At 38.9% G+C, this 71,915-nt stretch overlaps 2 protein-coding genes across 3 annotated transcripts; one reads left to right on the top strand and one right to left on the bottom strand.

The window, feature by feature from the left end:
* Nucleotides 1-17,543: 17,543 nt before the first annotated feature.
* On the bottom strand, nucleotides 17,544-34,921 carry LOC139737191 (uncharacterized). 2 transcript variants are annotated; one of them, XM_071647866.1, is made up of 2 exons: nucleotides 34,676-34,921; nucleotides 17,544-18,375 (listed from the first exon to the last, which is right to left on the bottom strand). In XM_071647866.1, exon 2 carries the CDS (start codon nucleotides 18,351-18,353, stop codon nucleotides 17,862-17,864), a length of 492 nt encoding a protein of 163 aa, XP_071503967.1. In that variant the 5' UTR covers nucleotides 18,354-18,375; nucleotides 34,676-34,921; the 3' UTR covers nucleotides 17,544-17,861. The 2 variants fall into 2 exon arrangements, with proteins under 2 accessions (XP_071503967.1, XP_071503969.1); XM_071647868.1 differs by lacking the exon at nucleotides 34,676-34,921 and adding an exon at nucleotides 23,120-23,683.
* A 10,113-nt stretch (nucleotides 34,922-45,034) lies between these two features.
* LOC139737168 (uncharacterized) lies at nucleotides 45,035-61,213 on the top strand. The gene is made up of 10 exons (XM_071647845.1): nucleotides 45,035-45,170; nucleotides 46,805-47,041; nucleotides 47,872-47,919; nucleotides 49,271-49,488; nucleotides 50,554-50,643; nucleotides 51,403-51,588; nucleotides 57,074-57,227; nucleotides 58,420-58,518; nucleotides 59,830-60,027; nucleotides 60,849-61,213. The coding sequence occupies exons 1-10, from the start codon at nucleotides 45,035-45,037 to the stop codon at nucleotides 61,211-61,213; spliced, it is 1,731 nt and encodes a 576-aa protein (XP_071503946.1).
* The last annotated feature ends 10,702 nt before the right edge of the window (nucleotides 61,214-71,915 follow it).

Raw genomic sequence — 71,915 nt, 5'->3', positions numbered from 1 at the left:
TGAGGTAAGACCGCGTGCAGTCAGAAGTTACTGCTCTTCTAAGACCCCGTTTACAGTGCAGGGCCGGGCCGAGCCCGGCCTCATTGCGGTACTCGGCCCCATAATCTTGTTCGTTTACAGTGCCGGGCTCGGCCCGGGCTTTTCATTCAAACCTTGTAATATTTTGACGTAGGCTATCATAGTGAGCGCGCCGGTCGCAATTTGGTATCGCATTTGCCCCAGTTTGCGTTTACGCTGAGTAAAGGCCGGGCTCGGCCCAGCCCTGCACTGTAACAGGATCTAAAGCCCCTTTTACACTTTCACGGATTGCTTCACGGATGACCACGGATCGTCATCCGTGATGTTCCGGCATGCAAAATATTGATTTTCCTCTCCATACCGGTGTGAATACGATCCCAACTGGATGTCTAGACGGACAGGTACGGAGGCTACACGGACAAGTACGGTGCCGAAGCGGACAGACAAGGAACGAACGCGGACCACAGCGGAAACGATACGGAGCCAACACGGATATCAAGGAAGAGCACGAATGCAACTGGGTCCCTTCGCGATCTTTACACGGATGTCCCTAAAATGTTGACATATGACATTTACTTTTGCTTTTGATACTTTATCATTCTCGGGCAACATGCCTCCAGAGCTAATAACAAGCACACCAGAAAATCTACAGCAGCCTACTTAAGCCTGGGCTTGTCGACATCAGGCAAATCTCTTCTTGCAAATTCTCATTTTGCGGGAACATCATGACATAAACAAAGCAAAGCACACACACACACACACACACACACACACACACAACAACAACACAAACAACAACAACAACAAAAAACTATCAAGGAAATGTGTGTGGGTCACTGAAGCTTCTCAGGCTACAATTGTTCGAACAGTATGACGTGTTGCTGGCTGTACTGATGGGGGAGGATGTGAGTAAATTTCATGGACTTTATGAGCTTGAATTTGGCAAAATACACGAATTTCTCATCCCGGATGGAGCCGATGCTAATACGGACGTCCCGATGTCTTCATGGATGTACCGGAATGAGTACGGAGGCAACACGGAGTAGCCGGTGCATACAAGGAAGGAATACGGCGGCAACACGGAGTAGACGGTGCCAACAAGGAAGAGCTCGTATTGATTTTCATCCGTGATGTCCGGGATGAAAAATTAAGCAAGCTTAATTTTTCCCGCGGACATGCCGGTAGGTCAAGGATAATGCCGGATGACTTCACGGAGTCAACACGGTCATGCCGGAAACAGTACGGATGATCCCGGATCGACGATCCGTGGTCATCCGTGATGGTATCCGTGAAAGTGTAAAAGGGACTTTAGCAAGTCGTCATTTTGGTCAGTGGAAAATTCAGTGGCGGATCCAAGGGGAGCGCACCGGGCGCCCCCTCCCCTTTATTTTTGGTAAAAACAAAAGGAATGAAAAGAAAAAATGGGGAGAGGTCCAGCCCCTTTAATTTTGTAAAGGCACCCCCTCTTTACGGAACTCCTGGATCCGCCCCTGAAATGCTCATTCTATAGGTCTCGATAGACAATAGTCATTACCCGGGGTATACTGACAATATCAACAATATCAACAGCTCTAACCACACTAACAACAACAAAAACTATAATAAAGCCTACTACTACTACCACTACTACCTACTTTACTACTTCTATTAAAAAATTAATGATACGTGTACCATTCTCGTTCCTGTATTATTATCATTATGTAAGTTGCCTGATGTCATCTTATTACGTATAAATGATGGAGACGTAATAACCCATATGTCACAAGTAGTTTTTCCAACAGCAATATTCTGAAATTTGGAAAATAAGTATCAAAAATAATGTAGTATCAGAAATTTGAAAAAGAAAGTCCTCTCATTTGTTTATGTATATTTTTGACGGGAAGATGTTGCCAAGAGAAAATGCTTTTGCTATAATTGTGTTTGTGAAGGAAAAAAATAAGTAGCTTAGTGGAAATGTATTGACTCCACTCAGAGAGGGAGACAGGTAGTATTACGTAATCGCCTCCAGGCAAGGGCGAATGTCAGGGATACTTTGAATGCCAAGACCCGCCCGAAGCTACAGGTTGCATTGCCACAGTGTGGGAGAGAGTCACTCTTCATTTTGGCAGCAGAGAGTCAAGTTGTGTTCGGAGGAGCCAACAGGCTAGGGCCCTCGAGTTTGTGTTTTGAGGAGCCAACAGGCTATGGCCCTCGAGTTCGAGTACCGTTAATTTTGGGAGGAGTTGTGAGCCCACAATGGTGGTGAGTTGAATAGTTTTTCTATCAGTTTTACAGTCAGCGCTTAAGCAAGTGATAGCATTATTTTGCATTTTGAGAATATTATCTGAATGTCAGAAAATCTGAGGAAGTTGAGATAGATGTGTGGCAGAAATTGAAGAATAAGTGAATTTGATTTTTAATAACTATGGTTGTGATAGAATCTGAAGAAAGTCTATCAGTAAATGTTATTTTACAGAGATATTTGACAATTATGATATATGTATGTTGACGCGGAACGGATAATTGAAATGGGGATTTGTGTCAGGGTAAGTGATAACTTATCCAGCGGTAAATTGACTTTGTCATAGGTTAATTTATGGCAAATGTATATGAGATTTATGAAGCATGGATTGAAAATGTGGAGTTATTATATATATGGAATTTGGGTACGATTTTCAGCTAGTGGAAATTTGTTCCAATTTCTTAAGGGTTTTATCCTGAGTTCATACTCCTACCCCGAGTCCCTGTGCCGCACCTACTCCGAGCCGAGTTCGTGCTTCACTTCGAGTCGCACTACATAATATTGAGTTCGTACTCCACATCGCAGAGAAGGAGGGGTCAACATGTTTTAATGCCATGGTGCCGTCAACGCAGCGTGGATAAGCCGAGCACCACAGTATCTACCCACACTGGGGATGCAGCATGCATGCTGCCTCCTGAACGCCGGATGTTCCTGTTGGGCCGCCGTCAACGCACGAGCTGCCATCCTACGAGCCGCTTCCATGATGTTATAACGCAGTCAATTATAATCGCTGAATGGACTAGACTTCAGTCGTCGATTAACACAGGGAAGTGCATTTATATTCGTTGGAACTCATGAGATAATTTAATTTTCGGAAATTGATGTCAATGTGATGATAATGCAGTTGCAATGGCAACCATTTAATTGTGATACAGAATTTAGTTATAATAAATGTAATTTTGTGATAATTCAACTGGCTATGTCATAGCTCTCTTCCATTGGTCGTGACAAATGGGGGCACGTCCGGGAGAGGAGTCTGTTTTGTCAACCAGTGAAGTGTAGAAAGTGATTAGCCAGAAGTACAATCTTCACAAAGGTATTTGTACTGCAGTGATCTCAGGAGTGGTATAGAAAATTTCTAACTGTTGAAGGTTGAGTTAGAGTTTAACAGTGAGGTCACTTCAGGTTTATAAGTTGTTCCACATTGTTACTTTAACGCAAGTATGGATTTGTCTGAATACATTGAGTTAGGAGAGAAGTATGGGCTTCAGGGTGAGAAGTTACTTACCTTTGCTCGTGAAGAAAGGGATAAGGAAGTTAGTCGGCGTGAAGCTAATGCAGCTAGGGATGAGCGCCAGAAGCAAAGGGAAGAACAGTTGAAGCTTGCAGAAGAGGCTACTAAGCAAAAGCAATTAGAGTTGGAGATTGCTGAGTGTAACAAGGATAGGCATAGTTCAAGTTCGGATTCTGACTCTCAAGGGTTTCAGAGTGCGCTACCACGCATGCAAGCGTTACGAGAACTCTGACGATTTGGATGCATACATATTGCGTTTTGAAAGGCATGCTACCTTGAGCAAGTGGCCCAAGGGAGCATGGGCTCCTGCCCTAGGAAACTTGTTGACAGGCCGTGCGCTAGAGTGCTATACGCGCCTGCCCACCAGTGAAGCTGAGCATTACGATAGCCTTAAGCATGCACTGCTGCAGCACTTTGCACTAAATGCAGAAGGCTTCCGGAAGCGATTTCGGGAAGCGAAGCAAAAGGATGGCGAATCTTTTGCACAATTTGCTGCGCGCGTGTCTGGGTACGCAAAAAGCTGGGTTGAGCGTTCGGAATGTAGTGACTCTGCAGAAGCACTATTAGACTTGTGCGTACAAGAGCAATTGTTCGCAAGCTGCACACGCGAGCTGGCGATATTCATTCGTGAGCGCACTCCAGGTAGTGTGCAGGACCTCGTTAAACACGCTGAGCTGTACTTTGAAGCGCGTGGTCTTAGCGATCAAAAGTGCCAGGCGGCATTTAGGGCTAACCAGCCTAAAGGTCCTAGGTGTCATTCATGTGGTAGATGGGGTCATATTGCGCCTAAGTGCCCTACAAAAGGGGAGGTAGCTACCAAATACCCTCCCAAACAGCCTACCTCTGGAAAGGCTAAGACAGGGGGAAGTTGTCTCACAGGGCTATGTCCGGATGCACCGGCCAGCGAGGTAGAGTCAGGTAAAGCAGACGCAATACGCACTGCCAAGCTGATTTGCGGGCATGAGTTACTCGTGCTCAATAGTGGTCATGAGTTAGGTCCTGACAATGTGCCTACCTGTCAGGGTAGAGTGAATGGTAAGAGTGTCACGGTGCTGCGGGACACGGGGTGCAACGCGATTGTGGTCCGCAGAAGTCTAGTTGGGTACTCTCAAATGTCAGGTGAGCTCCAGCCATGCGTGCTCATGGATGGTACCATACGGAGGTTCCCGCTTGCCTTTGTAGATATTCATACACCATACCTTTCAGGCAATGTGAAAGCACTTTGTATGGATAATCCAGTCTATGACTTGATTGTAGGTAACGTCAACGGAGTGCAGATGCCAGTTGGAGTCGAAGGAAGGACTGAGGAGGCATCGGGCTCTTACAGGGAGACTGCGTCTGAGGTCGACATGGAGACGCAAGGGAGAGGAGTCGACATGGAGACACAGACTGATGCTGGGTCAGATGGCGGTGCCAAGGGGACTGGAGTCGTCACGGAGAGACGGGAGCAGACGACGGACGCCACCCACAACACAGGTATCGGGGCTAGTGTTGAGACTAGGGGGATGAGGAGGAGGAAGGAGCAACCGTGGAGGCGGCTGAAGACGCCGGACGGCATCGAGATTGCAGCCACCCGAGACGAGATGCTGAGGGAGCAGGAGAGGGACGTGACGCTGGAGAAGGTGAAAAGGTTGGCGGTGAGTGGTGAGAACAAGATCGTAGGTAAGGGGGGACGAGTTCGATACTTCTACGATAACTCACTCCTATATCGTCAATATGAGTCACCTCATGTTGAGAACGGAAAAGTTTTCAAACAGCTCGTAGTCCCCAAAGCACTGCGAGAATCAGTACTACACCTTGCACATGATATGCCGCTAGCTGGTCATCTCCAAACAAGGAAAACACTTGATAGAGTGATGTCACAGTTCTATTGGCCAGGTATCCAGTCGGATGTAAAGCGCTACTGTGCTTCATGTGACGCATGCCAAAGAACTACACCAAAAGGTAGGGTAGGTAAGGTTCCCTTAGTTACCCCTCAGTTGATCGACACATGCTTTCGACGTGTTGCGGTGGATATCATAGGTCCACTTCAACCTATCACCGACAAAGGTAACCGGTACATACTTACACTTGTAGATCTAGCTACTCGTTACCCCGAGGCGATAGCTCTTCCATCTATCGAAGCTGAACGCGTAGCTGAAGGTCTCATGGAGGTCTTCTCTAGACTAGGCTTTCCAAATGAAATGCTTTCAGACAACGGCACCCAATTCACTGCCGGGGTCATGAGGGAAGCAGCGCGTCTAGTAGGAATTAAGCAATTCTACACTACTTTTTTTGGCAGCAGAGAGTCAAGTTGTGTTCGGAGGAGCCAACAGGCTAGGGCCCTCGAGTTTGTGTTTTGAGGAGCCAACAGGCTATGGCCCTCGAGTTCGAGTACCGTTAATTTTGGGAGGAGTTGTGAGCCCACAATGGTGGTGAGTTGAATAGTTTTTCTATCAGTTTTACAGTCAGCGCTTAAGCAAGTGATAGCATTATTTTGCATTTTGAGAATATTATCTGAATGTCAGAAAATCTGAGGAAGTTGAGATAGATGTGTGGCAGAAATTGAAGAATAAGTGAATTTGATTTTTAATAACTATGGTTGTGATAGAATCTGAAGAAAGTCTATCAGTAAATGTTATTTTACAGAGATATTTGACAATTATGATATATGTATTTTGACGCGGAACGGATAATTGAAATGGGGATTTGTGTCAGGGTAAGTGATAACTTATCCAGCGGTAAATTGACTTTGTCATAGGTTAATTTATGGCAAATGTATATGAGATTTATGAAGCATGGATTGAAAATGTGGAGTTATTATATATATGGAATTTGGGTACGATTTTCAGCTAGTGGAAATTTGTTCCAATTTCTTAAGGGTTTTATCCTGAGTTCATACTCCTACCCCGAGTCCCTGTGCCGCACCTACTCCGAGCCGAGTTCGTGCTTCACTTCGAGTCGCACTACATAATATTGAGTTCGTACTCCACATCGCAGAGAAGGAGGGGTCAACATGTTTTAATGCCATGGTGCCGTCAACGCAGCGTGGATAAGCCGAGCACCACAGTATCTACCCACACTGGGGATGCAGCATGCATGCTGCCTCCTGAACGCCGGATGTTCCTGTTGGGCCGCCGTCAACGCACGAGCTGCCATCCTACGAGCCGCTTCCATGATGTTATAACGCAGTCAATTATAATCGCTGAATGGACTAGACTTCAGTCGTCGATTAACACAGGGAAGTGCATTTATATTCGTTGGAACTCATGAGATAATTTAATTTTCGGAAATTGATGTCAATGTGATGATAATGCAGTTGCAATGGCAACCATTTAATTGTGATACAGAATTTAGTTATAATAAATGTAATTTTGTGATAATTCAACTGGCTATGTCATAGCTCTCTTCCATTGGTCGTGACACCATATATAGAAACATGTTGAGATTTCACGTATTGGCTCCACGAAAAAAGGAAGAAACAAACTGGTAATGCATTTTTGTCCAATAAAACATGAGTTTATTCGACTCAAATTTTCGGCGTTCTACGCCTTCTTCAGGAGTCTTGACAAGAGCCCTGAATATTATACATAATAATTCATATTCATACAAACACACTCCGTTCTAGCCTCGTCCAGCCACACATCAAAGTGTGAAGGACATTTTGGAGTCGGGTCTTCTTTTCTCATCTCGGAAAAACCCCCGAGATTTTTTGTCTAGGATAAACTGCTTCGTTTAATCATTAAAAGTTGTTACAATGGAAAAGATATGTCTTTATTCTTTGACTGGCGAAGTCAAAAAAAAAATGGTAAAAGGAAGAGAGGAGTATGGGAAAACATAAAAGGAACTTAAAAAAGGAAGAGTATAAATAGTACAGTGCTAAGTACTTTACCAGCAGTTAGGTAGACAGTTCGGTCCCTTTACACATTCATTATATTTTAGAAACATGAGCCAACATTAGATAAACTAAGCAACAACGAAGCACTAAAGACACCTCCCAGTTCTCTCTGGTCTATTTCATGCATATATTTTATCATAATGGTATGCCCATTACAAGGTCAAGAGTGGCATTTATGATGGAAAGCAATGTAGCAAAAAACAAAAAAAATGTTATTGAACGCACGAGACTATTAAATAACAAAGTTGGAATATTCGGAGCTTGGGTATTTGTTCCAAGTTCATTGTGTCACTGCCGGTAACTATAGGGATAGCCCGGTGATAGTGTCGCTGCCCGGACATGCCGGACGGCAGTAGATGACAGGTTCTATTCCCGTGGTTTCCTTTTTCCGATATGTTTGTCAAGATTATAGATCAGCAGAATTGTAGATCTTATTGATATAATTTGTAGAGGGAGACAAGTTGAAAACAAACAAAAAAACACACATCAAGAAAGTTCCTGTCGGCATCTGTTTCGTCCCTCAGCCGAACCGCCACATCTCGACCGCGCCAAGGAACTCACAAGCTCATGTCATGCCACCGCAGTCAAAGTCACTAAGCAGCGTACAGGTATGTCCAGCAACCAGACACCTCGGCAACGCCATGGAAATCGCTGCCTTGAAATCATTGGCTGATACTTAGGCCTTTGTATATTGAGTGATGTGCAATTTGGGTTCACGTGTTTTTCCAATTTTGGTTTTTTGTTGTCGTAATAATCAGTTCATTTTCTCCGGTATCTATAAACATATAATTTTTTCTCGGTTTACGCATTATTATTTTGTTGCTTGTATTTACCTTTCTTTCTACAGCTATACTCTTACTTCAGGCAATAAACCAAAACGGGATGATCGCCTTATTTATTTATTTATTTATTGGCTGTTTATCATAGCTAAAGTACTATAAATTATGTAACACTAGCACAAAATCGCTCTGAAGCCATCGCGTCGCCATCTTACCATGCACATTGGCCACACATTTTCCTACGGAGCTCACGACATCACATGAGCTATATAAGGTGATAGTCTGCATTGGAAAATGCATGCAAATCCCCATAGAGTGTGTCTGGTAAGATGGCGGTGCGGATAGGAATACATGACTTCCTATGAAGATCAGTGGTTTTTCCACGCATGTACCTACTACAAACATGGACTATGAACGGAGGTCTTTCTTTGATCCCATCACCATCGCCTGGTTATGTGCGTGTTTGGACGGGGACGATTGTGTAATAATGCATCGTATCGCCACACTGACAAAGAATCGTTTGCCTCACTTCGGCCCTATCTGGCTGGTTTGCCCTTTCAGACTCAACTGCCTTCAGACAAACACAATCTCAAAACATGACAAAGTTTGTGAATAAATGAAGTCCTCACTTTTGAACACGCATGTAACGTTGCTTAAAATTAATAGTAAGACACACATAAAATGTTGCTACCGTTTCTGTCCATATATACCCTGAAGCAATTATAGTGCGAAATTTGACCCAAAAATATAGATTACAAATCACCATCAACTTGCCAGAATATTTGCTGTAAAGTACGTGCAGTTCACAAATAAAAATGCTTCAGCGATAATTTCCCAAAATGCAGTCTTACAATTGCTCATGCATTTTTTTAGATTTGATTTGATAAGATTATCATTTCTGTGCATGTAGATTTTAGATATTTCAACGTGCCCAAGGTGCTGTCTTGGTTTTATCCAGGCTGGCTGTCGGCGGTGATAATAACACCAAGGCAGGAAAGCGTGTTTTAAATGCTGTAACGCTTTTGACAGAAACGGGTGCGTAAATTAATCCACGAGCGACAATAAAAGTTCATGTGCACTAGGTCCATGTTCCACATCATCACTCCTCCAGAGCTCCCATCGTTACCTACCCTCTCTGATGATTCCCCGGGGCTACAAGCCGACCAGCCGTGACGAGCTGGTGGTTCCCAAGGCGGTGCTCCCCAAAAAGGGCATGGTGCGACTGCTAGCTCACGGGAAGGCAGAGGAGTCGATGACGGACGCCGACAAGGCCGGCGGTAAGCGTCGACTGTACTTGCTTGGCGAACCAAAGACAAGACTGCTATTCAGCTTGATTTTGATTAATGATTTTGGTTGAGAAGGGAATTTAGGTTTTATTTCATTTTTGGAGATAATCAGTAACCATTTGATTAAAAAAACTGAAGAGCATACGATTTCAAGAGGAACTGAAAGGTTATTTTGATTAAAATTGGTTTTGAAATGGCAGAGATATCCAAAAATAAGGTGGTCCTAATCAAAGGTGGGATCCACCTTTTGTTTTGAGTCCCCATCTCAACCAAAACTATACCATCCCTTTAATTCGCACGTCTATTCTGCAGCCTACAACCTCACAAGTACTGTGACACAATTATGATGTCATGTTCCACAAGAGTATCCAGCTTGTGCAGTAATTGTCCAAGAATGATTACTACTAACTGAGAAAGGAAATACGTTGAAGTATAAAAAGAAATAAACCGGGGAGTGCTTACATTGTTGTGTGGGTGATCAAGCACAAATGATTCTTTAGGAGATGAATCCAAAATCAGTGAGATAACTTAAGGGCATGATTAACCGTTTGCAAATGGAGCAAAAACCAAGCATTAGTGCTTTAAAATGCTTCTAAAATATGAGTTAGGGATAGAATTAATCAATGTAAAACTTTGAATTAGTAAAATCGATGTTAAGTATTGTTGAATATATAAAATGTGAACAATAGTTATAATAAACAAATGTTTCCAGACTAAACGGTCTGCAGTTACGTTTTATTGAAAAAAAAATACTGATATCTCCTCATATCTTAGGCTTTATTGCAAAAATTGTATATACTTTATTAGGATGTTTGGTGGTACAACAAACCCACGCATATGCATCAAAAGTGTTATCTTGGACATTTTTAAAATCACTGATCCCAAAGGTAAACAGGACCTTTAACATTAAAGTGAAATGACAAGTGCATTAACTATTTTACACTTAAAACAGCCTATTGCTTTACCTCCAGATTGGGGGGGGGGGGGGAGTGCATACCACATGTGATTGTGACATGTGCTTCATCACTTCAAGTTCATGAAGAGATTAGATTAACACAGTGTAGAACAACATTATAATCTTCAACAAATCCTCTTTTCTTACTTTTGTGGCCATCAATGATATCAAACTTTAACAAGTAAAGACGTCACCCACACTTACTTACCTAAACCAATGCTGCACACTGGCACTGGTCCAACGATCCCTGACCAGTAAACATCAGTGACGGACCAGTAACTTTATCAGGAATTGAACAGTAAAATGTGGCAAAAACTTGGCACATACTGGTCCCACCTGTCTGTCGGACCAGTAGAAAAAATGGGTTAGTGTGCAGCCCTGCATGCCTGAACCATTCTTAATTTCTATGTTCAATGAAATTCTGTTTCGATATGCCAGAGGGTAAGAAGGGGCACCGCCCAGCACCCCATTCCTTCCGGAAACTCCAGGAGAAGCAGAAAGGGGTGATGCAGCGGGCCGGTCCTGATAGGAAGGAAGTGACTACCTTAAAGAGCATTCTCGCCGAGTTGGAGGTGACTTGTTACCTTGGTCTATTACTTTCTCCCTCTCATATATATATATATATATATATATAACGAAGAATAAACCGGTAATGCAATATTTCGCCAATATAGAGTTTATTGAGCAACTCAAATTTTCGGTGGCTTCCATCCACCTTCTTCAGGAGTCTCGACGCGGAATGTCAATGTCAAAACATAAATTGAACATTAAGAGCGCGCACTCATATACACAGAATTGGTTGCTATGAGAGTGCGTACCCTTTACAATTGATCCTTCTTCTTCTTCTTCTTCCAAGTTAGTGCATCCCTCTTGCAGAGTATTGTCGCACTTGAGATGTTGCCATGTAGACGCAATGTAGTCAAGGCACCCCACGCATAAGGAGGACATTGACAAGCTTATTACGTAACAATGGTGTTCAATTACTTTGTATTAACACAAGTTATGATATCGACATACTATGTACTCATCAACGTACCATAGGTTACAAAAATAAGTTAAAGAGCGCTCCAGCAATTAAATTGTTTCATGTGATATCGACACATGTAAACGTAAGTTACAAAAATAGGTCGAATAGCGCTCAAACAATTAAATGACTCAGAATACAATAATCATCGGTAGGAAGAAGTCGATATAATAATTCCTGTTAAGAAACAGTTAAGTGTCTCACTGAAAATTAAACAGATTTGAACATACAAGTGTGAAATTGATTGTATCATACAAATGAGTATTAGGATGACAGTGTGAATCCATCTATAGAAAATAATACAAAGTAAGAGTAAATTGATTATTAAGATGGAGACATGAAATCATAATATTCGCTTTAATTCATCATAATCTCAGACATGTCAGACAGAATAACCCACTAATTTCTCTAAACACCAGTGGTAGTGAAACAGTTATCAATTAAATATCTTATAATCCTCGACATGACTCCTGAAGACTCCTGAAGACTCCTGAAGAAGGTGGATGGAAGCCACCAAAAATTTGAGTTGCTCAATAAACTCTATATTGGCGAAATATTGCATTACCGGTTTATTCTTCGTTAAATTGGAGCCAATACGTGAATTCGCAACATGTTTGGACCTAGACTATATATATATATATATATATATATATATATATATATATATATATATATATATACATGTCTACATACATAATGTCCGTTGGGTGTATATCCGTCGGGAATAATTGTATGTTTGTTGAGGATTGATGAAAAGTGTTCGATGCTCTAAAGCAGAACATATTAGGCGTATACCAACCTGTACCTTGTCGTCTTGTTCGCTACAGGCGGTTTCACGCTGTCACGGTCACAAATGTCAGTGGCGATCTTCAGGCAGACTGACAGTCAAAGTGATGTGCTTCTGTGTTTATGTGTCGCGGTGAATCGGCTTGACGCTTGGATGGTTTGCCTGTTTCGGTGTCTACTTTTTGACATTTTAATTTGGATACATACCCAACGGATAGTGTGTGTGTGTGTGTGTGTATGTGTGTGTGTGTGTGTGTGTGTATGTGTTATACTTATATATACATTGTATAAAACCATGATGAATAGTCTGCTTGTTGAACCAATAACTTATTATAGAATTTGAGAAAAGTGGGAAGAGAAGGTTCTAGAATGCATTTCAAATCCAAAAGGAATGTTTGTTAAAACCGAATTTTCGACGTACGGTAATCATGTGTCTTCTTCAGGGCGACATCATCTATATGTTACTTAGTGTACAAAACACACATACATACACACTCATATAAGCATAGGCCTATCATATCTATTTTTTGCGTCTTTTTCATTTTCGGTCTTCATTATCAATATCAACGCAAACTGCTCTGCAAAAAAAGAAAAAAAAATATTACAAATCTCATTTCCATCGGGAGCTTCAGCGATTTCTTTTCATAAGTACCTAATCATAACGACTTTTTAAATAAAAAGAATTGAGGGGACACGACAATCAGAAGACACGAACACATTTACATGAGATACTCCCTTCATAACGAACGCCGTTATAACGAAATTCCCGTCACAACGAAGGAAAAATTCTGGCCGCAACACTATCCGCTGTATGTTTTTGTTTGTTCGGTTATAACGAAATTTCAATGTAACGAAAGAAAACTGCCGGTCCCGAAGATTTCGTTATAACGGGAGTCCACTGTACATGTAAGTTTGCATTATACTCTCAAAACAAAAAACAAAAACAAAAAAATCGAGTGAAAATGTTCATTCTTGAAGGAGTGAATAAAGGAGTGAATAACAGAAAAGAGTGAATTTAGAGTGAGTGAAATTGGAGTGAGTCTTGAGTGAAAATGTTCATTTTCACTCATTTTGTAATGACCTCAGAGATCACTCCAAAATCTTCGAGTGATCACTGAGGTCACTCTAAAATGAGTAAAAATGAACACTCGATTTTTTTTTTTTTTGAGAGTACATTTTCAACAGGTCAGAAACTTTGCCGTGGAATCCATGGTTTTGCAATTTCCTTCATGTCAACAATGACTCATCCTCACACAATTAAATGTATATTACATTCTCTTCTCCTGTTTCTTAATTCTCTCCAATTCCTATTTGTCTTCTTTGCTTATACCATTTTCCATTCTTCTCCTCCACAACTCGCTTTCTCTAAACAAATCTTCAGCTACCTGAGCGAAGTCCTCAGAGTTCGTCACTCCCTGCACGCGAAACCGTGTACTCCAACACGCCGGTAGCTGGAACGACAGGCAAGTTTCCCCTTGCCCACCAGCAGTACAGCTCGACACAGCGAGTCATGAGGGACGCAAAACGGCAACTCAAGCACGGGGACGCAGTGAGCGGCAGATTGACTGTCATCTTCTCTCGTTAAAAACGGCAATGACTGGACAACAGAGGGCGCAAATTCCTCTTGACACCCTTTTCTATGTTGCGTAGTTTTATCTTCATTAAATTTTAAACTTTGTACAAAGACGCTTCTTTTATACAAATAAAAAAAAAGCAAAGTGTACATACCGGTAGTTCGTTGTCCCCAGGTTCCTATATGGAAGTGAAGTTGTGTTAACGTATAGCTGTGTGTGTGTGTGCGTGTGTGTGTGTGTGTGTGTGTGTTTGTTTGTGTGTGTGTGTGTGTGTGTGTGTTTGTTTGTGTTTTATTCTACCCTTTTGTCAGACTTTGATGTAGGGCCTACTTATATAATTGTGAATGTGTCAATGGTATGAAAGAAATTACAAAAACATATCCGGTGTTACCATTATCATTTGCTGTTATTACAGTCAGCTTCAATGTCACAGCAGCACGCGACAGATATTCAGCGATAGCCATTGAAGGAAACCCGAACCCAATCGGACAATCGATGCAAAATTTATGAATCTTTAAAGTTTTTGATGCTGGAACCGCTGGATGAGGAGACTACACATACTAGAAGTTATAACGTGTGTGTGGACCAACATATAGAAAATAGGAAATTTCCACACAAATTCACTTTTCTAGCATAATGAAAGAGCACTTGACTAACCGCTTTCAGAAAGCAGGGGGAATTATTGCTACCCTTAACATATGTTATTGTCAAGTTGATTGACTGTGTAATTTTCAAGAAAAATTAATCTTTGTGAAATACCTTTCTATTTTCCTTATTATTGTTGTCCATACTTACGCCATAACCCTTGTAGCCTAGTCTCATCCAGCGATTCCATCACCAAAACTTTAGCAATTCATAACTTTTGCATCGATTGTCTAATTTCCTAAAACATTCACTGATGTGTTCTATTAATGTTGCTGCTTTCACTCAATCCACATTACTCTTTGGGTTTGGGTTCCCTTTAAGTACCACTGGTTCCCTTTAAGTACCACTCTCTCCGTGCCTGCTCTCCATCAAGTGTTTCCTTTTTCATTATTATATGCAAATGCAAATCACCAACTTACTACAAAACATCACTACGGATACAATGTATACATTATTGTATAATTATTATTGTCATCACGGCATCACTTCAGTACACTTGACTGACGGACAGACTGTATAGAGACAAACAACTCTACTTCTACGTACATGTGGAGAAACAGTGATGGTTAATTTATCAGCGTGAATACTAATAGTCAGTCAGAATATTAAGTATTTAGAAACATTTATTTATTGGATTGTTTGTCCATTTTGAACGGAAGTCCACCGCAAGCAAACAAACAAGTAATAGTACAATACACAATAGTAAATTTCTCAAAATGCACAATTCTTACAATTTACATACCTGTGTATGTCTTACAAAGTACGTCATATTAGATCATGGCTAATAATGCATTATTATAGACATAGTACAAACTCATTACATTTAATCAAAATTCAATGTTATGAATATTGAATCATGCTGAGTGGTTTTATCACATGTTTTCTATAATTTCTTAAAGTTGTCCATTATAAAAGTAACAACAATTAAACAACAGTAATGATGGGGTCTTCGAAATGGCATTGATAAAGACAGTGGAACCTTTTCTCAATGAAGTTTGATAAAACAACACAATCTAATAACAAGCTGACTTTGCAAAGTCCAGCTGTTTATATTTCTTTGATTGTGTACCCCGATTCGGTGTGAACCCGATATACGAAGGTAATTGTTGGGGTCTGTAGGTCCTCGGTGTAGAGTACCAAAGTGTAATTTTATAGCCATTCATTGCCATGGAAACTGGATATAAATAACCTCACCTTTCCGGAGCGTTCATGGGCCCAAGAGCAAAAGCAAGAACAAAAGCAAGAACATGCTTGTTAGCCGGAAGTTTTTTTATTTTCTTGGCAACAAATTAAACCCGAAAGTGGCACCGGAAATATATTTGCGTCCCCACCCCCTCCCTCCCTTTTTACGGAATTCCTGGATCCGCCCTTGCTTCGGTGGGGCAAACGAGATATCTCTTTGGTAAGGGTCTACCTTCGGAACGATATCGAGTAACCTCGGTTGTGTCCTTCACACTGTGGCTGTAACACGTCAGTTCATTGTGTGAAGCAAATGTAAACATAATCATCTTACTCATCTTGCCAACGTTTAACCTTCCAAGTATTTTCTCAACCGTCACTTGCAGTGTCAAATTAAAACACTGGGACAAACGTTGCACTTGTTGCTATGGGTCTGGCAAGCAGCTAGTACCACAGGTATTCCGTTAACCCTCGTGGTTGTCATGGCAACCGATTTACTGCAAAATATGCATGGTTTACAATGTATCTTGTCACCGGTCAGTTGGAATGAGCATTTAGTGTTAGAATCCATTCTTGTCAAGAGCTACTCATCATCCTTTTTTTTTCCAGCAGACGGATTGCAGATTACTGTACAGGGAATGCAAGTAAGTGTTAAAAAAGGCCTATCATCGATGACAGAACAAAAACAAACAAACAGACAAACAAACTAAGACATCCCCCCCCCCAAAAAAAGAAAGCATACCTAAAACAAAAACAAATCGAAACTACATGTAGATCTATCGTCTTTGGGACACGATACATAATGGTATAATTTTGAAATTGATAGGCAGAGGACTTTCTGAGCTAACCTCTACACAACTTTTGAGGAGAAATAAAGAAGAATAAGGAATTAGTACAGATACAGAAGGTGATCCGAGAGGATACTCGGATCACCTAAAAATAGAATAAACCCAGGTGGACCTTTGCTATTCTAACACACTACCTTTCTGATACTCATTTAAAGCTTAGTTACTCTACTCTTACTCTACTTTCGTTATACTTGCAAATAACATACACTGACGATATAATTAGCAAGCAAGAGACACCGGCAAACAATAGGGCACCAGGACACGGTAACAGTCATGAAAGTATGTATAACAGTGGACTCCTGTTATAACGAAGTCCTTGGGACCGGCATTTTTTTTTTCTTTTTGGTTATATCGAAATTTCGTTATAACCGAAAAAATAAACAATAAAAAAAAAAACACGAACAAACAAACAAACAAAACGAATAGTATTGCGGCCTGAATTTTTATATCGTTGTAACCGGAATTTTGTTACAACCATGTTCGTTATAACAGGAGTGCACTGTATCAGCACTTGCTATTTGGCGGACACAACATTGGTGTCTTTCTTTTTTCTTCTTCTTCAGATGTCATGATTTTAAGATTGAAACCAAAAAGAAAATGATGTGAAATATAGAGACAGACTCAGAGGCGAGGAGAGGGGGAAAAAAGCGGCGCACCTCCCACATCACCATCACCACCACCACAAATCAAAGCATAGAAGCTTGAGGCCAACAAAGTTGGGGAAGCCCTTATTACCAGCCCACTCAACGCCATTTTTTTGTACTGCTGTCTGGGTGGCTAATATCAGCAAATGAATACTTGTATTGATGAAATGATGCTTGGCTAAAGAAGTATACTAGTAAAACTAGACTACAATATAGGGGGTGTTTCACAAAGACTTTACGCCGGACTTTAGAGTCGAAGATAAGATCGACTAAAAGTGATGGTATCTCATTGCTTTCTCTTTTCAGCCTTTTCTAATGTTTTCAGAATCCACTTCAAATTCTTACCAAAATTTAGTGAAAAAAATCTTCCGTCCATAATTTTATTTTGTTAACTAATGCCTGTATGAAAATGTCCCCCCAAATTTCATTTTTGTATGAAAGTTAGAATATTACTGAAGCCGCTCACATCCTACCATGATTTTCAGTTGATCTTAAAATTAAAGATAGACTTAAATTCTATATGAATCATCCTCCCTGTAAACGGAGAATTGCATGGTTATAGGCCATAATTGATGTTCATACATTTTACTCTATTTCTGCCTAATTGTGTCCTGGAAAAATAATGGAGCGGAAACTGCCTGTGTTCAAAGTTCTCCAATGAAATTTGAATGATTTTGAGAGGAAAAAGCAACAAATTTAACATCACAAATAAATAAAGGATACGAGTGAAATTACAGAGAGGCTGGGATTTCGTCTTCGGTTTGGGTAGACCTAGTAATATAACATTTTCCGTTCTTAACTGTTTGAGTAACCCCTTCACCAGCCACAACTCCCACCGTTCCCACCGCTGCCGCCCCCGCCCCTGCCGCTGCACATGTACCGGCGGCGACTCCAGTAGCCCCGATGGATTGCAGCACGGCTACGGCGCTTCCGGCCGCCACACCGCCGCCGTTGGCAATGGCTGCACTCGACATCATGCTCGCGGCGAACGAATTGGCGACGATGCCACTGGCTGCGAAGCCCAATCCTGGTACGATCATGTTACCGACGACACATACAGCCGCTCCAACTCCAAGTCCAAGGGCGGAGATTCCCACTCCGTAGCGAACCATCTTCTTCTTCATAGGATTTCTCCGAGTGCTAGGCATGGTTGCAGAGCACCCTTCACCGAAGACATCCGTCTTAGTCTGGGACCACGAGTCAATGAACTCCTTTCCTACCATCACGTTGATTTGGGGATTTACTCTGAAATGATAAAAAGTGTCAAATCATTATGATGACATTACTTTCTGAATCTTCCATACCCATGCAGGTATGTAGTTTCCCTATGTATTATTGGGACTACTATTACTGCACAGGAACGCTTTATTGATAATTCATCGTGCATTGCCCTGGGCAATGCTAGTCTGACTGAATTCATTGTATAGGGTAAAATGCATGCACATGACAAAAATAAGCACACGTTTCAATGTGCTTGCATACACTACATTTCAGGATGAACTAGAATTATCACTGAAGGTGATTAATACCCCCGCCTCTAGTGTTGCTTAATACCAAATTTGTGCATTTGTGACCGTGCACCTCAAAACGAACATAAAGTCGCACACATTGATTTTGCGTGAGGACTGAAAATAAGTGAAATGGGTCAACCTAGCCGAACTTGACTTTTTCATATTTTCTGAAAGAGCGGGTGTTCTTTTACATTTCAATATGCTAAAATTTGGTATCATAAAACGGACAGGAAAGTGTGTTTTTTTAGCAGTTTATCTCGAACATTTTTGGTAGAATAGTGTGATTAGGTGTGTCTTTAGAATCTCTTTTTCATATCTGAAAAACCTTGTCCACACTCTTCAATTTCAACTCTAATAACTTTGGAAAGGATAGTGCTACTGCTTTGAAAGTTGGCATTAATTATGAACAGAATGTGTTAATGAGGCATGCTCAATTTCAGTTTAATCTGATAATCCCTTCATTGTTGTTGCTCTGGTGGTTTACTTCCTGTTTTTTGTCCTATTCATTGCACAGCCAGCACGGTTTGGTAAAGATTAAGCGCTTGAATAGACACTGTACTTCAGAGCCTCTTTTCTCAGTTCACACTTTTCCTGAGTTTGTGCTTTCTTTCCAATATTTAGATAGGTTAGGAGAGTCCATTTGATTTGAGTTATACGTCATTTTAAAGCTTAAAGTCTGCTTTTTCAGAATATGGTCTTAACTAAAAATTTATGTCTGGCGACTTTTTGTTTGTTTTGAGGTGCAGGGTCACATTTGTCGAATTGGAAACAGAATAATTTTAGTTTACTGTACAATTACACAGTTGACACTGAGCATAAAACTTACAGCAAATGGAAACATGCTTTCCCCCAGCATCACTACACTTAAAGACCATCATACACACCAGATTTGGCCTTCATAGCTTGGTTTATTTTGATACAAAAATGAGTGGTTACCATGGCAACACATTTTCCTTAAACTAAGACATTGGTGTCTTGCAAAACTACACTTCTAGATCATGATACATATTAAATTTGACCTTAATTGCTTGAATGATGGAAAATTTATTCGATCTCCAAGGTGTTGGTAAAATTGTGGTTACCATGGCAACGGTTTGTGTGACAAACACAAAATTTATGTGTTCCACATCTATACCTCAGGACCATAATGCCTACCAAATTTGGTTTCAATTGCTTGAAAACTGTGGAAGAAGTTCACTCCACAGGATTAAAAAAAATGCGGTTACCATGGCAACGCATTGTCCGATACAAACACAAAGGACATTTTGTAAAACTATACTTAAAGAGCATCATACACACCAAATTTCACCTTCATAGATTAAATGGTTCAATTTGATACAAAAATGAGTGGTTACCACGGCAACACATTTTTCTTATATCAACACATTGGTGTCTTGTATAACTACACCTCCCGATCATCATACATACTAAATTTGACCTTAATTGCTTGAATGATGTGGCAGTTATTCAATCCACAAGGTTTTGGTAAAATTATGGTTACCATGGCAACGCTTTGTCCGACAAACACAAAAATTATGTGTTCCACATCTATGCCTCAAGGCCATAATGCCTACCAAATTTGATTTCAATTCCTTCAAAACTGTGGAAGTTGTTCACTCCACAAGATTTCGAAGAAAACATGCCGTTACCATGGCAACGCTTTGTCAAGTACAAACACAAAGAGTGTCTTGCATAACTACACCTATAGATCATCATAAGCTGTGTTCAGACGGAGGCGGTTTTGGTCGGAGTAACTTCGGAGGAAGGTCGGAGGAAGCTTGGTCGGAGTAACTTCGGAGGATAGGTCGGAGTAGTGCCCGTCTGAACAAGGTCGTGGTAACTTCCTCCGATCGGAGGAACTTACCACGACCTCTTCCTCCGACCCAGATACTCCTGAGTTTTCTCAGGAGTATCTCGCTACCACGACTAGCCGGTCGGAGTAAATTGCTCGCGCGGACAAACAAGAATGGAGAAGACAAATGCCACTGGTAAAAAAGTACAATCGCATGGTCGACGAGCGTGGCGCTACCACTTCCGGAAGTTACACCGACCCTCGCACATAAATTGGTCGGAGTTTCTTCCCACGACCATCGTGTGGACACAAGGGTCGTGGTAAGATATACATTAATTTGATTTTTTATTGCCGTGCCATAAATTTTTACTCCGACTAGAAATACGTCTGAACAAGGCTATATAGATACCAATTTTGAAATTGATCGCTTAAATACTATGGAAGTTATACAATCCACACGGTTTCGGAAACATTATGGTTACCATGGCAACGCATTGTCCGACAAACACAACAAAAAACTTGTCTTGCACATCTATACCTCAATATCATCATTTATCCTAAGTTTCATTTAAATTGCTTCAAAACTGTAGAAGTTCGCGACGCAAGATTTTGCAACAGACCGACCGACCGACCGACCGCCGCCCGCCCGACCAACATCACGGTGATTCCTGTATTTATACCCCCTTCACACTATGTGTGGCGGGGGTATAATACAGACAAGCTGTGATGGTGGAATTTCTCATGAATATGTAATAGAGCATAACCTTCCAATCCTGGCCATTGTTCAGGACCATTGTCAGGGTGTTAACCACACACTCCCATACACACCCATTGACCTCTGTGCAAAATTAACATTTTGTACAGAGGGTTAAAAACAGAGCAAAATCTTACTTCAAACCTTACTTCAAAATAAACCTTGAATTCAATGAAACTGATTTAAAATTTATGCTATCATTTCTAAATTACCTCCAACAAAATTGCACACTATTCAGCTATTGCTCATATCACCTCCTTGCTCATATCAATGTCAGTGTTATCAGATACAGTTTTGAACTAAATTTTATAAAGGATCAAAAGTGCGAAATCTTTTTTGCAACACTTAGTAGGGTAGCCTATAATACAATTGTGGCTTAATGTTTCAACTCGTCGGCTCTGTAGCTGTGTAATCAAGCGGTCCAAAACGATTTTCATGCCATGGCAAGAGTACATGCCCAACAAAGAGACCAACCAAATCATCAACTGAAACAGAACATCATGCACTTACCATCCACAATCATGGCAATCTTCACTATTTGGATAACCCACGATTAGCAACCTTCCGACGCGTAGCCCAATTCATACCCGTAATCTGTTGAAGGCCACGTCAGTGGCCTTGAGTTACATTTTTTTGTCATTTTGTTATTACGAGCAAGTATTTAAGTGAAAACTTATGCTATTTCACTCAAATACATTTAGTTTTAACAAACCAAAGCAGAAAAAAAAAGTTTTATCATAAAAGTGAAATGTTATAGCCAAAGAAGTTGTCAAAATATGTTTTTGAACAGAGTACCACAGTAAAATCAATATATGGGACTACATGGACATTGATTTACATGACTCACAATTTTTCAAATATCTCAGCAGTGTTAAAAAAAAGATAAATTAAACACCGTAATTTCTTATAGTCTAGTGTCCTAACATACCAATGAATGTACAAACTTAGGTAGCGTCTAGAAAATTTGGAAAACGATAAAGGAAATTTTAAAATATGTCCAAATTTTTCATATTTTTTTACAATTACGGTATTTCTCAATACGAATATTGGTTTTTAGCGTAGAATATGAAAATTGTATTTGAAAATTATTGGAAAATAATTTTTTTTGGTGTAAATTTTCAATCTATCCTCTTCAAAGAGCATCACTTAAAGGGGAAGGCTAGTAACTGATCAGTGGGAATCAGTGGAAATGCTGGGAGATGATTGTTCCAATCCTTATGGGATTCATTCCAGAGTTCATTGTATATCTATTGTTGTGTGAAAATGATTTGCTTCAGAACGGTCTCATATTCAAGTAATGTGCAGATTAATGCTCCGTCACTGACCAGGGACGCTAACCTGGAAGCATTAAACTGCACATTACTTGAATATGAGACCATTCTGAAGCAAATCATTTTCACACAACAATAAGATATACAATGAACTCTTGAATGAATCCCATACGGATTGGAACAATCATCTCCCAGCATTTCCACTGATTCCCACTGATCAGTTACTAGCCTTCCCCTTTAAAAACTAGAAATATAATATTTTTGAATAATTTCCATAATATCTGTGTGGCCCTAGCCCTACAACTAAAAATGCCAAAAATACCCTCAGCATGCAGTTTACGGGATTTATTTTAAAGGAAAGAGTTCCTTTTGGGACAGCCAACCCTATTAGAATCTACACACACCTGGTCAGTGCTGGGGGGCGTTTCATCAACGAGTTCGTCGGAGGTTTTCACCAACAAATTTGCTATCAGCCAATCAGACGCAAGGATTTCAATAGCTTTTAACAGTTGTCGGTGTACATCACTGACAAAAAGTTTCATGAAACACCCCCCAGATCTATACAACTCTAACTAGCCTAGTAGCTTGCGATACGCACGGATGTACGCTGTCACTTTTGGGTAGCTGTCCCAAAAGAAACTCTTGCCCAATCTTCACCTACCCTGTCGGTTTTGTCGACCTCCGACCTTTTCAGGAACCACAGTTATTCAAAGGATATACTGTGCTGCTGATTCTGCGATATTCTGAGAGAGATTGATGTACAAGGAAGTCGACGTCAGCACAATTTTGAATATTGCTACTGGACAAAATAATGTCACCCTCAATTACCTATCTATTTTGCTATCTGACACTGCGGATTCTTTGCACTGGCCACTGCCATGCCGCACTGGGAATCCCCGATTGCAGTCTGTGCTTGGTCTGTGCAGTGGTACTGTACCAATATCAATATTGACACGTACGTATGTGACATACGGCACTGACATACGCGACATACCAAGGAGGGTAGGCAAAGCGATACAGAACCTGCAGTACACGTACAATAGCGAATGCCCATAGGTGCAGATAAAACAATAGAAACGTTCGCACGTCGCCAGGTGCTTGAACATAAGAGATTCCATTCCAAATACTGTAGTCAAGGCGCTAAATTCCTGTAAAGGGCTTAATTAAGGAGTTCGTTCAACCCAGCCCGCAGAAAAGGTTTGACCACACAGGATGGTAGATGGGACCTCCAGGAACACCTCCAGGTATTATGTGGTTCACAATTGTGGTATCAATAAAATCTTACAGGCCACTTTTCATCATTATTAGTTGGCATAAACGTAAAGAGTCTGCGCGCGCCAAGACTACTATACGCACCACTGGCACAGTGCATGAAGCTCGATATGGGACGTACAGTGCCAGTGGTACGTGTAGTAGTCTTGGCGCAGACTTTTTTTCGACCAAAAAGGGGTTTGAGCCTGCAAACTAAAGGCCATGTCACACCTTTCCGGGTAAGCTACGCCGGCTTGCAACGAGTAGGGATTTGCCAGCACACAGGAGAATTTTCTGCGGGCGGATACCTTACCTGCTAGACGCGTGCTACTTACCTGGTACTTGCGTGTATTCCGTGTGTCCTGCGTGAAAGCTTCGAAACCAACCCGTTTTCAGTTACGAGCGACATACGGGGAATGCGAAGTACCTGCGTGGGAGTTGCCTGCGAGGTGCTGCCACTAAGGGCCTCCTAGTTGTGTTCTGCGTATACCTCTGCGGGCAAACCCCCGCGACTCACCCGGAACAAATTTTGAGCATGTTCAAGGCCTTGTCAAACCGTGCATGGGGAAGCCTTGCGGGATGACTTGCGGGGAAAAAAAAAAAGTCTACCCGGAGCTCCCCGCAGTTGGCCTGCACCTGGCAGTACTGACCACGTATCTCGCCCGTATTCCTAGTTGCCCGGAGGTGCGCACGCTAGTCCGATTTACCTGCAGCCAAGTTTTGAGCATGACCAAAACTTTTTCCGAGTGAGCCGCGGGGATTTTACCTGCAGAGGTCCACACAAAACACCAGTAGGAGGCCCGCAGCTGCCGCTTGCAAGTCACAAGCAGTTGACCCTCTTAAAGTACATAAGTTGCCCGTGGATCTATGCAAATCAACTTCCTTCAGAAGAATTCCTCAGTCACCAAGTTGTCAGCTCTCAATCGCCACCCATGCGCCTGACACGCAGGTCACATAGAACGTAAGTAGCACGGGTCCAGCATGTATAGACCCACGTGAAACTCGCCCAAAGCCTTGTCCGCCCGCAAAAATTGTCCTGCGTGCTGGAAAATCCCCATACGTAACAAGCCCCCGTATAGCTTGCCCGGAAAGGTGTGACAGGGCCTAAACTTGACTGCGGGTAAATAGGACTTGCGTGCGCTACTCCGGGCAACTACGGGCGAGAAGCATACTAGGTACTGTCGTGTGCGGGTTATCTGCGGTAACCTCCGTGTATCAAAAAATGTTCTTCGCAAGTCGCACACAAAGCTTGCCCGGAAACAGATGAGAGCACGGCCTTTGTGACGCTGTTTGCTATAATTTTAAAGTACATTGTAGATTGTTAAGAAGGAGATAAGATTGAACAGAAAGTACATATGCATCTTTCAAAAAGAGATAAAAGCTTGAAATTTGGCATCAACTTTTCCAATGTGTCATATTTTAAGACACAATAACATCCACACAAAAATTCAAGACAGCAGCCATTTATCAAGGTTGTCGTTAATGTGCTACGTAAAAGTTGATTCTCAACCTAAAACTTAATAAAATTGTCATTAAAAAATTATTTTGTTGTCTATTCATTTGTGTTCGTGGGCTTTCGAACACTATAACTAGTGAAAAACCATGTTGAGGGTCCCCTCCCCTTTTTTATTTTCTTGTATGTTACTCTATTGGTGTACAAGCGTAAATGATGATGTTATATATCCAATAATTTTGGGGTAGACAACTTTCTATTTTACCATATAATATCCATCTATAATTTTGCAACAACAAAGAAGAATAAAGTGAAAACAAAAAGATATCTGGAATCCAGACACGTTTGTTTCTTTTGCCTTTCGTGCACATCACCCATTGTAGATAGGGTCTTAAACTACCTACCTCAACACTATCAAATTAGCCTAGATAAAAGGGTAAGGACGCCCAAGATTTTGCCTTCTGTGATTCTCTCCTTAGCATTAATTCATTACTGCACATTTTAATACAAATTTACATGTCAGGATTTTTCATTTTATTTATTTTTTTTTTACAATAACTTACAAACACAAAAGGACGCTTTTAATTCCTTTGGTGTATAATACAGTGTACGTATATATTCCTTCTTCAGAAAGGAATGTATCTGCATTCTTGAATAAACTTCTATTAAGAACATGTACAATCAATTGCTTTCCTTTGCTCTTTTCCAAGGTTGTTTCGAATAACCATCGCTCTGTAAATACTCCAAAAAGCTAACATTAGAATATCACTGGCTTTGCTCTCTGTATTCACATATATTTTGAAGAGAAATTTGTGTCCATACATTGCTAGAAACTACTTTGGCCTGTACTTTGAAGTCAAATATGTGTTGAAAATACGACGGATGCAGCTTTTTCATGCATTTTACTATTCGAAAATAATATCTTCCTTTCAATGGCTGTTTTTTTCAAAATGTGTTCTTATATACCTTTGTTTACAAATTTTGCTGTAACTTAAGAATGCTTCTGTTCCCCAAATGTGGTACACTTATGCAGAAGGACATGCTTATTGAGCTTTTTGAAATTATTGCCTTTAGTTTTTAAGTTATTGACAACTGAATCCTTATTGGATGATACTGGTTGCCATGGCAACAGGAAAAATACATTTTTGGAAAATAATTAGTATCTTTTTTTATTGCATCTATCAAATTTTGCAGCAGTAGGAGGCAGTTTGGGGGTTAAAAATCACCTGTATGCATCTGGTTACCATGGTAACCATGCACAATATTATACATTACAATGTGCCACATTGTATTGCTGACATCTCTAGAAACATATTATATATATGTACATAATAGTGTTATGGAGTTTTGATAAATTCTTTATGAAATGAATGCAAAACTGCGTCACCGACCCCGTGGCATGAAAAGTTAGTTTGCAGGCAAAAACCCTTGTTTGTCGAAGAAAAAGTCTGCGTTCGCCAAGACTACTACATGCTCCACTGGTGCTGGCGCCTGCAGCAGTGCCAGTGGCGCGTGTAGTAGTCTCAGAAGCGCAGACTCCTTTACCGTTTTGTCGCCACTAAAGTGGCCTGTAAAATTTTTATTGATACAATGTACCACAATTTGGAACCACATACTACCTAGGGGTGTTCCAGAGGGTCCAACTGACCACTCCATGTAGTCAAACCTTTTCTGCGGGTTGGGTTGAACGAAGTCAATTTTTCTGGGTCCCTGCGCCTTGACTAAAATGGATGTAGGTTCTCAATGTCATTCCTCATTATAAATGTGCACACACACACACACACACACACATACACATTATATAGGGTTTATATATGTTTAATGAATAATCAAATACATGTAGAAATACAGTGTACATTAGAATATAGTATAGGTTTGACAACTACAACAGAAACGTAGGGCCTACTATTTTGATCCATGGTCCGTTTAAGCATATATTTTTGTCATTAATCAAAGCAGGTTATCCGTAATCCCCCCCCCCCTCCGTGCACCGGCACCCCCTCCCCCACCTTTAATAGTGTGTATGCGTGTTAAAATCTTCGATAGCAGTTACACGTGTATTTACTGCCAGACGTGTCATATCTCATGAAACCTCATTACGTACATGTGTGTTTGTTGCGACCGCCCCTCTCGAATAAAACGTGTTTGCATTGTAATTTCTTATTGACCCAGGTCCCTCTAATCAATAGGCTCTATGTGTGATAACTTCTTGTCCTCATAAACCTCGCATTACTTTTATGATGTTGGATTTTTGTTATACCTCTGATGAGCCGACAGTTCTTTTAAAAATATAATAAAAAACGAAGTTCGTAGGCAGCTTCTAGTGAAATTGATATCATCATCATCATATCAAAGGGATAGTACAGTATCAGTGGAGATGAGAATTGGGCTTTTAACTTTTTGCGAGCTACCAAAAACACACTTATGATATAGCACAGAACATACCATTTTATTGGGAATTCAAAGTTTATTTGATGAAAATCAGGTTTGGAATGACTGAAACATCCAAAAACAAAGTAAAACAAAGCGATCGTAATAAAGTGTGGGTCTTTACTGAAATTGCTCTTTTTTGGATATCTCAGCCATTTCAAAACCAATTTTCATCAGATAAACATTGAATTCCTCAAAAAATTACATGCTCTTTCATATTTTATAAGAAGTTTCTCATTATTTCACACACACAAAAAAAAAAGGCTGATGTAAATATAGTGAAAACGTTTAGCACAGAAAACGGGTTTCCATCGGTTTCGTGCTCTTTTTTATTTTTTTTTTTGCTCAATGTTTTCACTAATTATCATATGTTTCTGGTCAGTTTTCCCTTTCTTTGTTTATGTATATATATATATATATATATATATATATATATGTGTGTATATATATATATATATATATATATATATATATACATACATATATGTATACATATGGTTAAATACGGCCGCCCTCCTATTCCCTGGCAAGTTGGTGAATCAGGGTGCAATGGCAAAGAGAGTAATAAACACACGTAATCTTATTTTGTCTTCATTTTTCCTTCTGACGGGATAGCTGGATAGCCCGAATGCAACTAGCTGGTCTGTTTGTATAGCTGGCCAGTTGTATGTACTTGGGTTGGACCCCTTTACCGGATTATGCACCTTGAGTTTTCCGATAACGAAATGTCGATTCGAGATCTTTTCACGTGTCTGGGTTTGTGATTCTTTCACAAACGGGACTTCCAATTTTCCACTTTTCCTAGTGAAGAGGTGCAAAGTATTGTGCCTCTACTAGAGGGGACGTTATGACAACTCACACCATTGCTCAGCTAGACTTGAGATAAGTGGGATTCGAACCCGTACCGGAACATAAGTCTTTAGACCGGAAGTCATACGCTGCCGACTGAGCCACCTCGTCATCTTTCATGGTCAATTACACAACTTTCTAGCTGGCAAGCGATATGATTCTCCTCCTGCTGAAATTGGTGTATGCCTTCTCTCCCTTGACAAGAAAACGTCTGCTTCTTCATTGAAGGAAACAATGGCCGAAGCTTAGATTCCAGGGAATTGAGCTCCTTAATCCAGGTCAGACCAGTATTCTAGGGGCAGTTAACTAAATTCGACCATTAGAGTCCTTTAATGGCAGTATCTTATCAGAGTAGGTGAAGACAATTCAGCTGAAGGTTTTTTTCTTATCTTTTTTTATTCTCTCTTTATCAAACGAAACCGTTTCCTTACTGATCGAGGGCGCAAGTGACTAGGGAAACTGAACACCCATTGATGTTGTATGGGATACGGATCCTAAAGAAAATAAGCTTAACATTTTTGCGCAGCAACAATGTGCAGTCCTTTGACAAGAGATGGTGATGGCACCACTAAAATCTCAAATTATGATTGAAACAGCACCTGAAAATTAAGACTGAAAATAAAGAACTGCCCTCATTTATTAGGGCACAGATCTCCAAGAATAATTGGGACGGAAAACTCATCCTGAGCACCTGATTCGAGACGGTAACATCCAACAGGAATTGTGATCTCACAACCCTTCAGCCTATCAACAACTTAGATACGATCTACGCAAAGATCATTACATAGGATGACAAAATGTTTTCTGAAACATTTTCTGAAAAAAAACAGTATACAATTGCACTGATGAGCATAACATCACATCGGCATCGGCAGTTTTTTTTTTTTTTAATCCCTTTGATCTGAGAGAGTTTCGGGTGGGTCGTGGTACTGTATTGGAAAGACAAAGGCCTTTTCAGCTCTTTCCTGTACAGCATACCTTTCTTCCAGAGCCCAACATCAGGCACTGACAGGGTGCGACATTACTTCAGACTTGCTTTGGTGTGGCATGCAAAATGCCTAAGTAGTATGGGTCAGCAAACAGAGCTCACTGACACATTAACTACGTTGTACTTTAATAATCGTGTTCATGTTCAGCAAGGACTGATGAGCAACAATGTTTATGGGGCAGCCAGCGTCAACGAGGGTAGGCATCATCTCGTCATAACTTGGGAGCAGATCATCAGACACCACCTATCTGTTCAAGCGGCGCTGTATCAACATTTCGAAGATGAGTGCTGCTACAAGTGAGTCTCTACTGGAATAATGACAGCATGGGTCATGATGTGATCCCTGACTTCAGGAAGTGGAGTTGGAGTAAAGGTGGCACAGGAACATGGCAATTACTAGTACCAAGGAGGTTCAAGAGAGCCGCGGCCGAGCCCGAAATGTTGATACAGCGCCGCTTGAGCAGATAGGTGGTTTCTGATGATCTGCTCCCAAGTTATGACGAGATGATGCCTACCATCGTTGACATTGCCGCAATGTCAGCCTCTCGAAGAAAATTATGTTTGCTGTCACAACTAACGCGATTTCCAGGGCAACGTCAGAGACGTCGACGTCGGAGACGTCTTCAAACAAAAGGACAACTTATTTGCTTGTAAGTCACGGGGATGTTGGCACGGCTTTTGCAGTCGCAGGGACTTATTAGAGACGTCTTTTCTCAGTGACTTCTCCATTTCTTCGCCATTATGTTATTACGGTCTCCACAAGATGCCGGGATATCTCAAAGATGTTGCTGACCAATTTAGTCCCCACGAACTGGCCACAGTGATAGAGACTTCGCAGAGACGTCTCCGAGACAAGCTGGAAGACCGAAATAGTCTCTGCAAAAATCGAAAATGTTCGAATCTCGTGCGAATCCTGGAGATTGGGCTCGTCTCTATGAGACGTGCGTAGCAGAGATGTTGCGGAGACTAGAGTTGCAACCTATAGTCTTCAGACCAACGAGATACCAACTTATAAAGTCTTATGATATCATACCCATTCGCGTCCAAGCGCTTTGGATAGAATCTTAATAGACCCTAGACGGTGTCATGAAAGTTGTACTATAGCATATCTAATCTGCACCCCGTTAATGGTGTCACTGTGACACCTGTGAAATAGTATTCTTGTTCCCTCCATGTCGTCACCAGGACCGTCATATTCTCCAAATGGCATATTTAGCTGTGGTGGCATATACAATTTCCTACAAATACTTTAGAATCGAACTTTCTTACACAGGTTCGAAAATAGCAAATTGATGCCAACCTGATGTATTCAAAACTCTCTTAAACACGACAGAATCATTTCTTCTTCTTTTTTCATCCAGATTAGGAGTCATTTTCATATCTATTATTCCACTGAATTTGAATCTGAATTATGAAAACCTATTGTGTTTGAGGATCCCTGAACTGCAACAGAAAAATGAAAACACTTCTCTCTTTAGTGGCAACGTCAAGGAAGCTGGTGTAATATAGAGAGTAGGCCCCCCCCCCCTTATTGCTAAACTATTAATGCATTAGGTAGCAATAGGATTCTATTTCTGACATACATATGTTTTTAATCGCATTCCTTGCAGATGAAGATGAAAATAATAATCCAATAATCAAATCTTGAAAACTCTTTGAAAGGGCATTACCCATTATTCTAACTAGCTCTTTTGGCTGTCATTAAAGCGAATGCAATCATATTGAACTCCACAAATACCACCAGTCGGTGAGGACATTTCCTCTTAGCGCCTGTACAAATAAAAAATAGAATGATTGTGATATAAACTATGATATTCCATAGCTTAGGACAGAACCTCACATAAAAGCTTGTGTAGCCAAATAATAACAGGCCATAATTGAACTGATGCAGAAAAAAATTACCGTAAATAATCATTAGAAATGAAATTGAAGGGTTACCAAGTCTTCAAATTTAATTGTGAAATAAGGATCTGAGTGAGATCCCTTGAACCTTACTCTCAGAAAGGGGTTCTAATTATAATTCATGAGTTTATACCTAGTGTTTGAAATCTTTAAAACGAAAGCAGATCTCTTTTTATATTGATGTTACTCGTGAAAAAGCCCACTTCTCCCTCTCTCACAGCCCTCAACAACTGCAATTCTATTAGCAGGGCTGGCATTCCTGCTATATTGACTGCAGGCAAGCCATTATTTAAATTACCTATTGTGAATATGTTTTGACCCCAAATGACCTTTAGGGAGACCTTATAAGGAAAAGTTGACATCAGACCATAAAAACAACTTCAGAATCGAATTCCTTGACCCAGAAAACCTCTAAAGCTGACTTTTTAGATTATTGTAACACTTTAAAGGTTTTTTTAAATGTTATACTGGCTTTTAAACGTTGTAGGTGGCAGCCATATTGGATTTTGCAAATATGCCGCCCCGAAGGGCGCCCTTCACAAGAAATATGCCTTTTTTCAGCCGTCGACAACTGCAATTCTATTACTAAAGCTGGCATTCGTCAATTCCGCCCACGATTCCGCCGCCCGCTTACCGTTTGGGCGCTTTCTCTGGAATCATCCCGCGACGCGACGTACGTCGCATCACATCACGCATCCAGCACATACCAGTCTGGTATGTGCTGGATGCGTGATGTGATGCGACGTACGTCGCGTCGCGGGATGATTCCAGAAAAAGCGCCCAAACGGCGGAATCGTGGGCGGAATTGACGAAGAAAGTGAACTCGCCATACCTACAAAGTGATTATTTTGCTAACAAACTGGAGTATGTCATCTACCCACCTACTCTATCAGTGTGGAATAGTAATTTGGAATATATGGACAAGATCAGGTTAGTACTGATTTAATTTTTCTCGTTACGAATTTGTGTAAAAAGATGTCAGACTTCAGCTTCACGAGGCTGATTCGTGCGCGGAGAGGTGAGAGCCGCAGAAAAAAGCATCGAAAATATTTAGTCGGATCAGGCCGCTAGGTGCGGCAGTCTTGCATTGTGCGAACGCGCTGGCGCCGGTGTTTTGATGGGCGCTCTGCATCGGTTGATTAAAACTCGATTTTTGAAAAAAAAAAAAACAGACAGGATTTTTTCTTCTTTTCATCATGGATAGTGGACATGTGTGTGTAACAAAAAATCACCGTGCAAAGTTGCGACAATTCGTACGTCAGATGTGAGATGAATAAGAAGTGAATGGGGGGCCTCATGAGGCGTTCCCCGGGGGGCCTCATGAGGCGGGGGGAGGTCCTCATGAGGAGGGACCATCCTCGTACGCGGGGGCGGTCCTCATGAGCGGGTTTCCCGGACTGACATGGCGGCCATATTGGATGTTGTCAATATGGCCGCCCCAGAGGACGCCCTTCTTGGCGCCCATCAAAAATCGAAATAGTATGGTTTGGGCTATATGTGTGCCAAATTTTGGTGCTTTTGGAAGAATTTGAACCAAAAATCCCTTGCGAAAATTGTGTCCGGTTATACAATGCGATTTCGCACCGCGCAAAAAGACAACTTTTTTAAAGACATGTTAGAGGGGTATGTTTGAAGCATATTTTCTAAAAACTGGAACGAAAAATTGACATAAGTTGGCTGAATTCGTAATTTGCAGGAGTCTGTGAATAAGTGGTGATATTTTTAGCCGAAATTTCATCCTCTAAGTACGGAATTCAAAGCCACGAAAAAAAAACCGTCCGGTAATAGGATCTACTAATACCCCTTTCCCGCTGGCCGTCTCGGTGAACCACCGAGAGGTTCCCCGGTGAATTCACCGGGGAACCTCTCGGTGAAAGTTTCAGTGCCGTCGTTTCACACTGCTCTCGGTGAAACTTTCCCCTAGACGGGTTTTCTGCTCGCAACGTGGGTGATCTTATGTACTTGAGTTTATTGTGCATCTGCGATTTGGTTTTTTCGATCCCATGTTCAGCAAGTTTTCGGAGGAGGGACTCGTACGCGGCAGCGTCAGCCGACGTCCCGCTCAGTTCTTCGTTCACTGCTGCCTCGCTACGTAATTGAAGTACTGTAAAACATGATATATTCGCGGCATGAATTTTTCGCGAATTGGAGCCGACGGCCTTTTTTGCGGCATGAAATTTTCGCGAACTGCCACTGGCATTCCATGCACATAGTGTAGACAAGAACTTTTGCGTGCATTTTAATTTCGCGAATCTTGGCGCTCGCGAAATTCGCGAAATCAAAATGCACGCGAAAATTCCACGCTCCAGCCATTTGCAAAATTCCCTCAAATTTCAACAGCACAAAACGTCAACGGATTTCTCCTGCACACTGTAAATACAGCACTTGACGAGAAAAGCACAAAATATGAAAAATCAAGCAAGAGGCGGACTGTATCAGACTTTACTGGAAGAGTTAAGAGCTAGACACTAGAGGAAGACGAAGAAGGAGGAAGCATCAAATCGATCAAGTACACTGTAAACCTATATCAACTTTGTATACACGGCGTGCTAATTAAACAATACAATGCACAGCACGATGCAAAACAATGCCGTCGCACTGTGAACGCTACATTGCACACGAAACGACATACTATGTAGTGTCGTGTGTATGTTTACAAACACGAATTACTAGTACCCTGTACGTGTGGATTTGGGAGGTCGAGTGCGCGCTAGCTAGCTGAAAACGTGTGAATGACCAGAAACAAAACATGACCTTTGACATAATCTGCATATTTTCCCCGGTGTTTCACCGAGACAACCTTTCACGCTGGGCGCTCTCGGTGAACCACCGGGTGATTTCCCGTTGAACTATCGGTGTTTACCCAGGACGCTTCCAGAGACTCCAACTCTCCCGTTTTCGACGGGAGATCTCCCGCCGAAAACCCATTTTTGCAAAATCTCCCGTTCTCCCGTTTGCGATTTAATTTCTCCCGCCCTGGCTCTTTGTCTCCCGTTGGAAAGGATTCCTTATACTTATTTCTATCGTGTGTTGAAAAAATAAGCCTTAGATAGCACAAGAGAGCATCTAGAACCCTAGGAACTTCGCGCTTCGCACACATCAAGTTGGAGTCTCCCGTTTGCTAGGGGTTTCAGGCGGGAGAATCTCCAGATCTGAAGGTGCTTTGGGTTGGAGTCTCTGCGCTTCTCGGGTAAAAATTGCCCAAAATTTCATCGGTGTTTCACCTAGGCTTCCCCTAGGTTTCAACCGAGTGACCTTTCACACTGCGGGGCTCCCCGGGTGCCCCCAGGTGCCCCCGGGGAAGATTTTCTTCAGCGGGAAAGGGGTATAAGTATCCTACATACCTTGTTGGATTCGTTGACTTCCTAACCCTTGGGCGCTCCTTGTACACAGTGAATTCTGTCGGGCTGGTCGCAGCAAACTATTGACTCCCCTGTCTTTGTTACGGCATCCACAGACAGTTATTCCATACAGTTACTATGCTGCTGATTGTGCCATGTACTGAGAATTTTGATGAGATCTGAGACTGATGTCGTCAATGGAAGTCACCAGAATTTTGAATAGCCAGGTAGCCAGGCAGCAGATATCACCCTCAGTCGAAACGGTCGGCTACTGCATTGCACACGGCGTGCACGTACGTGCACGTTGCAGTTTCTGATATATCAATCAATGCTAAGAATATGCAGTCCATCCGACCTGTCGCCGCCGCGGTTCGCTGGGGTGAATAGCCCCAAAATGCTGTATGGTGTCTTCAAGAAGGCACATCAAAATCAGCATCCATATCCATCACCGGCCACTAACGATCGTGCGCCATACATGTATCAAAACATTGCTTTAGCAATGCTTTTGATTAAAGATGATTTAAACGCTTTCAAAGAATAGTAGCTTGAGTATTAAACAGGAGAAGTCGGAAATTCGAAAGGAATGGTCCGAATTAAAGCACATCAGCACTATTAAATGAGTACTGAATTCACGAATGATGAATCACGGCATGTAGCATTAAGATTGAAGGGGAATTCCAGACGATTTTTCATAATTTCACATCATGTAGTAGATAAATCGACAGCTCCATGTATAGATTTGTGGAATTCATTGTGGTACTTGAGCAGAGAAACGATACTCTGAAAGATCCTAAACAAATTACGCTGTACAGTGTTGGTGGCATAGGAGCCCCACATATTTCAGAGCAGTGTAAATAATTCCATTTTACCACTTGCTTTGCAAATAAGCTCTTCAATTGTAGAAGTCATTTATGATACCATCGTTTTATTTTTTTTAATGCTTTTTTAGCAGACTGAATATTTTTCAATACTCCTCCATCTTATTGGGAATATTTTGCTTTGTATTCCTCTTGTAGAGCTATCAAAGGCATAATTTACCATTTGCAGATGAAACAAAAACCCAGCATTAGTGTTTTAAAAATAGTTCTAAAATGTGAGTTACGGATAGAAACAACCACTGTAAAAAATTGAATCGGTAAAATCGATATTAAGTATTGTTAAATATACAAAATGTGAACAATAGTTATAATAAAAATGTTTCCAGACTAAACCGTGTTATACAGTTACGGTTTATTGAGAAAATTACAGATATCGAATACCTTATAGTTAAGGCTTGATTGCGAAAATTTTATGTGATAGGATGTTTTGTGGTTTAACAGACGGGATAAATGTCATATCTTGATTTTTTTTTTTAAATCACTGTTCCCAAAGGGAAACAGAACCTTCAAAGTGAAAAAAAGAACTTCTGCACAGTTGTGCTATCATTGTTAATCTTTAAATTTGTATTTATGTCTCTCTGTCTCACATTGTTTTTGATTATGTGATCTTGTTATATTTTCCCACATTTCCTCCCCTAGTTATGTTACTTCTTACAGGGTTCCCAGCATTTCAAGAAAACAAAATTCCCTGAATTTCCCTGATTTTTCCCTGATGAAGTGTCAAATTTCCATGGTAACTATTTCAACTCATATCCAGTTTCCCATTGAATTTTCAGTCAGCTTCATCCAATGGATGTTGTTTTGAAATGAGACAAAATATATCAGGGTATTACTGCCTATATACTCTCTATTTTTCCCTGATTTGAGACATTTCTATCAGATTCCCTGACTTTTCCCTGACTGGAAAACAGTAAAAATAAAGAATCCCTGATTTCCTGATTTCCCCAATGGGCTAGGAACCCAGTTCTTAAAGGTTTTATATGAGGACAGACAAATGCATGTTGATTTGTGGGATGTTGATTCGTACCCTCAACATCATTTTTGCATCAACATGCATTTGTATGTCATATGGAACCATACAGTTTTCTTTTATCTCCTTTTTGCATTATTCCCCGTATTCAATACTCTCCCTGTCATTAATTGTTTTGTTTTTTTTTGTGCTGCCATCTTCTCTTCCAATTCTGTAATTTTATGTGCTATCTCCTCTTTCATTTCTCTTTGTATCTTTTGATCGGTTTTCATACGGTAATATGAACTCTCTACGACGTGTTCCCTTGAAGCCACCATACGGCTTTTTTTTTTTGTGGCTAATTTCGCCTCTGCAAGCCGTTAACCCGCGCCAGCGAGCCAACTGTGCAGCATATGGCAAAGCCGTTCGCGACAGCCTCCTTGAATTGCTGGCTGTGGGAATCCCAGCTACTGGGAATCCCCGCATATTATTTGTTTACAAGTGACTGCCTTTAGGAATAATAGCTTATCTCATTGACAAGCCGTTGTAGGTTTACCGTGAGGCCTACGTACTCGTTTTCTCGGTCAATTTTATACTTTTGTCACTCCAATTCATGCATGTGAACTCAAATTCACACAGCACACGCAAGCGAAAATATTCGGGCATTTAAATTCAGAATCCGAGCGATCATTTTCATTAATGGGAGTTCTTTTTCGTTTTCGTCAAATCATATTCACGTTTGGGAGTTCAATTTCAAAATGCGAGCATTACATTTCCTACTCGTGCATTCAAAGTAATGTGACAGTCCCGATGAGCTTGTTTGGAGCGTTCAATTTCATTTTCAGGCGATGTGGGTAAGTTCGTACTTCATGCAATCAATTTAACGATCCGAAAATGGAATAGGCCTAAGGGGTATTACAACCAGTGAAGACTTGCATTTAGTGTGATTGTGATTGTTTAGAGGTTTTACAATGTTCTGTGTTCACGTAGGCCCTATTTCATCTCAAGAAATTTTAAATTGTAAGGTCCAATCAGCAATGCATCCAAACAACACAACGGCAATCTACTCCTATTGATGATGCTGCATGCTGACAACGCCCTAACTAACCACATAATGCCAACGGGGTTTATTTAAACACAAACTGACACACAATGATCTCACATAGTCCCGCAAAAGTACACCAATAAGATATCAATCAACAACCAACGAGACGTTGGACCTATACGATATTCATGTTAGCAGTGTCAATGCAGTCGAATTTATTTTCCGAAGGTGTCAAACTGTCAATCAATCTTCCCTTATGCTCGTTTGTATGCCTATGCCATGCATGCAGTGCCTAGTGCCTGTATAATATTTCTTCTCGTGAAGCCGGAGTTCAAATTCAAGAATGAACAAGTGGATCTAATAAATGCAAAATAAATCATCTTCATCATACATCCCTATATATTCAAAGCTATTATATGAAACTAATTCAGGACTTCTTTTTTAAATTGAATGCAGTCATTTGGAACATGGTTGCCTATTCACGAATTTGAATGTAGTCTCCTTATCCAGTCATTACAACACTAAAACTTTAAAAATATTCACTACTTTTGCATCGATTGTCCGATTTTCCTCAAACTTTCACTGATCTGCTCTACTAATGTTGCTGCTTTTACTCAATCCACATTTCTCCGTGGGTTTTGGTTTCCTTTAAATTTTTCCGAAGACTTGCTAATTAAAAATGACAGAACCGTGACTACCACTATTTTTTATCTTACGTGTCTTTTCTGGACGACAGATACCGCGTATAGGATTCTACATGGCAGGGCCTACTGCGCAGTCGAGATTGTAATATATCTGGGGGGCATTTCATGAAGCGTTTTGGTCGAATATTTTTCTGACAAACTGTTACAAGCTACTGAAATCCTTGCATCTGGTTGGCTGAGAGCAAGTTTGTCCGACAACTTTGTCGGACAAAATGCTTCGTGAAATGCCCCCCTGGTCAAAGGTCCAAAGATTAGCTATGGACTGTTTTACACACAAGTGCCGAGTCAACGTGATGGCTCTTCAACCAACAAGATTCTACAAGTATACGCCTATACTATGTCGCAGTGTAAACGAAATGCTATGGACTGCTGTTTGAGTGCATTTGAATTGGGACAAGCATTGATAAAGGTGTGGTTAGGAGCGGAGTGTGCATTGGGTGGATATTAAGTAGTCTGTTTTGAACGGGTGCACGTTATGAGGTAGACATTCAGGAGTCGTACAGCCCATGACGTATACAGTCCACGAGTTAACAGCTCATGAGTCATAACAAGCCGCGAGCTAGACATTGAGTGCACAACTATTAAAGGGGAAATCCAGTCCAAATGTAAGTTAGTCTGATAAGAAAGAGTAAAATATTACGAGTTCAACGATAAAATTTTGATCGAAATCGAGGAAAAACTAAGGAAGTTATGAAATTTTGAAGTTTTGCTAATTTTTCTGGAAACAGTTCTTGAACGGTCAATTATGAATATGCAAATGGCAAAGTGAGCATGCCATATACCCTCAGAACTTGCCATGTAGTTTGTACTTACAATTTTGGAATTTCTAGTTTTTCATTCAAACGCAATAGTGCCCGGGGCTCAAATCCTGATAAACTGATCACTATTCTGAAGTTATTTAACCAGGAATAACATCATACTTTAGACCTCAATTACAGAAACATTGAATTTTCGTCATTTTTGGTACACGATCAATGGGGAAATTTTAGGTTATGACATGGTCACCTCACTCATTTATATATTCATATCTACTGTTTTGTAAAAATAAGCAAAACTTCAAAATTTCATAGCTTCCTTATTTTTCATCCAATTTCAGTCAAATTACTTTACCATTGAATTGGTAAGATTTTACTTTTTTTATCAGACTAATTTATTTTTGGACTGGATTTCCCCTTTATGAGTTCACAAACTAGGCATCAAGTAAAATAAGTCCACGAGCTAGACGGTCCACGAGCTAGACAATACGCAAGGTTATAGCTCGAGAGCCTGTTTTACCGTAAGTGTCTGCTTCGTGGGTTGTATGACTCGTGGGTTGTACGACTCGTAGCTGTCTATACCTTGTGGGATGACCCCATTTTGACGTGGATTTCTATTTGAGTATGTGTGTGTGCGGGTGTGCGGGTGTGTACATGTTTGTTTTGGGTGTAAATGTATTTGTATATTGTCTGGGTGTATGCCTATAATTATGTGGCTAGATGTATATGTATGTGTGTATGTGACTGTGTGTGTGCGTGTGTGTGTGTGTGTCGGTATATAAGTAGGTAGGAGAGTAAAGGATATGCACGTCTTAACTGGCAGGACGGGACCTTTACTCTTCTTTTCCCTCATGTGAATGAATGTACAATATATACTGTACACAATTTTTATTGGTTTCTTTTCTTTATTTCATACTTAAAACGTGTCGTGTGTAGATTTCATAAGTAAGCGTAATAACAACGTTGACATCCTGCGCGTCTACTCGAATCTACACCTATACTAGAAGCCCAGAAGCAGCTGAAGGAATGTGACGTCATATGCACATTTGCATCTGGGAGATTTTTTTTTCATTTCATTGATTCTCGACTGAACTGTGATGTTTGTTATCCTGCAGGTTCGTCATTCCGAAAGTTCGTTCTTCCGAAAATGAAATAAGGTTTCTCAGTCAGAAAATTGAAAAAAACAAAAATGCGTTATAATAACGAACTTTTGGAAAAAAACAATCCTTGTTTCATTTTCAGATTAACGAACCTTCGGAAATAACGAAACCTTCCGTCCGTTGCGTCTACATGACCAGTTTCGAAATTACAATGTTGTACAAGCAGATGTTCTAGAGTTCAGACTAGGAGATACAAAAGAGAGGGGGGATGGGTGTAGGGGTGGAAGAAGACAGAGAGCTGAAAATTAATGTAATTACCTTTCCAATGCATGGCTAGCCAAGGAATTACTACTATCATTTTAATCCTTTATAGGGTATCTGCTTAGAGGCGTATCCCTTTATCGCAAATAATCCGAGGACACCATGCTTTAATACGTGGACAGCCAATATAGTCGGTAGAAATAAACTTACATAGATAATGGTTACACACGCTACAACTATTTAACACAAAGGCTTAATTGAGAAATTAGCAATATCACATATAGACACGCTTACCCCCGGGCAGAGAAAACTTACGTGAGTGTTGTTAAATCACATCCCAGCCAATAGGTAATGTATCATTGCTATTCATCAACTTTTGTCAGTCTAATTAGGACCAACCTGCCGTGACTATGTTCTTGCATCCCTGTCGTTTTATATGATTATTTATTATGTATAATATCATGACATAATGAATAATACTATGATATAATATATGATGTTATAATATTCTCAGTATTAGATCCATTGCAGATTTTGATAAATTCAAATCCGTGTTAAAAACTCACCTTTTTGATAACTGTTGATTACATGTTTGAATAGAGAAATATGTGATTGCTTTTGTTTTCACTAATTTTGTACACGCATCTTATGGTATTATGCGTTCTAAGAACTGACTATCATTATTATTATATTATAGTTAAAATTACAGGATCTATAAGAATACTGGTTCCGTTTGAAGTCACTGACTTATGATATACTATTGTAAACAGTGTGGGGGAGCACGATCCGTTGGTACTGTGAATGTACCGTCATTGTTGTCAAAATTTATTGTATGAATTCGTTATTGACACCAGATAAATTAATCATCAAGCCCATCGCTGTCCATTCAATGATAAAGATATGCATAAACAAGTAAAGCTTTGTTCGGATGATTTCCACTTATTCATAAGTATATGAATACCCTATTGTACTGGAATTATACTTTTAATGTTTCACATTTTCCCCATACATCAGAAATGAAATCACTCAGATGTCAAAATTGCTATTAGAGCAACTGTTAGAGTGTGCAACATGTGGTTACTTGTTCTCATTTTATCACACACATAACTATATGTGAGAAGAATCTTCTGTGCCCCGAGTATTAATAGTCATTCTCTTTTGTTTATCCTTACTTTTGGTCTTGATTGTACCCGTGCTCCTCATCCTATTCCCCACACTAGGCTTTTGTTGGGACCTACACTCAACAAGCTTTGCTTTTTAGTAGCTTCCATCGTATTTCTCTTTGCATCCTTTACTTTGATTGTAAATGACACATCGACCGTTATGTATCATTTTTGTATTCCTATTTCTTCATGTATGGATATTATCCAAGCTGGACATTCTGTATTATTATGTTTTGTTATATATCATGTATTTTCCATTAAGAAATACGAAAATAAAATTGAAATTGAAATTGAAATGTAGCATTTCATTACATAAACAAATAGTTTCAAAAAAGCCCCATATCAATAAACATATATAATATGAATAATGCACAGATAAGCACTTCCCATCTCTCTCTCTCTCTCTCTCTCTCTCTCTATTTATTTAAACTGTATTAATTTATTGCATTTATTATACCGGGTGTCCCAAAAAAAAGCGGAACGGTGGATTTTCAGTACCTTGCGTTCTAAAAGTGATATAATTTTTGACATCATTAGAAAGAACATCTTCCGCAAAAGACAATGATACCAAAATCATTAAATTTGATTGAGTACTTTTTATTCTACGCCAATTTCTGTATATGCAGTCATTTTCAATTTCTTGCGACTTATGAGATAAAAATTTGGGTGCGACACGCGTTCCATACGGTGAATTGTGTAAGCTCGTTGATCCATGTCAATAAAAGATAACGCTTTCATATTGGGCGCGCACATACACACAGACACACACACACACACTGTTTTTTTCCTGGCCCGTACCCAATGTGAAAGCTGTATCTTTTGTTGACATGGATCATCGAGCTTACACAATGTTCACCGTATGGATCGCGTGTCGCACTCAAATTATTATCTCATAAGTCGCAAAAATCAGGCGAAATTTGAAAATGACTGCATTTTCAGAAATTGGCGTAGAATAAAAAGTAATGAACCAAATTTAATGATTTTGGAATCATTGTCTTCTGCAGAAGATGCTCTTTCTAATGATGTCAAAAAAATATCACTTTTAGAACGCAAAGTACTGAAAATCCACCGTTCCGCTTTTTTTTTGGGCCACCCGGTATAGATGTATATCACATATTTATCAATTAACACGTTAAAAATATCGGGGTCATAACAGTATGCTTGTAGTAGCTACCTAGCTCTGTAATTCTACGTCTCAGTTGAAAAGATCTTTTTATCTCGTGCATATTATTATTTTGTATTCTATACTCATTTCATGGGATTATTCTTTGTAATGCTGTGTTATTGTGGTTAAAAATGAAATGCAAAGGTATGATAGAAAGGAATAAAGTGCTTTGCTTGAATGTTAGCGCTTTTCCTCGTAATTGCAGACAATAATGATTATCATAGCTCCTGTTTTTCCCCACATCTGTCTACGCAAATCGACACATATTTTTATACCTGAAGTATAAATTTCACCAATACAGCATTATGAATTACCAAAATAAAAGTGGAAAAATCATGATTTTGTTTAATTAGCACTTTTATTGATGAAAGTCTCAATCATTATTTTTCAACTCAAATCAATTGATGATGCAGTGCCCTAGTCTACCATTGACTGGTGTTTTTATCTTCAATAAATTTCCTTGTTTTTGATATTTTCTTAAAGAAGGAATGGTGACTATCACCTCTTTTGAGCGTTACTTTAGATTCTCAAAGAAAGATGGTTTACGAATTGGATTTTTTAGTTTTTTATCTCATTTGTTTAACTATCTACGAACATACTATGGCACACTTGCGTCAAGGGATATCATCACAAAATTATGTTTATGAATCATTATCATGCGATTAATACTTCCATCATTGTTCACGCAAAGACGTTAATCTACAAAATTCCAGGTGTGTTTTGTGTGTGTGTTTTTGTTTTTGTTTTTGTTATGTTGTTGTTGTCTGACATTCATGAAATGATTTACTGTGCTGTTTTCGTCACTTATCATGTAGCATTTATCACTTGGAGTGGAGTTTTCTCGAGCAATGACGTGTTGCAAACTGAATCCAAAATTAGAAGAGTCGGTTTAGTTTTTATCTATTTCTAAGTATAATTCAGTACCTTAACTTGTTCGTTACACTGGTGATCACAGTTCGGGATAGCCTTTTGTCAAGGCCTTCTCGCTGCATGGTGAAGAGAGCTCTCCCTGATTAGCGCCTCGCGCTGTCACGCTCGCCCATTACAGCGATAGAGCCTTGACAAAAGGCTAAGTTTGAGTTAGAAACGACATAATAACATTGTTTCTCCACCTCAGCCGCTCTTTGATTTCATTTTTTTTTTTGGTTCTTTTTTTCGGGGGGGGGGGGGGGGTGGAGATCATGGATATCAAATGAAATGATGCCTGATATGCAACTTCATATTCATGTATCACAGTAAATGTGGGAAAATCGACGTTTTTCAAAAATTGACCCAAGAACACTCCAAACCATATTACGAGAGAAAATAATAAGAAATCTAATGCCATCACAATATACAGACACTAATAACTTAAATCAAAACCCTGCTTACGTGGAAATTGGTCGACTTGCGTGAGAACGATACAGATGATATCGCCTTGTCATCATTTCTTAAGGCACAAGGTTAGTATTACATTCCAAGAAACAATTGGAAGTAGTCACTTTAAACAAACGAGTATCCAAAACTCGCGACTTCAAGTCAATGCTATGACGTAATTCCATCTCTCCCTTTAAAGATTATCTTCATCCAATAGGTCCAATAATGGGGAATTTTGCTGCAAACTTATCATCTTGTCAAATTTTATACTGGGGAAAGATTACCCGGAAGAGGTTAAAAGCAATATATCAGAACAAAATCGAAAAGGAATTTTCCCACAAAAAAAGAACCAATTTCAAAAAGAATCAGGAACTTCAATCTTTTATGCTTTGCCAATCTAAAAATCAGGTAATAAATCTAGTCATAAAAAGGCCTTGAAAATTCTGCGATAGAAACAAACAACTGTATTTCAACATCAACAAAGGTCACAAATGATGAAAAATTCACTCTTTGCTATGAATTTTATGTAACCACGAATAAAAAAGAATAAAACAATGATACAACACTCAACATTAGAAACTCGGTTTCTGAGACTCAGTGAGGTAGTTGGCTATGAATCATCTTTGTACTGCTAGTGTTCGGCATATTCACGCAGCGGAACTTAATATTAACCGTGTGAATTAAAAGCTGTTGCTATTGCAAACCCGATTATTTCCCGTAGATCTTCTTGTCCTTGTAAGTAGAGTATGCATACATTTTACTACGGAAAATAGTATCATGAAGCAGACAGTTATAATCGGTTTTATCGTTTACCACAGTCAAGATGATTACATAGAGAGAGAGGCAATTCGAAATTCGAGCAAATAATACCACGACTTAAAGCAGCTGTTACCAGAGCATGTTACATGACGATGTCATTCACAGACAAAAACGCGAAATATTTAGACAGAAGACTTGAATCTCTTTGCACAGAAGACGGCGTTACCATGGCTACGAGAAGAATAGGGATCATCCTTTTTGCATGGGCTTTCACTGCGTCGGCTTCAACACTTGTGGAAGATGTGCCCTTTGTCACCCCTAATGGACTCAACTTTCTCGGAGTCGGATATAATATCCTTTCAGGTATGACATGCACATTAAAAAGATTTGAATAGTCTATCATCATTCCATAATAATATCAAGAATATGTGCAGAGTTTCTATTCGAAGTAAAGAAACAAATAGCATAAAAATAGAAAAAATAAACAAATGCTTGATAAGTCAAATATCTTGGAAAATAGTCGAAGTTTGAAATTTTCAGTCTTTTACACTTAGAATGTGCAATCATAAATCGTTAGAAAATGAGAGAAAACTTCATATTCTGTCATATTATATATAAACTATCGTAGACACAGTAGACAGGAGACTGTTACAAGCTGCACCGGAGGATGAGATGGTGACAATCAACCGCATACATTAATTTACATGATTATGTACATATTCATTACAATAATGACATGAAAAGGTATTGCAAGCTCTGTCCTTGATCTATGAAATTCTTACAGTGAAAATGTATTCCATAATATATAGATAGAACATAATAGGTTTAAATCAGAACGGTAGGAGTGTCATTAGAATTGGACAATATACGGAAAGTACTGAAATGTCATCTTACAGGGAGTATAATTAATAGGCATGTTGACTTGTGTTGTTTTATGATACCCTCAAGTATTTGAAATTATTGACACAAATTTTAAAAGAAATATGCAAACTATTCCAGCTCAAGGGAAAAGTACATTCCAACGTCTTTTGTTAGTCATATTGATACTTCAGTGATTGACAAAGCATATCAGGAGTCGCAGTGATTAGTTTTCAAAAAGTTACTGTGAACTTATTTTGGTTTCAAGTAGGGCGATCGCAGAATTGTATATTTTGTACATAAGAAGCGAAGAAAAAGAAATGTTTTTTTTTTAACTGAAAAAAGAAAGAAAAACAAAACCAAGTAAAGATACTGTAACTTGATATCCTGCTATGAGGGTTGTGAGATTTTGAGGTATTATCAATTCTAGGAAATAGTCCTCTTTATACAACGTCCAAGTAGATCCTTGTAATTTGATTGGAGGATTGTTGGTGACGTGATATTCAATAAGTACTCCATTCAACGCGCCGTGCAATTTTGGCTCTATTTTTGCGTGCAACTTGGTTCGATTTTTTTCGTTCTATTCCATGGTTCGAGAAATTGTACGGTACTGCGTGTACTGTGTGTTGCATATTGAGGATCGCATGCAGCTAGCGCAGCGTACGTATGCGGTACATGCATACGCGTACGTAGGCCTACGTAGTGCTAGTGTACGTGTATGAGCGCTAGTATAGCTGTGACCAGTATCTACACTGATTGCACAAGCCAGAAAGAGAATCGCAGTGGATCCACATGTAAGTATGGCTATATTTTTCATACATATATAGACTTCTAGGCCTACTTAGACCAAAAAGATCTACTTGGACGTTGTATAAATCAAATAGTGTATGGTCTTTACTCGTGCAATGAAACGAGATTTCGCACGAGGTGAAAGATAGAGGCGCTCTATTCAACGAGGCGAACATTGCACTCGTGACCATTCACTATTTGTATAATGTTCAATGTTTAAAGCGTCCTCGTGATCTCCACATATTATCGTCTTAAAGCTACCAGAATGCCTTATAAAAGCAGATTAACGAATAAACAGAAATACATGAAGTGAGAACTGTCCTTGGGTTCTTGGTTTTTTTTTTAAAAAGGAAACCCGGATGGCGGTGACGTCACAAGCGGCGGTGTCGATCCGGGACTGCGCGTTGCACGGCGCGTGCTTGGGCTGACGTACAACAACCGCGCCATGTCGTCGAACGGTCAATATTACGTGCCCGATCAGGTGACCTTTGTACCACGTGGCTCTTGCGTTGAGGGCGCCACCAAGCAGGTTTTCTACGGCACCAAATCTTACCAAGATGTTATGACAGCTGACGTGAAACTAGACTGTGAGTAATCCCAACTGGGTATTAATTTGTAAACCTATTAAAACAAGGCATCCGTTCCGAGTCATGATGTTCCTGTGTTTCTATCGCAGTGTTGATTCCAGTTCCAGTGGATCACAGCTCATTGGTCTTTACGATATACACACATTCACATTCACTCATATTATGTGTCTGTATAAGATCACAATACCATATGATGAAAAGAAGAGATTTCCACAAATGCAGGAGTCTTTTTAAGGATTTTGAGTAATGATTTCAAAGTAACATCATGAATCTATTCTCAGTGCTTACAGTAGTTTAATAAGAAACACGGTTTCGTTGAAGACTGTGTCTATAGTAATGCACTATCCCAGAATTCCATGCCCAGGTGGAAATAGCAGGGTTTCGAGGATATTTGAAGACCAGAGATGAGTGTAAGTAAATTCTTGGGCTAAGGGCAACAAATAGATAGTAAGCGTTTACAACCCCTAGAATATTACACAAATAATTTGACGCTGAGAAAACAGCTTATTTTTCTTTCCATCTCATTAAAAAAAGGTAATCATGTTAGTGATGATTTATTTACAAACGTGACACATGAAACGAGATGACAACATCACCTCAAAGCTACATACATGGTTGTTACTGCTACACTTTTTGATGTGTTACGCAATGGTGTGAAAGTCTCAGAATCGTTTCTCAGTCGAGGTCCCATTTTAGAGAAACTTTGATTATTTTGCTATGTTTACTGAAGACATCTTGAACATGGTGTGTAATTGCATTATAGGTGAAAAGCTCCTTTCCAAGAAATAATTTTTTTTTTATCTCCTTCTTCTTCTGCTTCCTCTTATTAGCTGTCCTGGCTAGCATCTTCACTGGTTATGAATTTTCGCAGAGCAGCCGTAAGTTCACATGATGTGATTATGAAAGACCGACTGATGTGTAGAATTGATAATGTTCTAAAGCCCTTTTTACACTTCTGTTTCTTAACCCCGGACTTTCTCTGACCCAGGACTATCGTTAGTCCTGTACCAATTTTTTCAGCTTTTTACATGGCCAATTAGTCCCGTACTATCTCTTGTCCGGGGCTAAGGAGAAAACTGACCTTTTTACACTCGTATTTCTTAGCCCCGGACTTTCCAAACCACATGAATATTCATGATTACGCTGTGTACTGTACACGTACACGCACGCACCAGCAGCACTTGATTACGTCGTTTCTGATTGGTCAGTGAGGGTCTACGTCGCTTAGCCCAGGATTATTTTTTCGTTCTGTTTACACTCACTTGCTTGACACCGCAATTGGGGTGCTAACCCTGCTATTTTGCAGGGCCAGATAGTACCGGACTATCGGTGGGGCTAGCCCACTTTGGCAAAAACGAGTGTAAACAGAAAGTGGGCTAAGGATAGTCCCGTACCAACGGTGGGGCTAAGCCCCCCCCCCCCCCCCTTAGCCCCATCGTTGGTACGGGACTAAGCAAAAATTTACAAGTGCAAAAAGCCCTTATTATAATTGCGATAACAATACCACGGACACATTCATTATGTGCCACCCTTTCTTTAAGAGAAAGACTACCCTAAGCAAACGCGCACACTGAGTGGTGTGTTTCAGTGATATTGCTTCTGATATCAATACCTCCATAAAATTATGGCAAAATAATGCAGTCGACATAAACTAATATTGGCTCGAAATGCTGATGTTGGATTGATTTTCTAGAGCAGAGGGTTTTTTTTTCACACTTGGGTCAATGTTGGTTTTATGATAAAACAAGTGAGACATACATAGAGCAAGGTATTTAACATGTCTTCTGTCAGACATTACAGTTGTCTCGAATTCACATCTCGTTCATTAGAAAAAAAAACGAAAAGGTTAGCGGCAGGCGTGTCTTTTACTTCACACTTCCTAGTAGAAACAAGTAATGGATAAATCATTTGTAAATGCTGTGATTTGACATAGACATGATTGCTTCCTTTTTAAGGAGTTTTTTCTTTCAGATACTAAAATATCATGAATTTAATGATCTAATATCAAGCAACTATACTCTGTTATATTCCATTCATGTACGAAAAATTGTATGGTACGTTTTCTTCAGTTTGTAAAGGAAGAACCCCAATAAAGTTACTCATCATCATTGTCGTCATCATCAATATCATTACCTTCATCGTCATTTTCAGTTTACAATGAAAAAAAAAAAGACACGTGATTTCAAATTACGATCCCTGCAGCGGTCTTGCCTCTCATTTCATCCTCAGAATATCAAGTGATAAAGGACGCCACAGAAAATTCCCGCCACGTGTTTTTCGAAGATCGATTAGTCTGCAATCTTGGGAAGGCGCGCTACCTAGAAGAGCTCGCTCGTGTTGACAGACACCCTCTATCGAGGTCATTCGTCATCGACGCATGCGCACTGCCGGAAAGCTACACAGACGGACAGAACGACTACATAGACTTTCTAGATAATTGGGGAAGCGTAAGTACAGCAATATGATAAACTGTTGACTGCAGGCCTCTCATGCAAACAATAATCGGAGTTTCCTTTTTGGAAACGAAACGATGAAAGAAAGTTCCAGAGGAATCCTTCGTTCCGTGTTAACGCTGAGGGCGTTTTTCATTAGCTCTTGATACACAGCTGCTGTTGATAACAAATGATTATGCTGTCTCAAGTAAATGTTTAATCATAAACTTGATGGAATTTTTCATTAGACTTTGACCTTTCATATCGTGGTGCTTTTTCACCATAACGTTGCTTTCAATATATCAGACCATGTATCGTACAGGAAAAATGCAAAAACACTCATCCTACTAAGAGATATGTTAGATAAGACATCATTATAGTCAATTGACGTCAGTGTAAATGACAGACACATTTTGCTCTTTTACGAGAAATATCACTTTTGTCGCTTGCTGCCTTGTGCCAAAGTAGGGCAGAGTACATGCTGTCTGATGAATGATTAATGACTGGATATTCTACAGCAAAGCCAGTGCTAATCATTTTCAGAGCTGGTCGAAGCAAACAGCAAAGCTTTTCTATCATTCTTCAGACGCCTTTTTAGTCACCGATGGTTATCCACTTAAAAAGTTTGCTCCCGCTATGGTATCTTACGACTTCCAGCACACATACACACACACTTAAACACACAATGTATATATATATATATATATATATATATATATATATATATATGTAAATATATATGTATACATATATGTATATATATACATATATATGTATATATATGTATGTACATATATGTATATATATACATATATATATTTATATATACATAAATACATATATATATATTATGTATATATATCATGAGCGCGACAAAATTATAATCATTTTCAATTGTTGATGTGTCTTTTTGAATGCCTGTCAGCTTGTCACAAAATGTATTACAAAATCATAATAAAACGTATAGGACAACCACAAAAAGGTCAAGCGTCTGAGGCTTGCAACGCGTAGTGAACAGTTAGAGAAGGAGCTTTTGTGGTGATTTTAATACGTGTGCTTGTTTTCCTTCTTTCCGTCCAGGCGGTGGTTGTTGAAGTCGACGTCGGTGTCAAGACGGTGGATCGTTATCGAGCAACGGTGGCGAAATTCGTCCAGTTCCTTAGGGAGACCGTAAGTGGTCGGACTCACTCACTGCGATTGCCTTTTCTCTGTTCATCATGTTGAATTTGTGACTCAAAATCTTATTAGATGATTTTATTCTTCAGAAAGGGTACCAAAATGATGCGAAGTGTACATTTTTGAAAGAATGTAATCCAGTGTATTCCTGCTTCCTGCTCAAATGTCAATAATGGTGGGGTTTTTTTATTTGTTCGTTTTCAGCTTCATTCTTTTACCTCTTACTGTCACTATGAATCATATTCTGTCACATGGTAAAAAGAAAATGCTACAGATGGAACACGGAAAAGTATCCAGTTTTTTAGCCACGCTTGTAAATAGTTAGTAATTGAGATATGAAGCAAAAAGAAATTAGTCAACGTTGCATATATATGTTCTACCGCACATACTCTATGACTGAAGAAATAACAATTATAGTTATCATTTGAAAATGAGAATTTTTCTACACCATATTCACTGAAGAAAGTTTCGAGTTGGAATATTTTGATTATACAGTCAATCATATCATTGCATTTCATTTCATTCAATTCCATTTCAGTTTGTTCCGTTTCCAACAAGAGTATAAGAAAGAAAATATTACATTTGCATATACAAATGAAATCAATGCGTCTCTCTTTCTGGAATAATACACGCAAACATAATTCAAATTCATACAGAGTCCTCATGACTTCGTACACCATACTGTGTGTTATCAATGCGAAAAATACATTTTCTTATATTGCCATTGTTACTGATGATTTACATCCTTTTCAGAATGACAAGAGTCTAAAACCAGGCGGCAAATTCCGGGATTACGCCAACTCCGTGATCGTCGACATGAAGGCCTTCACAGCAGAGATGACGTCATCTACCCGTTTTGGAGACTTGATAAACACGGTCACCGTTGGGGGCGACAGTTTCGCCGAGCCGATTGCCGTCAGGATCACAAGCATGCACGAGGTTTGAATTCAATTCATGTCGATTCATTTCTTCATTTTCTCTTTTATTTTTGCACATTCTTGTGATTTAGCTAGAACATAAAACATATTGACCTTCAAGCAGGGTAATGTCACAATGCAGACATTAATCTGTCTTAAACACTACAATCAAATGACTTACATTTTAGGTATCTCAACAATTTTTTTTAATGTAAAGTTCTATGTGTGTGTGTGTGTGTGTGCGTGTGTGTGTGTGTGTGCGTATCTATCAGATTTTCGATATTTATTTGATTTTCTGTAAATATGTGTAAAAATGTAATATATATATATATATATATATATATGAAGAAACAATTTGGTATAGTGGAGCGGCATAGCTTGAATAATTAGAGGAATTGTGCATTTTGTGATAAAAGCACCAAATTTCGCACATATGTTGACAATTACATTTGAAATAAATTCAGATATTGGGCCATCGTAAATAGCGCCCTCAACGGCCATGGCAGCCATTTTTCAAAATGGCCGCCATAAATGCCATTTTTCGTAAAAATTTACAAATTTCAGAAGGGAAAATCAATAAGATTTTGCAAACGAGTTGGAAATAACATTCAAAATAAATGTAATTATTGGGCCACGGAAAATTGCGCCCTCAACGGCCATGGCAGCCATTTTTCAAAATGGCCGCCATAAATGCCATTTTTCGCAATGAATCAAAAATTTCAGAAAGGAAAATCAGTAAGATTTTGCAAATGAGTGGGAAATAACATTCAAAATAAATTCAGAAATTAGCCCATCGTAAAAAGCGCCCTCAACGGCCAGAGCAGCCATTTGTTTTTCAAAATGGCCGACATAAATGCCATTTTGCTTAAAAATTTACAAACTTCAGAAGGGAAAATCAATAAGATTTTGCCAACGTGTCGGATATAGCATTCAAAATAAATTCAGATATTGGGCCATCGCAAATTGCGCCCTCAACGCCAACGGTGGCCATGTTTAAAATTGATGCCATAAATACCACCTTTTTTCTCTGAATTTACTTATTCCAGATGGAAAAGTCAATAAGCTCTTGCACTCAATTTAAAAATATTTCAATTTTGAAATATATCTTGCGCTTATGTATTACATTGTAAATAGCGCCCTCAATGGCCATTGCAGCCATTTTTCAAAATGGCCACCATGGATTCCACTATTTTTTATTATCTGACTCCACAAAAGGAAAAGTCAATATGATTTTGCACACAATTTGAAAATTATGTTTGAAATAAATATTTGTATTAGATTCTTATAATACTGTCCTCAACGGCCATGGCCGCCATATTCCAAAATGGCTGCCATTGTCATAATCATTTTGTTTTAAAAGATGGTAATTTCAGAAAGAAAAATCAACAAATGTGTACATAAATTGGAAATCATGTTTAAAATCAAACAATATGTGACCCGCTACAACAAAAAGGTCTTAACCCGTTGAGGACGAGTCCCGAGTATACTCGGGCAGGGGTGTATGGGAAATGCGTGTTGTACCAAAATCAGCCCGTCCTCAATGGGTTAAAATCGCGCAGGTCGAAGCCGTGAAAATCGAGTTTGAAGTCAGAGCATTAAAATTGGTCAAAACTTACGATTTTCTGATTTTGATATATTATTGGAGTCTAACATGTTTTCTATCATCTGTCGAAATTTTGAAGCAAAATGATCAAAAGAAAGATAAAGAAAAGCGTTTTTCTGAGCCATGTTTTTTGGCGTTTCAACGAAGCAGAAACTGGTTCGAAAATTTGGATTGAGCGCCACAGATAGGCTCCGCCCCTAACAACGACCAGAGTGATCTCATTGGTCAGTTTGCTGCTTGCTGCTAACCGAAGCGTGAAGCTCGCACACTGCCCAGTCGACTGGTGCGTGCGGGCGGGGTGCGCTATGCTCAGCCGCTTCTCACATCCTGGTTACTGATTGGTTGGTGAGGAGACCGCCGACGCTGATGTGCTTGAATGAACTCTTCGGGGGTTGCTAGGGCTTACCTTCTATTGTCCAGAGGTGAAAACTGACTCGCGTGTCCCTTGATCGCGATTGCGTCGAAAGGAAGACTTTTAGGGCGCTTTTCTCGAAACAGTGATTTTCCAGACGTCTCGACATGCTCTCTTTTAAACATCGATATCTCCGCAGCCGATTATTTTTCATAAAATGCGTTATATATCAATTTAAAGCAGAAAGATTAGGGGATTGTATCATGCAATTTTCAAACAATCGACCTCGCCCGACTTTAGGATCATTTTGTTGTAGCGGGTCACATATATCTAGATTGCATTAACTCTAGAAATTGTTCCTTCGCAAATTTTCAAGAAGAAAAAAATTGCTGATAACGGTAATTGCAGCCATTTTCCAAAATGGCTGTCATAGATGCCATTTTTCTTTTATGAAGATGTAATAATGCCGGAAGAAGACAATAAACATTTTTTTTTTTTGCGCAAGTTGACAATTACATACAAAGAAGTTTAGACATTGCGCCATCATAAGCTGCGTTCTCAATGGCTATTTCAGCTATTTGTCAAATTGGCTGCAATACACACTTCTTTATTTTTGTCTTGAAAATTGCTTAACCTCAGAAGCAGAAGACAGTAGAATACTCACAGAGACATTATATAACCTGAAATATGGTGTTAAAGAAATCATTTGAGACACAACTAAAATAAACAAGGTAAATGCTTAGCGATTATATCTCACCAATGATGAATGCATATTTTATGTGGCCAACATGAAAAATTTCCGAAAAAAAAGAGTAATATGAATATCCAGGGATAATGGCGCCATGTATTAACTTTGACAGTAACACCATATCATTGAATATATGGGACTATATGACGTGTATCTATTTTAAAATGTAACTTCCTAAATATTCTTAAGACAGGTACGAAAAAATGGCCTTTCATTTTAGGAAAAAAGTTAATGTACTTCCTATGTTTCAATAAAAATACATACCTTTGATATCCATACTGTTAGCCGTCACACGCGAAATACTGCAATTAGAACTTAACTGAAAACATGAATTTAGAACTAACCCATCAATGAAACCTTTTTTTTTTAATTTAAATTTCTTTGAACACCAGATTGCATTAGATAGAATGGCTGTTTAGCAGTATTCTATTGCTTTCTCCTTCTGGAATAAGCAAAGAAAAAAAAAGAATGTGTGGACGCAATTTTGACAAAGAGCTGTCTTAGCCGTTGGGGACGATGTTTAAATGGTGGCTAAATATCTTCATTTCAAATTCAAATTCAAACTTGAATTTATTTGAATTTCTCTTGTCAATTTGCACAAGAAATTGTATTGTCTTCCTCTGGCATTATCATATTTTCAAGAAATAAATAGCATTTATAGTGACCATTTTGGAAAATGGCTGCCATGGTCGTTGATGATGTCATTTGTAATAACCTCATATATTATTTTCTTTTGAATATGATTTTCAACATATATGTACAAATTTCATTGATTTTTCTCTCTGAAATCAGCAAATCTTTCAAAAAAAGAAAAGAAAAACGCTGAGAAGCAGACATCCATGGCGGTCAGCATGGCCCTTGAGGGCGCCTTCTAAGAAAACCTTATACTTAAATTTATTTTTGAGCATAATTTTCAACTTGTTTGCAAAGTATTATTGACTTTTCCTTCTGACATCAGTAATTTTTTTTGTGTGTGTGCCAAAAACAGGGGAGGGGGCATTCATGGTAGCTGTTTTGAAACTTGGCTGCTATGGCTGTTCAGGGTGCACTTTTGGATGGCCCTATTATCAAATTCAATTTGAATGTAATTTTCCACCTTTGTGGAAATTCTGATTGACGTCTGCAACACTTTACAAAAAAAGACATTCATGGTGGCCATTTTAAAAAATGGCTGGAATGGTCATTGAGGGGGCAATTTGCAATGGCCCAATAAGTTTACTTTTGAATGTAATTTCCCACCTGTTTACAAAATCTCATTGGCTTTCCCTTCTGATTTTAGTAAGTCTTTTCGAAAATATAGCATTTATGGCGGCGGCCATTTTGAAAAAAGTCTGTCAAGACCGTTTAGGGCGCAATTTCCAATGGCCCAATATCGAAATTTATTTTAAATGTCATTTTCCATTTACAACCCAAATTTCATTGACTTTACCATTTGAAATTAGCATTCTTTTTAATGAAAAAGTGGCACTTATGGTGCCCATTTAAAAAAAAAATGGCTGCAACAGCCATTGAAAGCACAATTTTCAATTGCCAAATATCTGGACTTATTTTGAATGTAATTTCCCGCTTGTCTGCAAAAAAGAGAAAAAAAATGGCTTTCCCTTCTGAAATTTGCATTTCTTAACAAAAAATGGCATTTATGGCGGCCATTTTGAAAAAATGGCTACCATGGCCGTTGAGGGCGCAATTTCCGATGGCCCAATATCTAGATTTAATTTGAATGTAATTAACATTTATGGGCAAAATCTTCTTAACTTTTCCCTTCTGAAATTTGCAAAATCATCGAAGAAGTGGCACATTAGACAACCATTTTGAAAAATGGCTATCATGGACGTTGAGGGCGCAATCAACAATGGCCAAAATATTCAAATTCATTTTGAATGTAATTTCCCACTTGTTTGCAAAATCTTACTGGCTTTTCCTTTTGGAGTTGGCAAATATTTTGAAAAAAAAGGCATTTATGGCGGCCATTTTGAAAAATGGCTGCCATGGCCGTTGAGGGCGCTATTTCCGATGGCCCGATATCTAGATTTATTTTGAATGTAATTTCCCATTTGTAACCACAATCTTATTGACTTTTCTCTCCTAGAATTAGCAAATTTTACGAAAACATGGCATTTATGGCAGCCATTTTGAAAAATGGCTGCCATGGACGTTGAGGGCGCTATTTACGATGGCCCAATATCTAAATTTAATCTGAAGTTGATTGTCAACCTGTGTACGAAATTTGGTGCTTTTATCACAAAATGCACAATTGTTCGGCTATGCCGCTCCACTAGTAATGCATTTTTGCCAATAAAAAATGAGTTTATTCGGTTAGAATTTTTGGCGTCCTGCGCTTTCTTCAGGATTCTTGAAATGCATTACCAGCTTGTTTCTTCATTTCTTAGTGGAACCATTGCTTGAATTCATAACATGTTATAATATATATATATATATATATATATATATATATATATATATGTAGTTGTATATATATATATATATATATATATATATATATATATATAGTTGTATATATATATATATCCCTAGTTGGCACCTTAGGGAGACATATTGGGGGGAAGTGTCTTCATTAGGGAGACAACTGGTCATTAAGGAGACAATTTTCGTGTCTCCATTGCGTAAATTGCCATTGAACATGTATTTTAAAATTTGCATATAAAACAAATGGAAATGTCTTCCGAATGACCCATCTAGGAGTATATATATATATATATATATATATATATAGTTGTATATATATATATGTATATTAAAATGTACAGGCTTTCTCACGTTCTCATTGTGATTTTGCTTCACAGTTCTTTTCAGAAGACTACTGGCAGCTTTTCGATGATTACGTTGCGGATGGACTCTGCGATGCCAGCTTCCTGACTCGCTTGTCGGTGACGAGGGCGAACATCCGCCGAGCCCTGGAAAACCGGCCGGCATCGAAGCATGCTCAGCTTTCCAGCGGTATCTGAGCTATTTTTGATATTAGCTATATACACGTGCTTGTGCGATGTACTTGAAACACAATAAATTGTGCAAAAAGTGTAAAAGCTGCCAAATCGCCTTTTGGTGCCAAGGATCTTCTATCACGTAGATTGTATAGAGAATTAAATTGATACATGCACAAACGAATCATTGCAACTTTGCATCGCAAACTCCCAAGACGTCAAAACAATCGACGATTCAAACAGAGTTTTATCAAGTGTGTCCCCTGTCTAAAATCAAAGGTCATCCATAATGGAAACATATCAAGAATTTCATTTGAGACAACTCCGAGGTTGGGATTGAATAACCAATGTGATGTCAAGTGCCATATTGACACTAAAATTTCTTAAGAAACTATGAGAATGCTATAGCAATAAACGATTAACAGGATAGAAATCACCACCACATAGAAAAGAAATAGAGAGAATAGAGATCGGAGAGAGAGAGAGAGGGGGGGGGAGGGAAAGAAATATTGATTTTTTTTTATGAACAGAAAATCACAGTTCATATTTTTACTATTACAAGTGTCATCAGTAGACGAACCATTTTCAAGAAATCATTGACAGTGTGCAAGCAATGGCAAGTGAGGGGAAGTTTGTGTTGTTTCTCATTGTCAACGTTAATTGTTCATGTCGTTGTCGTTTGTCTTTCTGTAACAAGCTTGACATGGACGGAATACTGTCTGACATAAATGTATTGTAGTTTTGTTGTGTATTGTGGACTTTTGAATTATTGTTAAATTGTCTTTTTCTTAAAGGCATAATTTACCATTGACAGATGAAACAAAAACCAAGCATTATATTTAGTGCTTTAAAATATAGGTGTTCCAAAATGTGAGTTTGCGATGGAAACGACCACTGTAAAAAAACTGAATCCGTACAATCAATTTTAGGTATTGTTAAATACACAAAATAATTCATGAACAATAGTTATGATGAAAATGTTGCCAGACTAAACCGTCTACAGTTATGATTTAATAAGAAAAATACTGATATCTCCTTATATTTTAGGCTTCATTGCGAAAATTCTATATGGTAGGATGTTTTGTGATACAACAGACCTGCACATTTATGCATCAAATGTGATATCTTGAATTTTTGTTTTTAAATCACTGTTCCCAAAGGTAAACAGGACTTTTAAGTATTAAGTGTCATTTCATATGTTATCCCAGATCCCAGCGTACAGGTGCCCGTGACCTGGCCCTATGGAACATACTCGCTCCCGATGCCTCAGGTTGGATGTCCCACTTCGCACTTCTATTGGCAAACAGGTCAGCCCCCCCCCCCCCACACACACACACACCACACCTCCACCACCTCCAGTTCGTATAAATTTGTATAAGTGTTGTTATTGGTGTGACATATGCAATCCATGATTTTCCACTCAGATTTCATTCCTTCAATTTCGTTTAAGAAAAAAAAACTTAAAGCAAACACACACACAAACGCGCTCCTTCACCAACACCCATATCCAACACCCATATACCCACATACTTAGCACGCTTGCACACACACACACACACACACACACGCACACACACAACACACACAAACAATAGAACACAAGCTCCTGTTTCTCTCCTTTCTTCCAAAAGTAAAGTACAATGTACATACATTACTTTGTATCTTAAAACACATTCTGGGATACTTCCTATTTGTAGGAGACCACAGCTCCAGCCAAACGCAAGTTAGACGCACCAGTTATGCAAGATGATAATGCACTTTGATGATTCACTATAGGAGTTGTTGTTTTGTTCAATGATGTTTATTTCCAGCAAACATTATACATCCGTATAGATGGCGTTTTGAATGATTTATTCATTGATTCATTTATTTTTTGTTCTTCCCAATATCATTTGATATAGGAAATGATACATAGATAAAGTTGAACCAGGTAATCTGCTTTCCTTACATTTACTGCACTGATATTTTCATGGTTCAGTTTAAGAAATAAGTTTACTGAATTAGCTTTATGATCACTTTCATCTTTTTTTTTTAAATAACACCCTAATCAACATACAAACTTTTTGCGAATGATACTGTAAAGATCAAGATATATAAACAAATATCAGCATGTTTTTGAACCGTTTACGGAAGAGTTTACCTATCACATTTCTCTGCGGGAAATATTGACCTAATCAATATTGGTAAACCCTGTTTCTCACAGATAAAATTGAAGTATTTAACGTTTGTTATCAACCCAGCTTTTTTATAGCTTTATATTGGCACAATATAAGCGATAAGCCGGTGGAATGTTGAACCGGTTATAATTCGTTATTCCGGAGGTTCATTTTCGGACTAACAACCCTTATTTTATTTCCGGATTATAACAAATCTCCTGAATAAGCGATACCACAAATCTTCGGATTTTGATCCCAATTTTATTTTCAAACTATTAAACGAACATCTTGGTATTCTGAATTTGGGTGTTTCGGAATAACGAACTTCTGGAATAACGAACTTAATCTCATTTTTCGGATTAACGAACCCTGGGAATAATGAACATCGCCCAGTAGAACCATGCAGCTCAAAGTTTTCAAATTGGCAACATTGTGAATCAATACCCTTAATCAACCCCTCAGGCTCCCGGTACCAGGATACGGAGAACTACCTCCCCAACAACTACTGGTCGGATCCGTGCCACCTCCAGGGTCCGTACTACCGGGTTAGTGTGGAACAAAACTTCTGTTCGAAGACCAACGCGGTGGAGGACGTGTACAACTGGGCGTGGCCAGCGGGAGAGTACTGCGTGTTCAAGAAGGGAAACGAGTGCCCGGACGGTGTGTTGTCGTTGTTAATCGTTTATAATCCATATATATATATATATATATTTTTTTTTAAGGGGTGCTTATTATAATGTTCATGCATATAGTGTGCTTTATTGTGTGTCTGTGTGTGTGTGTGTGTGTGTGTGTGTCTGTCTGTCTGTCTGTCTGTCTGTGTCTGTGTCTGTGTGTACAAGTGTTTTGCCTTATTGTAATGTTCTAACATACGAGTGTGTGTTGCGTTTAGGTGTATACACTGGCAACATTACTGGAGATCGTGTAAGTATGTTTTGCTATGTGTGTGCTTATCTTATGTATCTCATGTGTGTGTGTATTCTAGTTTGCACCACTCGGTGTTGGAAAACTGTAATCTGTGTAATGTGTGCGTGCGTTCATCTTGTATCTCCATTATTGCCAATATTTTTCATACAGTAAAGGACCTACGCAGTGCAAGGGCATATTGATTTGTGTTGGTCTATAATACCCTGATCATCACTAATAAATTACGTGGCAAAAAGAGTACATTTGTCGTACAATCTATATGTTTGTTATTTTTCTTAATATTACTGGGATATGAGCAGAAAAAAAAATGTTTAAAAGCAATTCTGTCGATAGCATCATCTGTCAATCACTGCTACATTATCAATGTTATCAACAAAAGACATTTGAATGCACCATCCCTTGAACTGAGCATAACTCTCATGTTTTCACACTACTAAGAAGAAGAGAAATAATAGCAAGACACAACGACAAGAAAATAAAAGTGACTAGATAAAATGGAAAATTGATAACAAATGATCATCATGTCCATATCATCTCTGATTACGATGTCCCAGGTTTCCAGGAGGGCTGGGTCCAGTGGGACGATTCTGACGTGCTGAACTCCAACCGGCTGACGGGCCAGGTGCCCAAGGGCGTTTACGACCGCGACACCCTCATCTACTTCTGCTGCCGCGAGGACGGGTTCGCCTCCAACCCGATCACGCTGCCGACCGACGACCGTTTCTTTCTCTTCAAGAAGAGCCAGCAGTGCCAGGAGGTGTCGGGGATGCGGGTCAGTGAGGAGTGGTTCCGGTGGGACGGCGAGGACGACCGCCTCGTCTTCCGGGATTACCTCGGCGGCAGTACGCCGTACAACACGGGAGAGGACAGCGACCACCTCATCCACTACTGTTACTATTACACCGGCATTATGGATTAGGAATGATTTTATGGATTGGCGTGACATTAAAGGGATCGTATAGTATTGGATGAGACCTAACTTGATTTTGATTTGATTTGATTTATTCTCTGTATGTCATTTTTTTCTAATACATCAACTTTCTGCAATTTCATTAACACAATACAAAAGGTATTATTCTTTCAACAATTATCATCATTTTCAAAAATTATACAATACATCTGTAATATAATTACATGAGTTACATCTTAATTTGCATACAGAAAGATTCCCAAGAATAAGCACAAATCTTGACTGTTTGGCAACCGATAACTTCAAGGTTTCTAACATATTTTTCTAATGAGATTATGGGAAACCTCTTATGAAACATGAAAGAGCATGTCATTTCAAGAGGGATTCAATATTAATTCAATAAAAATTGGTTTTGAAATGGCTGAGATATCCAAAACAGAGCAATCGTAATAAAGGGTGGGACCCACCTTTTCTTAGTATCGCTTTGTTTTATTTTTTTTTTATGTCCTAACCATTCCAAAACTGATTTTTCATCTAGCTTTGAATTCCTCTTATAATGTTATGCCCTGTACCATTTCATAGGTGGTTTCTTGGCATCTCGGACAAAGCCAAATCCTCATCTTTACCAATACTTTACCATCCCTTTATGGGCAGGTTCATCCAAATATACGTGCGGATTGTGTGAATGCAGCAGTATTGGTAGAACACATCAGTGAAAATTTGAGGAAAATCGGACAATCGATTCAAAAGTTCTGATTTATTATTTTTTCTAAGTTTCGTTGCCACCATCGCTGGTTAGGTTAAGGAGACTACTAGAGTTCATGGCATCACGGCAGGACAACAATACAAGAGAAATCTAAACAGAGTTCAAGATATCTTTACATTTCTACCAAAATGAAAGACCACGTGACTTTCCTCTTTCAGAAAGCAGGGAGAATGTGAGAGTAACAAGTTGAGGCAATCTATACTTTCGATTTCAAAACAAAATACAATTTTGTGGAAGTCTCTTCATTTTCTTTATACCTTTGTCCTGCAGGGACATCACAAACTGTTATTGTCTCCTCATCCAGTGATGGCGGCACTGAAACTTTAAAAATTCTTAACTTTTGAACGGATAGCCCGATTGTCCACAAACGTCATTGGTGTGTTATACTAATGTTGCTGCATTCGCTAAACCCACATCAATATTTGATTGAACTTGCTTTTGAAGCATGCAGGACACAGTGATAAGTATGGTGCGGAGTATGATTATGACCTCTATAGGTATAGTTTGTTGATTTATCCATTATCATGATCAGACAAGATTCTTGAAGGTGATTCGTAGTTTAATCACCATGGCATAGTAATTTATAGATTTACTCCAGAGAGTAATTAGGCGAAGATGACTTATTGTGACGTTATCTGTGTATTTCTTAGAAACGTATAGACACCTATATCTTACTGGCTGTCTCCCAGTCCAAAGTCTTTTCTTTTTCTCAGTCGAAAAAAAAAACACCTCAAAACTTAATACCTCTGAAAGCGCATAGATTGAAAGACACTGTGTGTTATGTGCTGTGTCAACGTTGTTGATTTATGATCGTTGTTGTTGTTATCATTATTTCTCTGCTTGACTTGAAGCTGGTATTGCAAGGGGATATATACATATATATATATATATATATATATATATATATATATATATATATAGATTTATATAGATATAGATATATATATAATATAATATATATAAATTGATAAATGCAAAAGATAAAAATTATGCCTTCAGCAAACTTCCCCGCGGGTAGTAAACTGTGATTACACGCGAAAACTGACAATGAGTTGATAACCATTTCCTAGTAGAGGGAGACAAATTGAGGAAACTCACACCTAAAACTTCACCCCTCTGAATAATATCTTTCATTCAACCATTTTCTTTCTTTGAAGAGCGAGCTGACTAGTTGATCCGCTAACCCGTTAACCCTTCCCCACCGTGCACCCCCCCCCCCGACAAAAGTCTCCAATTAGTGAATCCGCCATCTTATTATGTTTGTATCATTCTGTCTTTCCTCTGTTCATTGAGCAATAGATCCTTCCGAATAAAATATCATTATCTCAGTGATGATGTGTGTTTGTTTTGTGTCTCTTTGAAGACAATATTACATGTAATCCCATCTACACTTGACTTAATAGACCGTTTGTTGAAAAGGATGCGTCACTGTCACTAGTGAATTTTTCATGTTCTTTATTTGAATTTCATTCTATATCAGCATTATGTTCACATGGAAACGAATATAAAAAAAACTAAACAGCCTCATTCTTCTCATGTGTGCTGCTAAATCTCGTGTATTATGTAAAATTATTCATATCTATAATTAATATAATTAATGAATGTTATTTACTCTTCTCTATAGAGGAATACAGAGTTCCAAAATTTGTTTTATCGTTTGCCGGGGTTGCAACAGACTTTAAATCTACGTTAAATCCATTTAGATACAAGGACTGCAGTTTCTTACATCATCTTTTTCTCTTTTTAAGTAGGAGTGATGTAAAGGCAATGATTGCTTTACGTAGTGTGTGAAGATGAAAAAAAAAAACCGCATCGAATATCGCTAACGACAAAATCGTAAGTCTTGTGTACTGGGTGCAATAAAAAGCTGTGGGCAATTGACTTTGTCGATGTTCATGGCTAGCTGTAAGAGGTAGACAATGGCTGTTTTCACAGCTCGAACAATGGCATACGTTTGTCGCTTTATTGCCAGGGATATTGAGGTGCGCAGAGAAGCGCTTACTATGAAATGAGTCGGCTTAATTTCGACCAGCCAGTTCAGACGAGCGCACGCAAGAATCAAGTTATGATTGATGCTTGGAGCACTCTGGAGTAGTAAGAACACGCTCTCCTCGCAGAAAATAATGACTTAACGGGAAAGTGGGAAAAAATAAAGTAACCACTGTTTCATATGATAGTACAAAAGCAGTAGTTTGATGGACAATAATATAATAATATCACTTTTTTTTTCTATGACTACTGCTATTGCATCTGATGATCATAAAGACATCAATAATAACAATGATAACACTAACCATTGTTATCATTATTGCTATCATTATTGGTTATATCACCACCTCCATTATCACTGTTGTCATCATAATGATATAACAACACAGAATTCTAAACAACAATCATTACAATAATATCATAGTTCCCTTATAATTTATGCGATAAAAAGTCACAATATTCGATAGACTTCTTTTCAAAATCTTTATTTACAGACCCACGCGTTCACCCTTACTTTCTCATTTTCCCATGCCTATCACTCCCAAATGTCTACACACAATTATACACAAACACTCAGACACCTACAAAAAAGCACACATACAATGAAACACATTTATCCATTCTACTACACACGCGCGCGCGCACACACACACACACACACACACACACACACACACACGCACAAACACACACAAAATAGATCGTTGAAAATTAAACTGGTAAAAGGAAAGGTAAATATCTTAACTTTTCCTTCCCGTCCAAACGCGAAATCGTATCATCTACTGATGATATTGACAGCAAAGTCCGGTTGGACACGTAGGCTGCTCAACACGTGTAATATCAGAAAAATTCACAACGCCTTCTTCCATGAACATTTATGATAATAATGATAATGATAAGGTCTTATTTACCCAGGGTAACCTCTTCAGTGTTGCCACTGCTCTACCAGAGGGCCCTGCCGTTATTATTACCCCAGCGTTGCCAGGTACCCATTTATACACCTGGGTCGAGAGGGACGTGGTGGGTAAAACATCTTGTCCAAGGACACAAGCACTGGGCGGGACTCGAACTCGGGTCCTCCGATCGGGAGTCAAGACAGTGTCTTATCCACTATGCCACAGCGCCCCCACAATTTAGTTATTAATCAAAAGTATCAGTCGCTAGTCCGGTGCGATTTTTCTTTTCCGATGGTAGAATTAAACGAACATAACGGGAGAAAATAGTGCAGTATTAGCAATAAAGCCCCCCAACAGGAAGCTCACACAGCAAAACCGTCTTTCTGAACACACCCGTTGAGCTTCTTTTTTTTTTTCATCGTCTGCTTATACCTGACGAGGGCCACAAAAATATGCGCATTAGAGATGTCATTTCTCTTACGATTTCAGTGCCTTTCAAACTGATACTGAAGAAAAAATGGTGATCATGCAATATAGAGAGAGAAAAAATAAAGAGGTTGCCGTGTGTTTTCCCAGATGGCGGGAATCCCAATACCCCATATGTATCGTCTGCCTGTGTGACATTAATTTTTGCTCTGTTTTTTTTATGTGAGTGTGTATGCGTGTGGGTTTTTTTTCTAAATCTGACCGATGTAAACGCCAACTCGTTGTGAAGGGATCGCAGCAGAGTTAATTCTCACGTTCCATTGTTGCATCTCGCAGAAATAGAAAATTCTTTTGTGCAACGTGATGACTAGTGTACGGTGTACGGAAAAGTTAACACTTCACTCGAAAACCTCATTTCGCTCCTTCTTGCCATTATTCTCTCTTTCTCTTCTCTCTCTCTCTCTCTTCCCTTTTAATCTCTCTGCCTCTCTCTCTCAATCGCTCTCTCTCTCTCTCTCTCTTTCTTCCGTCTCCTACCAAAGTCTTTGAAAATTACAATACGTCTGTTTCCTTTTATAGCTTCGGTATATATTTTGCTAGAATAGATGGGAATGAAATAATTTAATCGAATTAAATTAAATATATTCGTATACTCACCTTGTTACACTCCAGTTTAGTTTGTTTACTATGTGTACAGAGATGTGTATACCATGTATATACACTGCACATAACACACATGCATGCATGCACACACACACACACACACACACACACACACACACATATATATATATATATATATATATATATATATATATGTATATATATATATTTATATATGTATATATATGTTATATACATATACACATTTTTTCATATATATACATTTTTACAAGTGTGCTGTATAATGTATTGGGTATGGAATATATATATATATATATATATATATATATGTATATATATTAAAAGAAAGAGTCTCAAGTACGCCATGTATGAGTCTCAAGTATTCCAAGATATATATATATATATATATATGTATATATATATATATATATATATATATATATATACATATATATATATACATATATATATATATACACACATATATATTACAGCATTATCCTATTACATATATATAAAGCATAGATAGATAGATAGATAGATAGATATACATTTATATATAGATACATATATATATAAACATATACTGGGAGTGTATATTTTTCATTCATTCTTGCACTTGAATCTAGGGCATGTGTGTGTATGTGATGGCGTTGGTTTGCGCGTGTGTGTATGTATGCAGGTTGGTTGGACCTTTTTTTTTTGCATTAACTTTCTCTTTTCATCGGCTTAAAATTTGGGTGAGTCTCTATGGTCGCCGGATAGTACGCTGACGGACTCGTCAATGGCATTCCTTCTAAATGAAAAATGTCAACCCCCTTTTCTATGGTAGTGCATGTTCTCTGAAAAGGGACATCTGTTTTGAGTACAAAAGCGGACAATTGGGTACATGTGCTGTGTTTCATTCATCTTTTCATAGCACGCTTACCTTTTTGCCTATACCTCGTTCTCTATCGTTTTCGCTCTCCCTGTCTTTCACGCACACACATACACACTCCCTCTCTCTCTCTCTTCTCCGCCATTTCTCTTTCCACCCCTCTCTCTCTCTCTCTCTCTCTCTCTCTCTCTCTCTCTTTCTCTCATTACTCATCATCCTCTCTCACCGTTGTTCAAAGTCTATACGCCAGAGTACCTACTACAGCTTTTTTGAATGGATCACTCTTTCCTTTCTTTTCTCTGGTGCTTCTATTGAGCGCTATCGCCTGCTCGCCAATATAATAACGAACCAGGCTTTCTGTTTTTTTGAATACCGCGGATGCTTTATCAGTCGTGGTGATAATAACGTTATGTTGAAACGCTCTTTCACGACAATGAAAAAAAAAAATGAAAGAACAGAGCCTGCCACGATAATAAATATTTGTTTGACTCCCACAATACAGCAGGCTACAGAATCCAGCAATTCGTTATAGCTTCCTCCAACAGAGAGAGAGGGGGGGGGGGAGGGGGGAGAAAGGCGCAGACCAGAGAGGGAGGGAGTTGCAGCGTTTTGTCACTGTACGCCAAGCCGAGGTTACACGATCAGTCGTTCTCACGGCGCGAGAGATGAACAATGTGCCAGAGATGGATATACCAATTTCCAACGTGTATTTTCTTCTCCTTTAAAAAAAAAAGAAATGAGTGGACTAAATTGGAATAGACGAACGTTTATGGTTTGATGCATTCTCATCACTTGGCAAACCTCAGTGATCTTGGATTATGCAAGCGAACACAATCTGATGGCACCGTCTACATGTTGTAAAAACGAACTTGTGGGTGGTTTCTGGCCGTATGGAGCGGGGACAACATCTCATCAAGCCTTCCTGCACTTGATCGGTCCTGGCAGATAAGTGCCTGTTCTTGGGATACTTTCTTGATGGGCGTGTGGCGGCGTGGCGTTTCACTTTATCGGAATTTAAGATAATACAGGTAGATCCCCCTCCCTCCAAATTTGGTGGTGATCAGAGACACGAGAAGGGCTAAAACTGGTAGATTTCAGGTAAGTTGACTCGAATATCTATCATCTTTTTGTTTCTTTTCCACAAATGTTTTATAAATGTGAGGAACGTGACGTCAAAATGACCACAAATTGATAAAGCGCGACATCATTGATATGAAAAGACGTCGAATTCAATTCTAGATTCAAAACATCAATTATGAAATTAAATTTTGATATGTAATAAAAGGGTTTTTTCAATGCGTAGTAGACCTCAAATTATGACTTGTAGATATATGCAAACACTGATTTGTAGAATGACTTGTACTCAGGTACCAGCTGCTCTATTTTGCTCAATCAGTATTAGTTCAATCCAATTTGATAATACTTGTATTTAGAAGAAATCACCAAAACATATCAATTCAGGTCGTGCTTTACTAATTTTGGTCAAGTCATCTTCATGTAGTAACCATAGCAACAGAGATGATTGCGAACGATTGCGCTAAAATATAGTGCTTGCTTAATTATACTATTATGTTTGTTGTTTTTTTTTTCATGTTGATGTAGTTCAAAGTACGCCGGACAGTGTAAGCGTTTGCTTCAATGGACAAATGAAACTATTATTGATATGACCTGAATGAGGAACCTTCATGTGAAGAATAAAGATAGACCACGGGTATTGCTATTTCTCAAGGTGGATTTTATTTGAACATTTTCTAACGAAGACGGCTTAAATCGTTAGGACTATCAAATCTGAGGATGTTTACGATATGAGCCGTTATTGTTAAGTGGATAAGACGATTGACCCTGAAACGCATGATTTACCATTTGCAGATGAATTAAAAAGTCAACATCACTGCTTCCAAATAGTTCTAAAATGTGAGTTACGGAGAAAAAAAAACAATGTAAATATTTGAATCAGTGTCATCAGTGTTAAGTATCGTTAAATATACAAAATGTGAATAATAGTCAAGATAGTTATGATAAGATGTTTCTAAACTGAAAAAAATAGTGATATCTACTTATATTCAAGGCTTTATTGCGAAGTGTTCACATGGTAAGATGTTTTGTGATACAACTGACCTACACATGTGCATCAAATGTGATGTCTTGAGCATTTTTAAAATCACTGCTCCCAAAGGTAAAGAGTACTTTCAATCGTGAGATCTCTGATCCGGGTCCGCTGGTAGCAGCGGTTATGTCCCTCTACGCAAGGTACTTTTTAGTTTACTTTCACCGTCTACGCCTTCAGAGTGGACTTCGAACAGTCTGACACGTGATATCTAGCTTGCTCACAGGCGTTTAAGTGTTTCCTTATGTGGTTACGTAACATACTTTCTGTTTTATGATATTCTTTATTTGAATTTCATACGATATCAGGTCCATGTTAAGAATGAAATTTATATGAACAGAAATAAGCATCTGTGTCCTTCTATCTTGTGCTGCTAAATCATATAAACATACAGTACAATATACTTTGTGGGTTTTTTTTCATATCATACCATGTATAAGAAAAATGACATAAGATTGTGCATGACTCTCAGAAAAAAAAACTGTCTTGATCAACCTAATCAAGTCAATCCATATCTGCCTTATTACACAAAAACTTGTGCTGCTGAATCACTTTCTTTTTTTACATACCTTTTTTTTTTTTGCAGAGCATACTCTATATAAAATATATATATATATATATATATATATATATATATATATATATATATTAAATTCTGCATTACTCTTGAATAGAGCAAAAAAAAAGCTACCTTGGTCGACTTGATGAAAGCAATTAATATCTGCTTCATTACATAAACTCCCTGACACTCCCTTGAGAATACAGCATTTCCCAAAACCTGCAGTAAACAAAAACAAAAAAAACTTACACTCAAACACTCACTTACACACACACACACAAACACACACTTAAAAAACAATGAAGAAGAAGATGGAGACAATAATTGTATAGTCATGATGAGCTCAGAGATTACCTAGGTGTTATTAAAACTCAGAGAAATAAGCGATAATGCGTCGAAGGTCAACTTTTTATGGGAGCTGTCAAACGTTTTTGTTACCTTTTTAATATGCCAGAATAGATTATTTTTTTAATGATATACTTAACATAATGTGCTGTGTAATGTTATGTACACATGGTGTAAACCAGATTATATACATACATACATACACATTATTTTTCGAAGCTTGTGAACATGTATCTAGTTTGTTGGGTTTGTTTGTTTGTTTGTTTGTTTGTTTTTTGTCCTTCCTTATGTTTGTGTGTCATTTCCTTGTATATTTTTTTTCACACTGCTATTTCATATGAGGGCATCCCAATACAAGTTACATGTGTTATGTAACTTCCCGTGGCATGCCCTCCTCATCAGAGCACTGTTTGTGAAGTAACATGTACTGTGTTAATTCATTTATATTTTACGATAGTTGGGTATCTTGAGTGGAATTAAAATTGCTTTGAATTGGACTGAATTGAATGTTCCGCTCACCGCGAGTCCAACTTTCCTAATAAACCGTTGTGGGTAAGTTTATCAATTTAGTCTTCTGAAGTATGATAACAACAATGATTGTTTCTTTATGGATGAAAGAATTTATTCATGTTGGGTGACAACTCAGAAATAATGGTACAAGTAAAACGTATTTCCGGGGATGATGATAATGATGATGAGGTTGATGATGATAATGATGATTAAGAGAAACTGGCGACCATTTAGTTACCCCAACTGTCTCCACTCGCAGTCGTAGATTGCAGCATCGATCATTTCTCTTTCCTTCTGACAGTTAATCCAAAATGTTATGGTAGTAAGTTCTATTCGGTTGCTGCCTCAAGATTATGGGACTAAAGGAGACATCCGGATGATTTTTAGATTTTTACATTTCAACAACTCTAAATTAGTTATACTGAGGACAGAGTTTCAGAATTTATGATAATTGGGCTAAGAATATTTTCGACATTTATAACAAATTGCAATGAACAAGGATGATGACATGGCATGGTCACCATAAGAATGCATGAGTTTGGGCTCAAGGAAGCAGAACAAAAGAAGGCATGCATACATTATACACAGGTGAGCTCGTAAGCAAGCGGTATTGTAATGGAATTACACTGCTACATTTCTGAAATATGTGAGCCTCCTATGTCATCATCCTTGTTCAGTGTAATCCGTTTCAGTTTTTTTCAAAGTATTGTGTTTCTTCTCAAGAACCACAATAGATTCCACAAATCTAAACAAGGAACTGTTGATTTATGTACTACATAATGGGAATTTATGAAAATCGTTTGGAATGCCCCTTTAAATACAAGAGCACGTTCGTTAGCATACCATAATTGGTTAGTCTGCCATATTGTCTTAAAGTTAAATCCTCTTTCAAGACCTATATATCTGTTCAGTATACATTTTTGTCCAGGTTTTTTTTTTATTCTATGCAGCTCATGTTATGTGTTGAAATTTGTTATTTTTTGTGTAATACAGTTAATTGTTAAACACGCAGAGAACATTGCTTTGTTACCTTGAATTTATTTACCTTGAAGTGCCACACCTCCATCTTCACGTAGATAGATTGCAAGTGTGGCAAGGTTATAACCCACTATCGGAAGATTTATCAGTACTACTACTATACTATCATTATCATTATTACTATTACTACTAGTATTAGGATTTCATTGTTTCGATAAGTTATCGTATTATATTATCGTATGGTTGTATAATCTATTTACTGTTCATGCTGGTTATGTCACAGCGCCATGAGCATGATTTTTGATGGACTTCAGCACTTTATAAGAGTCCGTTATTATTATTTTTATTACTATTGTCATTATTATTATTATTATCATTATTATTATTATCATCATCATCATCATTATTACTATTGCTGACAATATAGTGGCACTTTCATTATATTTTGTGCTGTTGTAATCATCATCATCACCATCCCGATGATTATGTAGAGATGGTAAGAAGAATAATAGTGATAGATCTACCTAGAGATCATGACGCCTCTTGGTTTGAACAAGGCGGAGAGAATGGGAGTCCACCAGGGAATCTAAGGAACTTTATGAAGAGTTTGGTAGCAAAATGGGTTAAGCACCAT

The sequence above is a fragment of the Diadema antillarum genome, unplaced genomic scaffold, assembly GCF_040938485.1.
Source record: "Diadema antillarum isolate AM-2024a unplaced genomic scaffold, OU_Dant_1.0 seq00000684_RagTag, whole genome shotgun sequence".
Classification (NCBI taxonomy): Eukaryota; Metazoa; Echinodermata; class Echinoidea; order Diadematoida; family Diadematidae; genus Diadema; species Diadema antillarum.
The sequence above is the reverse complement of the archived record's forward strand: the minus strand, read 5'-3'. Positions and strand labels throughout refer to the sequence as shown.

Coding starts and splice junctions, on each gene's coding strand:
- LOC139737191 (XM_071647866.1), bottom strand. CDS start 18,353: ATGGTAGGAAAGGAGTTCATTGACTCGTGGTCCCAGACTAAGACGGAT.
- LOC139737168 (XM_071647845.1), top strand. CDS start 45,035: ATGGCTACGAGAAGAATAGGGATCATCCTTTTTGCATGGGCTTTCACT. Junction 45,171..46,804: donor CGGATATAATATCCTTTCAG/GTATGACATGCA, acceptor TTTTTTAAAAAG/GAAACCCGGATGGCGGTGAC. Junction 49,489..50,553: donor TTCTAGATAATTGGGGAAGC/GTAAGTACAGCA, acceptor CTTTCCGTCCAG/GCGGTGGTTGTTGAAGTCGA.